The sequence below is a fragment of the Elgaria multicarinata genome, chromosome 11, assembly GCF_023053635.1.
Source record: "Elgaria multicarinata webbii isolate HBS135686 ecotype San Diego chromosome 11, rElgMul1.1.pri, whole genome shotgun sequence".
Taxonomy (NCBI): Eukaryota; Metazoa; Chordata; class Lepidosauria; order Squamata; family Anguidae; genus Elgaria; species Elgaria multicarinata.
In genome coordinates this window covers 30,455,235-30,518,696 of record NC_086181.1, presented here as the reverse complement: position 1 = coordinate 30,518,696, position 63,462 = coordinate 30,455,235, and the positions used below count along the sequence as shown (strand labels likewise).

The window sequence follows — 63,462 nt, the reverse complement described above, 5'->3', positions numbered from 1 at the left end:
GCAAGGACGCGGCCGGTTCTCCAGCCGCCTCCTCCTCCGCCTCTTCCTCCGTCTCTTCTTTCTTCCGTCTACACCATCGTTTTGAGGACGCACTGGAGGCACACACAAGCGCCTTCAGTACGACGTGTAGATTCCCTCTTGGTTTCCCTGCAGTTGTGTCACCATCTCACCAGGAGCCCTGGTTTTGCTCCACACACTTTATTTTTTTAAATCACCATGGCAGGTTCCACTTATAAGACTGAAAAATCAGTGTTAGAATTCCTCCTGCCTCAGGTTGAATTTTTGAAAATATCGATCCCTAGTATGCCTGCGTAATGTGGGTGAGTGCCTCTCTAGCAATAAAGGAGCCTTCCCCCAACCTGGGGAATGCTCTGGGGATGCTGGGAGTTGTAGTCCAACTCATCCGGAGGGCACCAGGTTGGAAAAGGCTGCTATAAAGATAACAATGGAAATTACAGATTTTTTTTTTAAAGGTGTTTGGAGGAAGTAGATTAAAACTTCTGAACTTAACCTCTTATTCAACTTCCACGTTTCCAGTGCTAACAAGGCAGTGTCATAAAACTGTACACAGACATCTGGGCTTGGCAAGAGGTTTATAGAAGTTTCAGTTGATCTTGAGGAAATGACTTCCCCCCCACCCCGCCCCACCTTCATTTTTTCTGAAGCTTCGCCTGCATTGCTGCCTTGCCTGCTACTATACCCAGGGACAGGGTTGAGGAAGAGGGCCCCTTGAAGGCATTTTGTCCTTCAAAAACTTGGACTCCGCACTCAGCTGGTGTAAGGCAGCTTTCTGTGAAATCTGTATAAAACCTCTCCCCCGCTCAGGTGCTGTGTCTCAGCATCAGGCAACAGACCCTAGTATGAATGGCTAGTGGTGGCATTGTAGCATTGGGGAATATTTCTTTATAGGGCTGTGCACCCCCTCCCGGAACCGCTTCGGATCCTGATCCAGACGTTCCGGATTGGGCCCGAACTGCTTTGGTCGGATTCGGACCTCTCCCACTCCGCTCCAGAACCGGGCTTTGGACGTCCAGATCAGCCCGCTCCACTTCGGATCTGGGGATCCGTAACGGAGCAGAGCACACCCCTATTTATTTATTTTATTTATTTATTTATTTATTTATTACATTTTTATACCGCCCAATAGCCGAAGCTCTCTGGGCGGTTCACAAAAATTAAAACCACAGTAAAATATATAATAAATATATATTTATTATATATTTAAAACATTTGTACCCTGCCCTATATCATTAGGATCTCAGGGCAGCGTACAGATAAAACCATACAATATAAGCAATAAATATACACAGCTAAAAAACAAATTAAACCATGAATCAATAGCCCAACAGAGCATGTGATATGAATGCTCTTGATACCTTTTTATTGCCTGTTTGTATTAACACCTAAAACCAGATGGATGGAGACACACCTGAGATACTGTTGACACTTGGGACCTTTAAAAGCCAGGGATCAGCCATTTTTCTGCAGGTAAATACAGACAAGTGTTTCCTTATTGTGCAGGGAAATGGTTCAGGCCAGAGTCTCCCATTTTTGTTTTATTTAGTAAATTTATATTCTGCCGTTCTTCCAGCACGGCTCGCAAGGTGCCTCCTATCTGGGCACTGACCCAGCCCAACTTCAAGTGGTGGTATGTAGACCCTTGGGTCATGCTTTGATTTGGGATACTTGGCCAATGATTTTCTGTATTTCTGTTTCATCTGTTCTGATGCCTTCTCTTCCAGGGACACCCCTGCCCTACCCCAAACGCAACTCGCATTGGAAATTTGATTTGATTTGATTTATTACATTTATATACCGCCCCATAGCCGAAGCGCTCTGGGCGGTTTAGAAAACTTAAAAACAGTGAAATCAATGCACCCCAGTGATGATAGAGCCACAAGGTTAATTGTATAACCTTTCTTGGCAGTAACCTGCTCCTTCCTCCCTATACACGTAACTGGACTGATTTAACTGGCATAGGCTAGGATAGGGTGCATACAGCAAAGTTGCACGCGTGCGTTCTGGGTGTCTTAAACAAGACCCATTGCATTTTCTCAAAGAAGGCAAAGAAATCATAAAAGTCTATGCACACAACAGCAAAGTTTATTGCTTGTGTTTGGGGAAACAACGTTTTAAAGATTTGATTTGATTGGTTTATTACATTTATATACCGCCCCATAGTCGAAGCTCTCTGGGCGGTTTACAAAAGTTAAAAACAGTGAACATTAAAAAGTATACAAATTCAAAACCATCAAAAACATAAACAGTATAAAAACTGTTTTGGCCAATGAGAGGAGAGCTTAAAAGTCCTTGCAATGGCAAGTCTGAGCAACTTCAGAAGAAAATGTAATAGTGGCAAATCTAAAGAAAATCTTAAAAGGGGCTTCTGCATAGCCTTAATATGGGAAGCTGAACAACATTCCCTGGGCAAATCTAGACTGCACTCATCACAAAATTAGACTGTTTAGGTCCTTTGTCCTTCCTTGCAATAATCCATTAGGCATCACACTCTCTTTTCTAGAAGCCAGAAGGTTCCTCCTACTTGATAGAGGGATCAAAGGCTACCCAGCTAGGCTCTATTCCACTCCTTCAAACCAACATTGTGCCTGTTCAGACAGCATGCTAAGCCATGGTTAGGCTGCTAACCCCTTTGTAGCAAATGGTTAGTGATTATATTTAAACCATGGTTATGTAGCCACCATGGTTAGGCATGGTTCTCACGACACATTGGCCCTCTTCAGATGACACGCTAAGCCAAGTGATTAAGCATTTTGAGCTGAACCATGACGTAGCGTGTCATGTGATGTATCTCCTAATCATGGTGGTTACATAAACACATTTTAAACATGTTCACTAACCATTAACTGCAAATGGATTAGTGGCCTAACCATGGCTTAGCAGGTTGTCTGAACAGGCCCACTAAGTCATGGTTCACATGACACGTTAAGCCATAATGTTTAACTCAAAATGCTGCGCCATCATGGTTTAGCGTGTTGTCTGAACAGGGTCATCACCTTCCATTAAAAAGCAGGAGCCTTGACTTGAAAGCTTTGCTTCACATGCGCCATCACTGAAATGCCCCCCAAACTGGCTGTCAATGTGGCGGTAAATCCATCATGCACAATGGTCACACAGGCAGGTGTAGTGTTGTGTGGGCAAATGCTAAGAAACACCCACACAGCTCCCTCCACCCCACCCCGGAACAAAACCCATGCCTGCAAGGATTGCGTGTAACAATCTAATTGCAGGTTATGTGGGAATTCCACCACGGCAATCCTTTCCACGTCGTGCCATTTAGAAGCCGTCCTTGACATTTCTCTCTCACTCCCATACTCCTAGGTCCTGCTGCCTCCAAAAAGAGCCCAGACACGTTCGCCCACCCGCCCCCAGTTGAATTTTGTTTCAAGTGCAGTTTGTGTAGTGTGTGAGCTGTGCTTTTTAACTGACGGTCTGCCCAGGAATGCGAGGGGTGTGGCTCAGCTGGCAGGCTCACTCACGGGACTGGTAGGTCTCAAGCCACACGGCTAGTTTGCAATTTCTACTTGTCAAGCCAGATGCCACCAGCTCAGTGTCCCAAAGAGAAATGATAGGAGTTTAGGCGTAACGGCTGAGAGACTAGGACTATTACCTGGCAGGTAGGTCTCAATGTATGACAGCATCTGGGGGGAGGGGGGAGGATGCCTGGGTTCCTTCTGGTGGGTTTTGTCTCTAGTGGGTTAGACTGAACGGACTTGGTCCTCAGCTCTCTGGTATTGAAGTGAGCCCTCGTGGGGCAGAGCAAGGCTGTTTTCGAACCAGGACTCCTGGGTTCCTTGTTGGAGTGATAGATTTTGAAGGGGGGGGGAAACAGGGGCAGGACTCTCTTGGAGGAGAGCATGAAGGAATGCCAGATTCTTGGCTTCAAACTGGGAACCCAGAAGCTCCCCGGAAAAGTCCCTGCATTCTCTGGGAAGAGCTGTGTCTGAGGAATGAAAACCATTCGATTTAGAGCGGGGAAAATACCGGGAGTTTGGCAGCCAGGAACCCAGGTATGGGTTTAAATTAAAGTGGGCCTTGCAGGTTGCAAAAAAAGGGGGGGGGTAGCACGTTGTTGTGGTGAGTGGGCCTAAGTGGGTTGGGGAGTGCCTTGCAAAACAGTGAGACCGTAAACACTGGTCGTTGAATTTGCTGACATTGTGTTGATTGTATTCTTAGTAATTAATTGGGTAGAATACACTTTCCCAGTTACGTTTCCACAAGTATGAGAGGTAGGGGCATACATTTGGAGGGGGTGCATTTATAAATGAAAACTGAATATTTAGGCAAGGGCCTGGAATACCTGAAAAGTCTGCCTGTTCCTCCCCCCCCCCCCGCCCCCCACTACTTTCTTAAGAGCTTTCTGTGTTTCTCAATCACTTCTTTCCATCATGACCACAATCCCCTTGAGGGCGCTTATTCTGCCTCTCTTTCCTCAGCTGTTTGCTTAAATCTCCTCGCAAAATTGTTGCTGGTACGTTTTCCTAGCCCCCTATTTTGGAAGTCTTTGATTCAGGGGAGGAAGAAGCTGCACTTTTTACAGAATAGAAAAGGGATTTGTGGTTATGGGGGGGGGGAGTTAGGGGGTGTCATTTCTCAGCAAGGCGAGATCCTGCTCAGAAGACCAGCCCTCCCTCAGACCCGTAGTAACAGAAGAAACTTAAGCATTCACAAGGCTTTCCTTGCCAAAGTTAACAACAGCCAATCCTACACTTCTGGGATTTGATAGCCACTTGCCCACTTGGCTACTGGTCCTGAAGTTCACACTTGTGCCAGCACACAATATAATATAAAAGATTGTGGCTTTGTGGTTTTATAGTATTTAATGTATCATAGTCTTGATATTGTTGTTGTTGTTATTTACAATTATATGCCGCCCCATATTACTGCATACCCGTCGGTAAAGGATCCTGAACCATCAGAGCCCCTGGGCGTAGGATCACTAACTTCTAAACATCTGCATGGCAGACAGAAAGTGGGTGCAGTTTATTTGCGTGTTTAGAGGTACAGCACCAGGGAATTGCTGAAGTGTCAGCCTCCAAGGGTGTTAACAGCACGAAAGCCCTACAGGTAATAAAAAGATTGTAAACTGCTCAGAGAGCTTTGGCTATGTAATGAAGCAAATCAAATCAAACTACTCCTTGAAAGTACAATCATCCTGGACATGGGTAGCAGAGGGAAGGGGTGGCACTTAAGTTATACTCCTTTTCCTCTTGGGTCTTAAGCCAAATACACAGCCTAAGCTCCGGCTCATGGCATCATAAGCTATCAACCTGAATCAATATTGACTTTGTTTCTGTGCATCAACCACTGCTTGGTGCTAGACCTGTGCATAAACGAACATTGCCAGTGAATCTGTAGCTGGGATAACTGAGCAAATTTTCGAAAGGAAATAGCCTGCTTCTCTCCTCTTTCTCACCCTCCCCCCCCCCCATGTCACAACCTCGGCTTTACTCAGTAGGCCTCCTGCCCCTTTTGCGCCTCCCTCACTCCGAAACGAGCGGGGTGGTAAAACAAATGAATGATGGCTCAGCTCCAGGAATCATAGACACTCAACCAGGCAGAGAAGAAGGTGGGATCCCGCCTTTAATCAACAAAAGCAACCTTGCCAGGTGAAACCAAGCAGGTGTGGCGATTGGCGAGAGAAGCCACAGGGCTCCTTGAGAGGGAGTAGGCCCAGTGATTTTATGTTCTTCATCAGATGCACGCCCTTGTATTGTAAATAATCCAGAATAACTGCCAGCCCCTGTTTCCGTGCTCACGGTTGCAGTGAATAACCCAGCAACGTTTCAAAAATGAAAATAGGAACGTTCTGGTGTACTTTGATGCTGCCCACTCCCTCACCAGCTCTCATTTGATCAAGCGCTCCATCCCCAAGCGCAGGGTTGGCGTCAAAAGTAGACACGTTAGGCACCAGCCAAGGGGCCACACACCAACAGAGGTCCCCTGACGAAAACCATCTGGAGTTGCGTCTCTTCACTTGCCTCTTGCTCTGGCCCAAATGGTGGTGGTCGTCCTGCTCCCTCCCCCCAGAGCAGAGATGAGGGCGGGAGGGAGTTGCCCTAAACCCCATCCATTTTGAAAGGCAGATGGGGGAGGAGGGGGTGGGGAGGAAGTGGGGGGAGTTGAGACACGACAGCTGTGCTCAAAGCCCGGTCACAGTGAAGACGCCAAAGTCCCCTTCCCCACAGAATAGGACAAGAGCTAATGGGCTTAAGATACGGGAGGGGAGATTTCGGTCGGACATTAGAACCTTCATAACGGTAAGGGATGTTTAACCACGGAGTCAAGCTACCAGCCCACAAGGAATCCAGCTAAGACAGCGGCTGTTGCTTAATTATCATGTCATAAGAACATAACAGTGTCTCGCTGGATCAGACCAAGGGTCCATCTGGTAAGGGGAGCAACAAACGTCACGGCCTCCTTGCTCATCAAACAAGCAAGTGGTAACAATGCCAAGAGACAGGCTGAAGAGCCATAGCAGCGGGTGACAATGACAGTGAAAAGGGGGAGTCTTCATGGTGACGTTGGGTGATCCCAGTGCTGAGGAGGGAGCACGGGGGTTCTGGGCAGCCATCTGGAGGTCGGAGCTGCCCCATCCTCTTCTTGGCGGAAGGCGACCAATCGCAGGTCGCCTTCTCCCAGGCCCCGCCTGGCCACACCTCTGCTGTGACTCCAGAGTGAGGCTTGGGGGCTGTCTTGATGCCATCTTGAGTGTTGTCACCTCGCTCCAAAGAAAAAACTCAGGGTACGTCCCTGATGTTTTTTCTCCGCAGTGTCGTCGGAAAGCCCCGAGGTGGGTGCGCAATTGCAGCTGTATCCTATAATCGATGCTGCACTACTGTGCCTGGCACCATCATTGTTATCTTTTCAGCACCAGGTCAAGACTTTTCTCTTCTCCCAGGCATTTAACAGCATTTAACAACGCTACATTTGTTTGTTTTTTAATGGACCCCAGAACTGTTGTTTTTAAAAGGATACTGTTGTTTTTACACTGTTTATGTTTTTGATGGTTTTAAATTTTGTATACTTTTTAATGTTCACTGATTTTAAATTTTGTAAACCGCCCAGAGAGCTTCGGCTATGGGGTGGTATATAAATGTAATAAATCAAATCACCCACCCCGGGGCTTTCTGAGTGTTTAGACCTCACGGAGGGAGGGAGCCCATTAAATGCATCTTGCCTAAGGATTCTCGAAAATCTGGAGCAGACATGGACCAAGTACTACTGCTCTTTATTCTAAATTGCTGAGTTGCCAACTTTTCAAACAACCCCTTGCTGCTGTGCCTTTAATTGTGGTTCAATTGTGCCATGAGGGGAAAATAGTATCCCCTGCTAGCGGCTGAAGTTCATCATGCCGCTGTTAAGAGGTGCAGCTACAACTGGCAATAGTTGGAAATAGTTGGCTACCTTTTGAAGCTGGGTGTGTTAGTAAGTAGTTTCATTTGTCTGGTCCATTTATTCAGACAATGGAAGAAAAGCTCATGCGTCCTAGACATTCTAGCGTGGCGTCCCCCAAATGGCAGAACAGGGAACGGTACCAGAAAACAGACTGTTCATGGTTGTAAATATCAAGTGTATACGCTCTGGCTAACTGCAACATGGATTAAAATCCTCATTTCACCCCCTAAGCATTCCCTGAAGGGTGTGTGGAAAGGAATCTACATATTTACTTCTTGGCAGGGTCAGGGGTAGGATGACCATATGAAAAGGAGGACAGGGCTCCTGTATCTTTAACTGTAATGTAGAAAAGGGAATTTCAGCAGGTGTCAATGGAAGAGGGTGAAATTCTCTCTTCATCAACACAGTTAAAGCTGCAGAAGCCCTGCCCTCTTTTGTATCTGGCCACTCTACTATAGCTAGCGTAGCTTTAACTGTTGTGATGAAGAGGGAATTTCACCCACTTCAATTGACACCTGTTGCAATTCCCTTTTCTACATTACTGTTAAAGATACAGGAGCCCTGTTCTCCTTTTCATATGGTCACCCTAGTCAGGGGGCTACATTGTCCGTCCCCCCCCGCCGGCAGAACCCACTGGGGGCCACACACACCCTGCTGAAATTGCTACAGCAATGTCCTTGATCTTGTAAGCAAACAAGATGCACAGGGAGTGCACACCTTTCTTTACAGCAGAGGCTTCTAGTAGTCCGATTCTTATTGTAAAGAAGGTGCAGGTTGGCTGGCTTCCTTGAAAAACCTCAAGGTTTTTTTTTCTGTCACCGTGGCAAATTCAGCAGGGGGTGAGGGCTGGGGGGGCCACAAAATAGCTGTGGGGGCTGAATGTGACCAGCATTTTACGTATTGCCCCACTCCTGATCTAGGGTGACCATATGGAAAGGAGGACAGGGCTCCTGTATCTTTAACAGTTGTGTAGCAGAGGGAATTTCATCAGGTGGCCTTTGTATGCATGCAGCACCTGGTGAAACCCCTTTTTCATCACAACAGTTAAAGCTGCAGGAGCCCTGCCCTCTTGACCAGATATAAAAGATACAGGAACCCTGTCTTGCTTTCCTTATGGTCACCCTATCTAATGGTTTTCAGCAGGTAGAGGTGATCTAAGCTAGGATTTGCGAAGGGGGAGTAAGACTGACCATGTTAGAGGAGGGAAAGAGGATCAGGAGTAACCAGGCTTCCTGCGTTCCTAAGCCAGGATCATTGTGGTCTCTTAGTGTTTTTGTTTTGGTATAATTAAATAGCCAGGGTAGGTAGTGGTTAGAGTGTTTGATAAGGGGTGCTTCACGATGGAGGGCCTCTAACACTAGTGATGAGAAGGCATTGAACAACGGTTTTGTCTTTTTCTCCTTAATGGATTTTTGGTGATAAGGAGAAAGACAGAAGAAGCAGTAAGAAAACTCAGGAGGGTCACAAGTAGAAGACAATGACATCTGGACCCCCTGTAAATGTTTGTGTATGAGGCAGGCCGATGATGTCATGCATGTCACTGGAAGCTCCCTAAGACTGGGGTGGGGTGGGGAGTGGGTTCAAATCCTCACTCAGCCATGACACTCCCTGGGTGGTGTTGGGTCAGCCACTCTCTCTCAACCTTTCCTACCACGCAGGGTTGTTGTGAGGATGAATGAGGGGATGGGAGAAGAACCATTTACTTTGAGCAACTCGGGGGAAAGGCTAGGATATAGAAATGTAATAAAACAAGGGCATCCATCAATAAAACAGGTGGGCTAGTGAGGGCAGAAGAAAGAATGAATCCTCAGTTCTCTATCTCTGCCAGTTCCCACCCTCCCCACAGTGAGCACCTTAAAAGCAACTCCTTGAGCCGACCCAAGGAGTAACTATGGCACAGCTCATGGCTGACAACTAGGGTGACCAACTGACAGGATTAACCCGGATTTGTCCTGATTTTTGTTCTGTCCTGGGTGTCAGGGTTGATTTTCTGTAATTTTCTATAATTTCTGGGAATGACACTCTTTCCCCTTTAAGACCGCCATTAACATGGCGGCGGGGGGGGGGGGGGAACGATGACACACTTTCTAGAGGCATGTCATTGCCCCTCCCACAGCTCCAATTGGGGTCTTAAAGGGGAAAGCATGTCATTCCCAGACATTATAGAAAAGGACTCAATTGGAGCAGTAGGGGGCAGGAATGACACACTTCTCCCTCCTCCACTCCAATGATGGCCCTCATTAGTGCGGTGGGGGAATGATGCACTTTCTGGATGGTCCAGAAAGCGTGCTTTCTTTCCCCACCACCACCGGGTGTCCTCTTTTATGGTTTCCCAAATACAGTCACTCTAGACAAAGCCCACACTGGGCCTCAATTGTGAAGGTGTGCAAATGTGGCTAGCAAGCAATCAGAGCCAAGACACAGAGCGTTTTCTCCCTGATCTAGCAAAGTCTGCTTTTACCCACCTTGAATTGTCCAATCATATTGTTTAGGGAAACGTCAGTCAAGGCGAAGCAGCCTAGAACGAGTGACCCCACACAGAGTCCGGAGTATTGTGGAGAGGAAAGGATCCCTCAAGTCAACGCTCTGTTGAGTTTCCATCGGTAACTCTCTGAGCCTGTTTAAGAAGGTTGGGCCTTTGTTGGGTTTTGAAACCACACTTCTAGCAGGAGAACAGAAACAAGCAAGTGTTGTGCTGTTCCTCAGGAGCGAGCCAGCTGTTGTTCCCTCCCAGGCGCTTGGAGAGAGTGTTGACTTTCTTCTCTTAAACTTATCAGGTTGTGGTGTGAATCTCAGATAAGGCCGCTAACATCATGAGTGACACAGGAAGGTAAGAGCGACTGCTGGAGTTTATTTATTTATTACATTTCTATACCGCCCAAGTTCTCTGGGCAGCCCTAGGTTCTAGTTAGCACCTATGTGTCTAGGATTTTAGCCGCAAGACTTCCCAGGGCCACTTGTACCATACATACAGACCGGGCAGCTGTGTAGGGCAGTGCAAGTAGAATGGGTACCCACCATGCTGAAAGTTGCTCATCTGTCCAAGGTTGCATGGGCGACTCCCCCCGTGCAAACTGTGCTAGCTTTTCCAGAACCCTCTGTGTTGTTACAGGAGTTCTGGGCATGCTCTCACTTTCCGTCTTGCAGAAGGGCTATAGCTGGTAGAGCACATGCTTTACATGCAAGTTTTTGGGTTCCAGGGCCAGCATTCCAGGGTAGGCATGGTTGGGCACCTGCCCGAGGGTCCACACACCAGCATGGGCCCAGTGACAAGAGCCCCATGGACTTCCTCCTCCTCTTCACCATTGCAACCTTCTCATTTACCTGCTTCTTGCTCTGGCCCAGACAACAGTGCTGATGAGGAGGAGGAGCAGATCCCACAACCTACTTGCTCACTGGCTCTTTGTCTACCAAGCAACCCAGGGGTAGCAGTGATGGGAAAGAGGAGGAGGAGCAATAGCAGCTGGTGGCAATAGTGATGACAAGGTGGACTCACTGTGGAAGGGGGCCATTAAGGAGGGTCTTGCTCAAGGGCCCTCCAAACGTGCAGACAGCGTTGTTGAGTTCAGTCCCTGGGATCTCCAGGTAGGGCTGGGAAGTTCTCCTGAAGCCCTAGAGAACTACTGTCATTCATTGTAGACCAGGGGTGGGGAGCTGGTGGTCCTCCAGCTGTTTTGGCCTACAGCTCCCATCATTCCTCACCATTGGCTGTGATGGATAGGATGGATGGAAGTTGTAGGACAAAGCAGCTGGAGGGCCACAAATGGCCCACTTCTCCAGATGACAATACTGAACTAAATGGACCAGTAGATCGAAGTATAAAATAGTTTAATGTCTCTCTATGGCAGGATGGCCTAAAGCCAGTGTTCAAATTACATGAGGGCTAGACATTCTCTTTGCTGCTGTTTTTAGAAAGCTTTAGAGGACACGGTTTGGCTAAAATTGGGTGGAGTCAGGGTTTGGGCTTGTGGATTTCATTTCCCACTCATAATTTGATCACTGCCTCACTCTAGGCTAGCCACTTACGCATCCCCCAAAATGAGGACTAAAGAGGACTCAGATTTACATCAAATTTGGATTTGCTATTTTATACCTATGGAGGTACCTCTATAAATAACGTTGATGATTTAAATAGAAATATACTGCATCTCACCCTAGAGGAGAAGACTGGCCAGGTGACTAACTGTTGATAGGAAATGTCAAGGCTTCCTCTACTCTGCCTCTCCCTTGTTATGGTTCTTTATCATGAAGCTGGACTTGCACTGGACAACCCTTCAAATAGAGGTCATTTTCAAACAGAGGACTGTCCAATATAAAGTAGTACAAATGGCCACCCAACCTCACACCCACCCACCTAGATTCACACCAATCTTTGGGCTAGCTCTGAAGATAGGGGCTCCATGTGTCCTACTTTACAGAGGACAGTCCTCTATATCAAGGGCTGTTTTTAACCGGAACATGGACTGGAAAGCCCTTCAAATAGTCTCCGGGCCTTGTTCATTTTGCAGAACGGAGAGCAACTCAGGGGCCTTGAAGTTGCCCATCAACAGCAACACCTGGGCTGCAGACTGAGCAGGCCACAGGCATCTGGCCAAAGTCTTCCCTACATTGGGAAGCGCCTGAGGCTGTTGGCAAGTGTTCTGGAGTTCCCTAGTTCACTTTCACTTCTGGGTTGACAAAGCGGGCGGAGGTGGCTCCTGGAGATGGCAAGCCTGGACTTGGCCAAGGAAGGCGGCTGGAGCCTAGCAAGTGTTAAGAAGGAGCAGGGTGGCCGCTTATAGATCACCAGAAAAGAGGACCCCAATTTGCGTATGCTAATTTATATGTATAGCTACAAATTTAGAAATAACTATTATAATTTACGTAGAAATTTAGTGTGGAAGACTGTGACCAGGTGTCTTGTGTGCCTTGTTTTGTCTGCTGTCCAGGTGCTGTTGATGGGCACCTTGAAGACCTCTGGGTTCTCCCCTCTTAGGGTTCATCTTTAAAGCAGACGTGGACTGGACAGCCCTCCAAAATAGAGGACTGTCCACTGTAAAATAAAAGAGGACACCTGCCCGTCTTAGGAGGCGTCGTGTTCTGTATGGTAACCATATGGAAAGGAGGACTGGGCTCCTGGTTCTTTAACAGTTGCATAGAAAAGGGAATTTCAGCAGGTGTCATTTGTATGCATGCAGCACCTGGTGAAATCCCCTCTTCATCACACTAGTTAAAGCAGCAGGATCCCTGCCCTCTTGACCAAATACAAAAGGGGGCAGGGCTCCTGCAGCTTTAACTGGTGTGATGAAGAGGGAATTTCACCGGGTGCTGCCGAAATTCCCTTTTCTACACAACTGTTAAAGATACAGGAGCCCTGTCCTCCTTTCCATAGGGTCACCCTACATTCTGAGAATCTGGATTTGAGATTACTTTTTCTGATCGTCGACTGACTTGTCCCTCTTGTCTCATAGCCTAATCAGTGACGTCCACAAGCCCAGTGCCAGAACCATCTATGGTGAGTTTTGGGGGTAGAGGGATGTATTGAGAAGATTTCTTCACGACTGAGTGATGGTAAGCTTCAAGGCTGAGCTGAAGGACACTCAGTCCTGCAACTCTATCATCCTTAGTCAAGATCACCTGCTCTCATACACTACGCTGCCTTTTTTCTGCTGTTGCCCTCTATACCTAGAACTCCCTCCTCGGATGTCCCATGTAGTTTCCCTTTCTCTTCTCTTCACTTTTCCCAGCAAACCTTACTGCTCACTCTGGTAACCACATTTCATCCCTTGACTCACCCCGCCCTCCCTTTCTCTATCAATTTCACTGCCCTCAAAATATAGTTTGTAAGCTCCTTGAGGGCAGGGACCAAACATTTTGTAACTTGTAAAACTGAAAAATGCTATATAAAATAATGTTTACACTGTTTTGTAAATGCATTTGCGATGCTCAGTATTATTTCTGCCAGGCTAACTTACCCAGGATGTTGGCTGTGTTCGGACTATCGTGCCAGGAGAAGAAGCCGTTGTGGCGGCTGTCCCTGCCTCCACGCATGCCACATGTATGACCTCCATTTGCATAAGCCCCCGCAAAGTAGTGGGGTTGGTGTGTTGGTCAAACTCGGCATGCGGCACGAGGGGGTGGCTTTGTACCTACCGTACAACCTCTACTACAAGTTGTAGGTTGTAAGATAGGTACAAAGCTTACCCTTGCCTGGGTTCGGACAACACGCCAACCTGCATTGCATCACAGGGGATTATGCAAATGGTGGTCACATGCGTGGCACGCATGGGAACATGGGGAGAAGCCACGATAGCTTCTTCTTCCATCACGATCCTCTGAAACCAGTCTTTAAGAGAATGGTTTGATTGAAGCTCCTAGGAAGGCTCTTCAAATCAAAGTCCAAAATGCCTAACATTTCCCTAGCTTGCATATTGGTGCATGCTACAAAGTTCAAGGAGTTTCTTTGTCTTTTCAAAAGTCAGGATTTATACAAGAGCTGTATACAAGAGAACCTTTCTACCACAATATACTTCTGCCATAAATTAACCCAGGGTGCCTAGACACGAATAGGTTCATCCCACGTACCTGCTTCCCTTGGATTATCCCCGTAGCGCTGAGGTTTCGCCGTTGTTGTTTTTGCTACTGGGCGACAGCGATCCTTTGCATACCAGGAAGTGAGTTTAAGGGGGGAAATGTAAAAAATCAAAAAAATCAACGGATGACCCAATTCAATTCAAATTTGGTATGCTTAAAGCTCTCCCTAATATCTATTAGTGTGCCAATTTTGGTGTCTTTATTTTTAAAGCTTATGCAGATGTAAGCATTTCTTTAAAATCCTGCTCCTGTGCCCCAGCGATGGCTCGGAAGATACGCTCAGAAAGTGGGGGCTAAATAAGGCAAATCTTTTGGGTTTATAGCACAATTAAGGCAGGATGCATGGGAGTACTTCACAATCAAAGCAGATTATAAGGTGGAAAACTTCCGAGTCCTTTGCGCACAATTTGTAGTGATTGCAGAGTATAATGCTGGTGTGATAAAGCTCGAAGAAAGCGTCATAATGGCTGCAGATCTGTGCTGCATCAACTATACGATGCAAACGCAGCTTTGCAGCCTCCGCAGGCCTTTCCCATGAAGCTGCGTGTTGAAAACGTCGGGGACTTACCCCAATGTTTTCAATGGGAGCGACATCATTACAGCTCTTCCGCCGTCTGGCGTCGCTCTGGGGAGAGTCTCTGGTGGAAGGTGACCAGCAATTGGTTACCTTCCACCAGGGAGTGGGCGGGGGTGGGGTGCTCTGGTACCCGGATGGCACCCCGGAAACCCTGCGCTCCCTCCTCAGTGTCAGGATTACTTGATGCCACCCCGGGAGACGAAAAACGTGTGTTCTGGAGGGAGGTGGCACCAAACCCAGCGCCGTGAAAACAGCCCCCCCCCCCCCCGAAAATGTCTTGGTCTTTCAAATCACACACTATCTCTCACTCAAGAAACCCTGTAAATGTCAGTTTCCTGGGATTTAAAACTCTGAGATTCTAAGGGTTCAGAGCCTGGGGTGGGGGTAGGCTGAGGAATTAGTATTTAACAGGGTGGAGAAGGGTGTGTGTGTAATCCTCACAGGCTAAACTGGTTCCCCCAGGGTGAGGCAGTAATCACATCCCTCTCCTGTAGAAGAGGTAATCACTCCTTAAGAACAGAAATGTCTTCCTTAGAGGGGTATGTCCCTGGATGACCAAGTCCTTTAAATCCAGAATCAGGATTGTGTGTGTGTATGTTCCTATATAATTTATAGTATATATAATAATTAACATATAACATATACTGCTATATGTATAGTGTGTGTAGTACATGTAGATGCATGCATGCAATGCACGTCAATGCATAATCCCATCTTTCTTTTTATGGTGGCATTTCTGTGGCATTAACAGCTGCATGTCAGGCGTCTATTCAAAAGGTGCAGTTTCCCCCACCCCCCAGCATGCAGATTAAACGGGGAGGAGGGGGGAAGAGTCCGTTTAATTTCTGGCTGTCATGCCACTGTTAAAAGCATACAAGCCCTGCCTGCCACAAAGAAGGCGAGGCCTATAAATATTCCACTTCTTTGCAAACGCTTTAGTTACAAAAGCCTATATGCGTGCCACAGACCCATCAATCTCTTCCAGATAGGAAGCAGCAGCAGCCCCCCAAAGATCTCTCTCCTGCCCCTGCCACCACCACACTTGTCAAAAGTGCAAAGAGTTTAGTGTTTCATTCTCGACTAGTGTAAACTCCATCTTGCCATGGGAGCTAGTAGTGTGAGAACGATTGGGTAAAATATGTTTGCCCATTTCCGTCCCAGCTGGAATAACTGGACACCTTTAAAATAAATCTACTACAAATAAACCAGGAAATGTGAAAAGAAAGAGAGAGAGAGATGTTCTTTTTAAAAAGAACATTCACCATTTCTTTAAGTTGAAAGGTTAAACCTCCAGAACCACAATTCCCAAAGTTCTTTGCGCGTCCCCACCACCATCAATGCAAATGGTTTTGAGAGGGATGGGTTGAAGCTTATTTTCCCCTTTCATAAGCCTCCCCCATCACCACCCACTGAAAAGGGCAACTCCCAGATTGCTTTGCGCATGCTCACTCACTCAGACGGCTTTACCTCAGCCTCTTGTTGCCAGGCCCACTCATTGCACAGTTCCAGCTTCTCCTCCGGTTGTGACTCATCCGTGGTGGCTGCTTTCTCGGGGGCCTTCTTCTTCGGGGTAGGCCCGAGATAAGCATGAGCATAGCTGGGGAGGATGCGCTGGTGCTGCTGTGCCTGTGCGAGTGAGGGCAGCATACGGACAGGGCTCCTCCTTAGTGAGCACACCGCTCTCTGGCCAAGAGCTGTGTTGCCTCAGCAGCAGGACAGAAGCCCGGGCGGACCTCACCATGTTCGCTATGGGCAGCAGCAGAGACAGTGACGAGAATACGAAGGGGATTGCAAGATTTCCATTGCCAGAGGAATAGGGGACTGTTTGGGGCAGTGCCGAGGAACATTGTATTTTGCTATTAAAGCTCGAGCTTTGAACTTTTTTGCAGTTTCAAAATTTTCTGCATGTCTACACTGCTCAAGCTTCACTTTTTTAAAAAATGCGCAAAATCAATCCACTAGATCTCTAGTAATAATCCTTACACTACTGTATTCTTATAGAGATTCCTCCTTAAAAAAAAAAGGTTCACGTACTTCTTACAAACAAAGTTGACGCTAATTTTTCTGTTCTCATTTCCTGTTCCAAGCCAGCTTTCCAAACCAATTCCTCCTCCGTAAACAATGTTTTATCCCTTTTTGCAGAACAAAGGAAGAAGTATTCCAACGTCATCATGGCGGATGTCTCCCAGTATGCTGTCCATGTAGGTCTTGCTCTAACGTTTGGGTTTGGACTACGCTAAAGTGGGGACAAGAGCTTGAGCTTGTGACTTTAGTAGTTAATGAATGAAGAGAGGGGAGGTTGGTGAGATCTTATATTAGGGGAGGTGATACGGAGGCAGTTGGTTCTTACTTGCCTGGATTATCTCCAGAGACATTTTGTGGGGACATGGAAACCATGTGCGTTGTAGTGGATTGTGGGGAGTGTCCTAGAGCAGCCATTTTCCATTCTTTTCAAGCCTTGGGGCCTTCTGGATGGCACCCATTTCTATATGTTCTCTCCCACCCCCATGCACTGCCCACCTTTACTCTCTGTTCCCCCCACCCACCCACTCTTTCAAAGTCAACAACCACCTTCCAAAAGAAAACAACGAAGCGTGCAATCCTATGCATGCTTAGACAGGGGGGGGGGGGAAAGGGGCTAAAACTCCCAACATCCCCCAGCCAGCCATGCTGGCTGTGGAATGCTGGGACTTGTAGGACTTTTTCTGTTTAAACATGCATAGGATTGCACCCTAAATGGTGCAACCCACCTGCAAGTTGACCTGCAATCCCTTTTGGGCCTTGATCCACCAGTTGAAGACCAATGTTCTAGAGCAGGTGCACAGTTCATGCCAGATGCATCTAGTCTTATGAGGTCATGTTCAGACAGAAAAAAAGGCCTACAACTCCAAGCATCCCCCAACCAGCGCTGGAGTTGTAGGCCTTTTTTTTCTGTCTGAACATGCATGGGATTGCGCACTTAATTATTTATTTTAAAGCATTAGGGAGAGAAGTTTGTGTGTGTGTGGTGTGTGTGGGTGTTAGACTGCCTTTCAGCAAAATGATCAGGGTGGCATACAAGAAAACAGTAAAAACATCACTACAGAGTCACATTTTTTTAAAAAAAGTAAATAAACAAAGTGGAACCACAGCTTGTGGGCAGGGGGAGGAATCAGCATAAAACATCTACAGAGTGGATGAAAGCAAATCAGCAAGTTCACATTCCATAGTGTAAGGCTGGAACAAATGAAAACACAGGACTTTGCCTGGAAGCAGACAGACAACACAGATGATACCAGGCAAGCTTCCCTGGGGAGGCCATTCCCAAAATGGGGTGCTGTGACCAAAAAGGCTCACTTCCCACCTAATGTCAGGCGGTGGTGAGGGATCTCTTAGACCCTCTTCTCTAATTTGTTTATTTGATCCATTTGTCAAACAATCCATCTGTCATGCATTCATACCCACCCACACCCCACTTTTCTGCAACTGCACACTTCTAAGTAATGATAGACAAGCTATCTTGATTATTCACTCAGTATTTTAACACTTAATTTTAACTTAAATTTAAATTTTACTGTTTTAACTCTGTATTTTAATCTTATATCAATTTTGCTGTGTGGTTTTATCCTGGTTGCGCTTTTTATACTGTATTTCGTAATTGTGTTTTTAACCTGTTGGGTGTTTTATTGCGGTTTTAATTTTTGTGAACCGCCCAGAGAGCTTCGGCTATTGGGCGGTATAAAAATCTAATAAATAAATAAATAAATAAATAAATAAATAAATAAATATCTTTTGTATCTGGTCAAGAGGGCAGGGCTCCTAACTGTTGTGATGAAGAGGGAATTTCACCAGCTGCTGCAGGCATTCAAAGGACCCCCTGCTGAAATTTCCTTTTCTGTACAACTGTTAAAGAGATACAGGAGCCCCCGGTCCTCCTTTTCCTATGGTCACCCTAGTGAAATAAACTAACGAAGAGCTTCGGTGATGTACAATGGATTTATCCATGCCTCTCTTGCTTCTGTATCCTCCAGCACCTGGTGACCTTCTCCATTGGGGAAGAGGACGACTTGGCATCTGTGGAGGATGCTACCAGGAAACTGTCCATCATGGATGCCCAAGGGAAGATCTGGGTTCAGGAGATGTTGCTTCAGGTCAATGGATCGGCCGTCAAGCTCTTCGACGTAGAGTCAAAGGTGGAGACGCAATCTTCGGGTGGCTTGTGGGGAGAAAGAGGTGGTTGGCTGGAGAACCTCTTCTTTAGAGAGGGATCCCCATGGGCTGCCTGGGATGACATTTGGTGGCTTTGTCTCCCCCTATAGGAGGAGCTGGAGAACTACGGATTGGCATCTGTGGAGCGTTGCGAGGCTGTCAAACCCGAGTCCCGGACCCGGTCCTTGCTTCTGCTTGTGTGCCAGGAACCCCACCAGCTCAAACCAGACGTCCACTTCTTTGAGTGTGACCACATTGGGGTAAAGAAACTGAACATGGCGGATCCATCCAGAAAGTTTGGGAAACGACCCTATGCAGTCACCCTAGGGGGAGGGGGCAGAGCACAAGTGGCAGAGCACCTGCTTGGCAGGCAGAAGGTCTCAGGTTCGATCCCCGCCATCTCCAGGTAGGGCAGGAAAAACGCCCGCCCCAAATCCTGGAGAGCCGTTGCTGCCAGTCAGTGTAGACAATACAGAGCTAGATGGATCGATGGTCTGAGTCAGAATAAGGCAGCTTCCTATGTTCAACCCTTGGCCAGCTGCAGGAAACTTACCAGTGTGGCGTAGTGGCTAGAGCGTTGGACTGGGAGTCAGGAAATCCGGGTTCTAGTCCCCACTCAGCCGTGGAACCTCACTGGGTGGCTTTGGGCCAGCCACAGACTCTCAGCCCAACCTACCTCACAGGCTTGTTGTTGTGAAGATAAAATGGAGAAGAGGGTTATGTATGCTGCCTTGGGTTCCTTGGAGGAAAAAAGGTGGGATATAGATGTAAAAATAAATAAATAAATCTACTTAAAGCATTTTGTCAGGGGAGGAAGGAAGGGGAGGGTTCTAGCCTCCTCTGTCTAGCTTTCGACCTGTTTTCTCTTCTACTTTCCAGGCAGAACTCATCCGGCAGGACATCAACAGCGCTCTGTTGGACTTCAAGTCAGGGGGGAATGCACAGCGGAAGGAAGCGCTCAGGTGAGTGCAAACCCGACACCTGCGCAGGCAAAGGGGTGGGAAAGGGAGTTTGAAAGTACACGAGGTTCAAAAGGACATTTCTGCCTTGCCTCAGAAATGACACGTGGTTGTTTTATCTAGAGAAGAACAGCGATAAGGAAGGGTGATTTTCGATGGAGAAGTGTAGGTGGAAACACTTAAGTGGGGAGGGGCTGCAGCTCCGCGGTGGAGCATACGCTCTGCACGCGGAAGGTGTCAGGTTCTTATCTCCCAGTATCTCCAGGTACGGCTGGGAAATGCTCGTGCCCGAAACCTTGGAGAGCCACTTCAGATGGTCTGGCTCAGCATGAACTAGCGTCCTGTTTCCCTAGCTCTTTCCCCACCTGGTGCTTTTGCAGTGCACATTCCTTGCTCTGGCTGCTTTCCCCTTGGAGGCAGGGCTATTTGGCACCCTAGGCAAGGCGAGCTTCTTGCACCGCCCCCCTCCCCAAATCGCCAACTTCGATTCAGCTGTTCCAGAAGAGTTTCTGAACTATTATATTTTCCTATTATTATGGTGTGTGTTTTCTTAAAACAGCCAATTTGTATAAAACTGTGACCCTTAAAGGGCAGTACTGTGCCCCTCGGAGGTCTGTGCCCTAGGTGGCTGCCTAGTTGGCCTAATGGTAGTGCTGGTCCTGCCTGGAGGTTTCCCCCGTGCATCGGGGAGGGAAGTGTATCTTCACGGCACCAAGTTGGCACCGCATTCCCTCCCAAACCCCACACTTCCATTCTTGTGGGATTGTGCTCCGTTATCCCCATGCAAAAAAGTGAGCGCGGGATTTATATGGATCATGGGAGAGGGAAGCTGCTACTTCTGCCATCACTGCTGTCCCTCCCTGGCTTTTTCCTGGGAATTGATGCCAGGGGAAGGGAGAACCTCCCCCCCTCCGAAAAAGGGAGACTCTTTTCCCCACAAAGGCAGCACAGGGGCATTCCGGCAGCCATTCAGCTGGGCGGCTGATCGCCTCCCCCCCCCCCCCGGTCCGGTGACCAATCAGGGGTCACCATCTGCCCAGCCATTTCTTCTGATGTGACCCTGGAGCAGCAAAGACAGAAGGCGATGTGCCGTACTTGTCGCGCTCCAGACAAAAAAGTTGGAGTAAATCCCCAACTTTCCTTTCCTTTGGCGTTTCGGGGAAAAGCCCTGGGATGCCTGCACAGCAGCTTCTGCATCATAGAATCGACCCCGAGCCACCGCGCACCCACCAGGGGCTTTTGTCACGTTCAGAGCGTCATCCCACGTACCTGTTTCCCTCGAAATGTCCCCTAAAGCGCTAAGCTGTCGCTGTTGCTGTTGTTGCTGTTGTGAGCCGGGCGGCAGCGCTCCTTTACATACCAGGAAATGGGTTTAAGGGGGGGGGGGAGAATGTAAAAAATCATAAAAAATCAACGGATGACCCAATCCGATTCAAATTTGGTCTGCTTAAAGCTCTCCTTAATATCTATTACTGTGCCAATTTTGATGTCTTTATCTTTAAAGCTTACGCAGATGTAAGCATTTGTTTATTTTTTCTTTAAACCTATCAAATCCTGCTCCTGCACCCCCAGTGGCCGCTCGGAGAACAACAAATGATTCGCTCGAAAAGCAGTATCAAATAGGACGGGTCTATTGCCTTTGAAGCACAATTAAAGCAGGATGCACGGGAGTGCTTCACAGTCAAAGCAGATTATAAACTGGAAAACTTCAGAGTCCTTCACAATAAAAGCAGATTATAAGATGGGAAACTTCGGAGTCCTTTGCACGCAATTCGCAGTGATTGCACAGTATAACGCTGGTGTGATAAGGCTCATAGACAGCCCCTTTGACCCTGCAGAGTGCAGAAATTTGCTTGGGTGCATTTATTTATTCCAAATATTTCATAGCTGCCTTCCAGCGCAGATGCCCTCCCAAAGCGGCATGCATCAATAAAACACATAAAAACGAAACAATATTAAAAGCGATAAAACACAGTAAAACAGCAACACATTTAAAAAATAAACCAACTGCAGTACAAACTGACAACAAAGCCAGCGGTACCAGGAGAAGGCCAGAGTGAAATAATATGTTTTCAAGGCCTTCTTAAAAGCCTGCAACGATGGAGCAATCACAACAGAAAACAGTGGAAAGGGTTCTGCATGCACACACTGCTTCTCTGCTAAGAGTTGCCCCTTCCCGTGGCAAATTTGTGAGAGGCAAATGCTGAAAGCCCCATGCCCCCGTGGATGGGGTTTGTGGCTTGGCGTTTCATCCTGCGCCTCTCAGAGAATCATAGAATAGCAGAGTTGGAAGGGGCCTACAAGGCCATCGAGTCCAAACCCCTGCTCAATGCAGGAATCCACCCTAAAGCATCCCTGACAGATGCTTGTCCAGCTGCCTCTTGAAGGCCTCTAGTGTGGGAGAGCCCACAACCTCCCTAGGTCACTGGTTCCATTGTCGTACTGCTCTAACAGTCAGGAAGTTTTTCCTGATGTCCAGCTGGAATCTGGCTTCCTTTAACTTGAGCCTGTTATTCCATGTCCTGCACTCTGGGAGGATCGAGAAGAGATCCTGGCCCTCCTCTGTGTGACAACCTTTCAAGTATTTGAAGAGTGCTATCATGTCTCCCCTCCATCTTCTCTTCTCCAGGCTAAACATGCCCAGTTCTTTCAGTCTCTCTTCATAGGGCTTTGTTTCGAGAGCCCTGATCATCCTGGTTGCCCTCCTCTGAACATGCTCCAGCTTGTCTGCATCCTTCTTGAATTGTGGAGCCCAGAACTGGACGCAATACTCTAGATGAGGCCTAACCAGGGCCGAATAGAGAGTAGCAGCCTGACATGAAGCTATGAAGCCAAACTGGCGAAGAATGGCTTCATTATCTCCATACAACGAAAAGTTCTGCTTGCCAGGCTTCTGCCTGCCAGGCTTCCATGACTGTCCTGGAAATAGGTCCAGCTTGAAAATGCTTGTGTCCCCTGGGATTATGGGGATCAGGATTCTTGCGCTGTCTGGATGAGTGGCACAGGCTTAGAGGGTGACAGAGATCTAGAAGAGGACAGGAGCGAGGTTGCATTATCTAACAGGGTTTGAGATTCCTTTCCTTTTCATTCCAACCTCTTGCTTTGTGCCTCTTCTACAGAGCTACCCAGAACTGGCTTGGCAGCCAGGAAAACAACCTGGACAAGTCCCTCCCTGCACCTCCTCGCCAGGTGCCTTCCAGGACCAAGGTCATTGCACCAGAGCAAACAGAGGACGGTGAGAACCTAGGAGCCCTGGCTCTCCCTCTAAACCTGTTGCTGATCCTATGCGCACGTTTGGGGAGGGGGCCTTGCTCACCCAAAGAGCGCCTGCTGGATAGGCAGGAGGTGGCCACTCTTCATGGAACAGCTCTGCCACTGGTCCAGGTCTTCCTCTGGCCCCTTCATTCACCTTCCTTGTGGAGTGAAACAAATGGCATCTTTGCTCCAGTAGACCAAAGGGGAGAATGGGCGAAAGGCCTGGAGGAGGATTGGGCTAGGAAAAGCCAGGGCTGCATTCTCTTTTCCTGCCTGTGAAAGGCAAAGGCATGATCTCTGGGTTGCAGTGCTGCCTCCGGCACCATAACCCCCTGATTCTTTCTACTTCCAGACATCTTGGCCATTGAGAATAAACTGACCTTTGTCCGTGCGGAGCGTGATGTGGTGAGTCAGCTGGGAAGTCATGCAAAATATCAAATAGCCTTTAAGTTAGGTTAGAACTGTAGGGTTGATTTCCGTAAGGGAGGATTTATGCGTTTACTTCTATCATATTTGCATATGCCCAGGAAGATTGGCCAACTTTTATCCCTGGCACATATTCCAAGCCCTTCGTGGTTGCAGGGTGGAGAGCTATACCTGTTGTTTTTCTGCCTGCTGTACAGCTGTTATAAGCATGGAGTCTGTTTGGGGCACTTTAGCATCACTGGACTTTTTTTTTTTTAAATAGAATACGTTTGACTGACATGTCATGAATGATCTATCTCTTACATATTCAACACTTATCTTCTAGAAAATATTTTATTTTATTTATTTAGGAATTTTCTTTCATACCCTCACCCCCACCCCTACACGCGATAGTGCAGTCGTATCAATAATTATAATAAATCAAGGCAGAAAAATACAGAATATATTGTTCACATGAATCGGAGAGACTGATATGCTACAGGCAGAGTGTCATGAAGTTGAGTGTTATCAACATACATCATAAATTGATACCAATCCACAGAAAAAGTATTGTGTTTCCTACTTCCTTTTGCCAGTAGTAACTTATTTGTTAATTTTTCTATTAAGGGAATCTTCCAAACCTGAGTCCACGAAGCATTCAGTGAAACTCTTCTTCCATGTTCTTTTTTTTTTTAATAGAATACATTTGACTGACATGTCATGGATGATGATGATTATCATTATCATTATCATTATTAAAACATTTGTATCCCGCCCTATATCACTAGGATCTCAGGGCGGCCTACAGACAAAATCATACCAACAGTATAAAACAATAAAATATACACCGCTGAAAACAAATCAAACCATTCATCGTGGATGATCTCTTACATATTCAACACTTATTTTCTTCTAGAAAATATTTGGGGAAATGTGTTTGCGTACTATTGAAGAGCTTCATGGAAGTCTGGCGGTGCTGTTTGTGTTGAGCGCTCAAAGTACATGTAATTTTATGCTGCTGCCCATCAGTAGAATGCTGTAGGCACGGTGGAAAAAGTGAACAAATGAAAATAATAATAGCCATACACTTAGCATGTGCAAAGTGCCGTTCCTTAATCACTGAGTAATGACAAATCATCACTCCCTCCCACCCCCACAAATACATTTGCATTTGGGGGAAAGATCCCCTGCATAAATCTGAGCCCCAACATCAGTTGCTACAGAAACCCTATACCCACTTACCTAGGAGTATGCCCCACAGAACTAAATAGGCAGGTTCGCACGTCACGCTAACACACCCTGTGAATAAGGCACCATGGGTTGGTTGTTCACGCGCTAACCTGACAGAGGATTGGATGCTATTTATTTATTTATTTGTTTGTTTATTGCATTTCTATACTGCCTAGGGTGACTATATGAAAAGGAGGACAGGGCTCCTGTATATTTAACAGTTGAATCGAAAAGGGAATTTCAGCAGGTGTCATTTGTATATATGGGGGACCTGTGCTAGGTTCGCACAACACAACATCCTGTGTTGTGCAAACTAGGTTAATGAGTCTTACTTATGAGTATATTACACTTGTAAACCCTGCTGTGTGGTTCTCACATGGGTGTCTCCTTGTGCAATGCAGAAGCATCTTTTTATATATCTCTCTCATCTGACAGGAGCTGTTGAACAGGGTTTTCGACGATGTAGAAGCCTTTGTGGGGAAGCTGCAGAAGTCTGCTGAAGCTTTCCGCGTGCTGGATCAACGCAAGCACTCCGCGAGGGGACGTCGCCGTCAGCCAGGCGGTGAGAAATAGATAGTGGTCCCGCTCCAAGAAACTTTTCTCCCCTGTCCTGTGGGCTAAATTAGACCCTGGTTGCAGTACAAGATTAACCTATACAACTTTCTTCGCCATCTCCACAGAGGGGCTCCTGACCATCCGAGCTCGGCCCCCTACCCAAGAGGAGTTTGAAGACACTCTGGCCAAGATTAAATATTCCTTCAGCCTTCTGGTGAGTGTTGAGTGCACATTTCTCCAAAAAAGCAAAAGCTGTTGGCCTGACTGGGGGCTGTTTATATGTGGCCAAAGCCCTGCCGGGGTTGAGAATCTGCGCTGCGTCAGTCCTACGATGGAGCTGCAGATTCGCAGCCAGTGCGGGGCTTTCCCAAGAAGCTGTGCTTTGTGGGGGGGAAGGGTATTTACCTGACTTTTTCAGTGGGAGCGAGGTCAGTACGGCTCTTCTAACCTCGCTCCAGGGCCGAACCTGGTGGAAGGCAACTGGTGATTGGTTGCTGGAAGCCAGGAAGAGGGAGGGGGGCGGTTCATATATCCAGATGATTGCCCGAAACTCCACGCTCCCTCCTTGGCATTGGGATTAACCAACGCCACCCCGGGTAAGGGAAACTGCGGGGTTTGGGGGGGAGGCGGTGCCAACTCGGCGCCGTGAAGACAGCCCCTTGATCTCTAGGTGATGCTTTTGTTCCCACCACCCAGGCAAGACTGAAGAATAACATCACAAAACCTTCCTCGGAGGAGCTGATACATTTCCTCTTCAGTCCCTTGAAGATGGTAAGTGGTGGGTTCCGGGGGCGGTGGGAGGAAGTATTAGGCAGCGGAACGAGCAGAAAGCTGCCAGCCTACAAACACTGAGAGACGGTCGACACAAGCAGCGGAATGGCACAGTGCCGTGTTTTGTTGGCTCTACCACCTTGATCGCAGATTCGGACGGAGGGGCTGTCTTGACGTCATCTTTGCCCTCGGATGGCTCCGAAATGGTGCGGTGTCTGTTATATGAGGCAGCTGCCGATTTGGAGCCGCCCCGGGGGCAAAGAGCCGAAGGCCCGCAGCAGAAATGTTGGGGACCTATCCTGACTAAGTGAGGTCAGTGTGGGTCTTTGCCATTTGTCCTCGCTCGGGCACTTCTTTTTCATGGGGAGTCTCTCATTAGTCACCGGAAGATGCGGGACGGGGAGTTGGCAGGCCCGGAAAGCCTAATGGCCACTGGAAACCCCACGCTGCCTCCCCAAAGGGGATTATTCACCACCACCCCGCACTAGCAATACTGTGGGGTTTGGCTGCGGAGCAGCGCCAACGCTGTGGCATGAAGACGGCCCCCAGACCCTGGAAGAAGGAGGAAATCTCCTTGTACTTATTTATTGATTAAAACATTTGTATCCCTCCCTATATCATTGGGATCTCATAGAGAACGAACATGTCAGAGGGAAGGCTGGTCCGGAACATTTCTCCCTGACACGCTAGATTTCTATGAACGAGGCCTCTTCTTTTTCATGGGGAGCATTCCATTGCGTGGATTCTTTCACTCGCAGAGCAGCCGTGGTGCAACATTCCACGGAAAGCCTGCATCACATGATTCTACTACACGTGTAGAATAATTCTAAGGGTGCTTCCATAAGTGAGGCTTTTGGTGGGCAATCTCACTGTCTCACTTATGGAATTTTATGCGGGGTCCAGATGGCTGCATCTTCGGCTTGTAGCCCTCCCAAGTCTTCCCACCATTTCTGCTGTCTTTTTTTGCTTACCATAAAAAAAATCTGTTAAGGAAAGGAAACATGGAATAGCTGAGCGATGTCTTATTATTATCATTATTATTGTTGTTGTTGTTGTTGTTGTTAGCGGTCGGAGCCCTCCGTCTGGAAATACCTTAAGACCTGAAGCAGGGCACACAAGTGTCTCTGGGTGGGGAACTACAGCTGGGCACCTGCCTTGGGAAACCAGGCCCCCGTCTATATGACAGTGGGATAGCTCCTCATTGAATATAAACCCGAATTTTCGTTGATTTGAATCTAGGTAAAGAGTGTCGCACTGCAGCAGCAACAGCGATTTATGTCCTGATTTTTTTTTCTGTAGTGCAGTTATAAATGTGCATATACGATGCTACGGAGTAGAGACGCTGGAAGCTATAAATTTTATATGTGGAGCTCCACAGATTCATATAACAGACAAACCGGGACTGGGGGGGGGGGTAAGGAATGAAGCAGCAGAGGAGGATGCCCGTTCCCCCCTCTTTGTTTGAATAATCTCTCTCTGCGGAGCTCCGCAGAATCAGAGAATTCAAACTAAAAAGGCATGAAGGAATGAGGCAACCAATAGGTGGGAAATCCGGAAATCGGCCAATCACGTTGTCCTACCCTGAAAGCTCCGCCCACATGTCAAACTGCGATTTAACTCCCCCAACATCACATAACCATAACACGGTGCAAAGTCAGTCGTTGCTCCAAAAGTCGCCGTAAATCGCAAATGCGAATCTGCGCATCATTGCGTCAAAAACCCGGCGCTGCGGTGAATGGACGGTTGCGTCGTGTGTCCTGAAACGCGAATCTGCACATTTATGTCAGGGTAAAGAAGTCGTACAGACATGCCCCAAGTGTTTCTAGTTTCTGATTCTTGCCTCCCATTTTAGATTGTGGAGACTTCTGGGGGACCAGCATTTGCTTCCGAGTTGCGCAATCCCCTGCTGACCCTGGAGGCAGTCACCCTGATGCGAGGTTGCTTGGAGGAAGAGGATGCCAAGCTGTGGTATTCACTGGGCGAAAACTGGACCAGGCCAAGGTAAGGGACCCGTCCGGTCTTAGGCTGTCATTATCTATTCCTTCCTCAAATGTTCTCTATAGTCATATGATTGTGTATGCTTAGAAGGTGTAAATCCACACGGCATGGGTGGAAAATGTGTTTCAGTTCACTTGCTTTACCCCTCCTCCTCCTTCTCCCTTCTAAATTTTATTTTATTTATTTTTACTTATTACATTTCTATACCGCCCAATAGCAACGTGATCAAACGTATTATAAAACCAAAGTAAAAAAATCATCAGCAGTGTAAAGATCTAAAAATATAATTAGAGATTTAAAAGCAACAAAAACTGAAGGACTAAAATGTCTGGGAGAACAAAACGGGCCTTCACCTGGTGCTAAAAAGACCACAATGTCGGCACCAGGCAAGCTGCTCTGGGGAGGGCATTACGCAATAGATCGCTCCAATGGAAAAGACCCTCTCCTTATTGGCCACCTGCCTAAGTTCATTTGTGGGGGCGTCTGAAGATGATGTGAGGGTCTGAGCAGGTATATATGGGACGAGACGATCCTTTAGGTCAACCTTCTAGTCATCTCCTCAGTCTCTCAGTTCCGCCCTTATAGAATCATAGAATCATAGAATAGCAGAGTTGGAAGGGGCCTACAAGGCCGAGTCCAACCCCCTGCTCAATGCAGGAATCCACCCTAAAGCATCCCTGACAGATGCTTGTCCAGCTGCCTCTTGAAGGCCTCTAGTGTGGGAGACCCCACAACATCCCTAGGTAACTGATTCCATTGTCGCACTGCTCTAACAGTCAGGAAGTTTTTCCTGATGTCCAGCTGGAATCTGGCTTCCTTTAACTTGAGTCCATTATTCCGTGTCCTGCACTCTGGGAGGATCGAGAAGAGATCCTGGCCCTCCTCTGTGTGACAACCTTTTAAGTATTTGAAGAGTGCTATCATGTCTCCCCTCAATCTTCTCTTCTCCAGGCTAAACATGCCCAGTTCTTTCAGTCTCTCTTCATAGGGCTTTGTTTCTAGACCTCTGATCATCCTGGTTGCCCTCTTCTGAACACGCTCCAGCTTGTCTGCGTCCTTCTTGAATTGTGGAGCCCAGAACTGGACACAATACTCTAGATGAGGCCTAACCAGGGCCGAATAGAGAGGAACCAGTGCCTCACGTGATTTGGAAGCTATACTTGTATTAATGCAGCCCAAAATAGCATTTGCCTTTCTTGCAGCCATATCACACTGTTGGCTCATATTCAGCTTGATACTATTGGCTGTTCAGCTCTCTAATGTACCAATGGGGCCGTGGCTTCTCTGGCTTCCATTGGTTGGACTGCGCTGATGTCACAGAGAAACTTGGTGAATTGGGCACAGCAGCTGAGTCCTTAAGAGGTCCTTGGAAACTTTGGGATTTGAATCCCGAGCTCTTTCAGCTGCTTTTGATAAATTGGAGCAAAGATGTTTTACGGTGGAAAATGGCGGGCTTGAGATGAATGCAGATCAGCTGAGTGTTTGGGGCAACTTTAATGAGAAAGGAAAAGACAGTTTGAGTACATGACTGAGGATTTCTTGATTTCACCTATTTATTTCCAAATACTTTCCTCCTTCCCTTTTCATTTGTTTCCCCCATCCTCTTCGTTGTTCGCCCTGCCCTGCCCACCCAAGAGTGGACTTCCCCAGGGACTATGCAACTCCTTACACCCCAGCGTTCCGGAGTGGCTGGCAGCCACCACGCCTGGACCCTTCTGGGCAGCCTTGGGAAGACCCAGTGGAGATGCAACACCGACACGAACAACGTCGCGCCCAGGTGAGTGTCAACATGGGAAGCAGGCGGGATAAACAGATTATCAAGCCTCACATCTAGGGCAATGTGACAGATGCCAAACATTCTGTTTTTACTTGGGATGGGGAGGAACAGTGGGTGCTCCTCCCTTGTAGCGAGGGCCATGGCTTGCCTGAAGAATCCATTTTGGTGTACTTTTGACCAAGGGGGCATTGTGGTGCAATTTGGTCCTTCTAATGCTGGATTCAAACAGCTCATTTCTTCAGTGCTGATAAGAAGGTGGGATAATAAGAATCTGATGGAACCTAGTTGTTTGGAGTAGCATAACAGTTGTTGGATTCTGCAGCCACCACTCATTGTACAACTTAAATCAGCCTTCCCCCAAACTTGGTGCTGTCTGGGTGTATTGGACTGCAACTCCCATAATTCCCAGGGCTGTGAATAATGGGAGTTGCAGTCCTACACATCTAGAAAGCACCAGGTTGAGGGAAGGATGGTCAGACTTTGACTCGTTGGACCTTTTTCAGGCAAACCGATTTCCTTTTAACTATGTTAAATTGTGCTGGCTTATCGCTTTTAGCAATAAAGATTTCATTCATGCATGCAATTACTTTGATATTATGAGAAAGATGGGAGCAAGGGAAGATGGGGGGCAAGGAGTGAGGCGGGACTTTATATCTCCCCGCCCCCCCCGTAGGTATTAAGGTAGTAGCCTTCTTTGTTTGTCCACCAATCCTGAATAACCATTCAGCTGTTAACTCTATCAATGGCTATTCAGCATAGCTACCTTGAATTTGTCTAATTCCCTTAGACTAAGGCCTAGAGTCGTCTAAATTGGTGGCCATCTAATTCCCCGAAGGTGCTTCCAGATGAGGCTTTTATTGTGCTATCGCCCTGCCTTAAATATGGAAAGTTATAGGGAGGTCCTGATGGCATTGTCTTCCATTTGTAACTTGCTCACTTCTACCATCATTTTACTTTCTACAAAAAAACCATTAAGGATGGAAATAAGAGAATAAGTGCACAATGACTTTTGATTGGTAGTGCTAGGAGCTGTCCATCTGTAAACACGCTTAGGAGCCATCAGTTAAGCTATTGCCTGTTTGGGCTTTTCTACATGAGGCATTTATCATGCACTCATCATTCCCTACTCACAGTTGTTTACGGGTTCCTTAGACGACATTATCACTCTCTGGTTTCACTTCTCTCTGTCTACCCAGCACTTTCGGATAATTTTTTTAGAGCAGGGAAAATGTGGCATTTAATTGTAAAAGTGGAAGAAAGCACTATTTCCTCTTGTGTATTTCTGCTATTTTGCTATACCACAGTACCACCTAGAGGTTATGTAGTAGAAAAGAAAAGCTCCTTGTATTTTGCTCAGATCTCAGTTCTGCGATGAAACACAAAGTATATACAGTGCATTAACAGTCTCGATTAGAAAAGCTCTTTAATCCCCTTAGAGCCATCTAAGCCAGTGGCTCTACCTGCACATCTTCTGGCAGCAAATTTCATGAATAAATTTAGGCTGGCCCCAAATTCCCCACTGAACTTCATAGACTGAGTGGGGATTTGAACCCAGATCTTGCTAGTCAAAGTCCCACATATTCACTCTGCTTGGTAGGCCAGAGGCACAGTGGGCTGAAGGTGACCATTGCGAAGGATGCTTCCATGAGGAGGATGTTGGGCTAAGATAATTGTTGGGCCTTGACAGGTAACTATTCTTTCTCTTATTTCTTTTATAGCAATCAGCTCCTACAATTGCAGCCAATGGGTAAGTCTCTCTCCAACCTTTGGGCAATTGATTTGGTAACTGGGAAAGGGGTTAGACTTGGGATGTCTTGGAAAATGGATGGACTTTGAAAGATAGGTTGGAAATTAGGATCTGAGGGTCAAAGGGAAAGAGAAAGGGAGTGGAAGAGGTGAAAATCTGGAGCGGTAAGCTAAGCTTGGCAAGGCCAGGGGACTATGGAGCATGCTGTTGTAACAGACAGAAAAATCTTGTCGAGAAACTTCAGGGTTTGATAGATGTTGCCTATTTCCTGCATTACTGTGCCAGGATCCACAGAATATCAGCTGGCCATATAGGGTGGCTGCCTTTTCATATATATATATATATATATATATATATATATATAGGGTGACCATGTGAAAAGGAGGACAGGGCTCCTGTATCTTTAACAGTTGTATTGAAAAGGGAATTTCAGCAGGTGTCATTTGTATATATGGAGAACCTGGTGAAATACCCTCTTCATTACAACAGTTAAAGCTTGCAGGTGCCCTGCCCTCTTTTGTATCTGGTCACTCTAGTATAGCTCCTGCAGCTTTAACTGTTGTGATGAAGAGGGAATTTCACCAGGTTCTCCTTATATACAAATGACACCTGCTGAAATCCCCTTTTCTATGCAACTGTTAAAGATACAGGAGCCCTGTCCTCCTTTTCATATGGTCACCCTATATTATACATATGAACTCTTGGTCATTCAAGCCCAGAATTGTCTGTTTTGTGAGTGGCAGCAGTTCTCCTAAGTCTCAGCCAGAAAAAGTCTTCCCCGGCCCTGCTGCATGAAATCCTTTTTGGTGGAGATAGCAGCAGCTGACCCTGGGACCGCCCTGCTTTAAAAGATGGAAGCCCCCGCTTTGGCATCTGGCATGGGGGAAGGCGGGCCTTGAGCCCATAGCCTCAAGAGCGCAGGTAGAAGGGCTGAGCTAAACCTGTGTTTCCACTGCTTAATAAAGCTCAGCCTGATTTATGTAAGGTTCCCAATACAGGTACTGATTCACAGCATCCGTACTTGATTTGCTGCAGCATCACTTGCTCCTGGTCCCTTCACTGGGCCCTAAATGTTTTATCTTATGTGAACCGCCCAGAGAGCTTCAGCTATGGGGCAGTATACAAATGCAATAAATAATAATAATAATAATAATAATAATAATAATAATAATAATGTTGGAAAGAGGGAGGGGGCGGGGATCCTAATGACCTTGGACATTGCAATGTTCAAAGACTTCTAACGGGAAACTTGGAGGAGGGAGATGCGGTTGGGTCAACATAGTATGTGGAGTGTTTAAAGGTATCGCAGGTCTTTCCCTGCCAGAGGGAATGTTCATTGGATCATTTGTTGACGGAAGCTTAGATCAACTCGACATTCCTCCCCCCCTTCTTTTTTTTTCTCTTTTAACTTCTCTTTTTCGCTCTGTCTGTCTGCACTGGGAATAGCTGGGTCCGGTGGTGAGCGAGGACACCAGCAATACGAATTAGATAGGGGGGGGGGGGAGAGGCAGCAGGGGCTTAGCTGTGGGGATGGACGGTGGTTCGTGTAAGCCAACCATTACAGGTGAAGTGGGAAGAGGTGATTAGGCACTTAGGGTAGGTGATTAGGAGCTACGCGGTGTTGCGTGGATTTTCCCATTATTTCCCTGAACCTGCCAACGTTTCTGACTTAGAATCTGCCATGCCAGCCTCGCATCAAGGATTGAGGGCCTCTGAATGCAGCTGCCATAGAATTCCACTTCACATTTTATATGTAAACTGTTCATATATTATCGGCTTTTAAAAATGATGTTCTTAGTCCTCTTCGCTATTGTAGGAAATGCCTTTTTTTTTAATGGGCTGTTTATTGTGACAGATTTAAGAAATCGTTGAAGAGTAGATTCAGATCCAGGAGACAATGTCTGACAGCATCTAGGCATCGTTTAAACCTCTCCCTACTCTTGTAGTTCTGTAAAGCCAGGAGTTTGCCAAGATCCAAATAAAAAAATAAAAAATTGCAGACTGAAACAAAATAATCGAATATCTCTGTCCCATAACCACTGATTTCGGTTTAATCTTTTCTATAGCACTTTTCAGTTATGTCGTTTTGTCCTCTCCACCCTGGGTACATGAGTCAGCATGTGAGCTCATGTCAATTTTATTTATTTATTTATTTATTTATTCCATTTGTATACCACCCAATAGCCAAAGCTCTCTGGGCGGTTCACAAAAATTAAAACCATGAAGAACATAATAAAACAACCAATAATCTAAAAACACAAATACGAAAATTCTGCAAATATAACTTTAACTATCATGAGATCTCACCCGAAAATCCTGAGTATTGTAGCTTGATGCAGGTATAAAGAATTGTTAGTGATCCCTGACAACTACAGTTTCCATAGTTCTCTAGGGAAAGAGAATGATTACTAAACCAGTTTTTAAAACTTGAAGTCCGTAGTATAGATATGCTTGTAAAGATTTACTTAAGTCTTAAGAATAATCAACCCAGCAAAAGCTCACCGTGCTAGTAACAGATATTTGGAATTAAACTAGACTAGCACAATAGAAAGAAGGAGTTCAGTTCCCACACATACACACACACCAAAAATGAGGAAGTGACTGACCACTGAAACATACTGTGTCAAGAAGGGAGTGGATTCTCTCATAGTTCTTAAAATAAATGAAAACCAGATGACTCTTTTCCAGCTGAACTTGAAATTCTGGATTTGAGGCAAGACTGTCTGGATGCATAAGACCAAAGTCAGACCCAAAGTCCCAACGGGTCACTGAAATAATCTAGGCTAGTGACTTCTCCCCTTTTTATTACTTAGGGTGGATTTCCTCAAGTATTTATGAAGTGATGTTTATAGAGAGAAGTCATGCACATGTTCCAGTAACGTGTGAAGTCCATGGCTCTCCGTTTCCTGCAAACCCTTCAGAAACTGGGCTGAGCCACGTCTATGCCAAAAGCGTGAACAAGTCTACATGCAGTGTTGTGGCTTCTCCAAATGACCACTGGGAATTGTCATTCCGTGGACACAGAGAAGTCTTGGTTGGAGTTTTTGTGCTGCTTCCTCCCTTCCCCATTCTAGAAGGTTGTAATGCCTCTCCTAAGGCTTAGTTACTGAAATGATTTAAAACTAAAATATGCTGGGGGTTTTTTTAGCTCCACCCCATTGTCTTCAGCCCCTCCCACCACTGGAAGCCCCCAAGAGCTTCTGAGGAATGGAATTCGGCTCTCAGGATGAAAGAGGTTCTTCATCCCTCCTCTAGGAAATATGGAGACTTTCTATACAAAACTTTTATCGAGCACTCATAATCGCTCACTTGTGGTCCTTTATATGGCATTGTTGTCATCCTCTAGGGCCTTTCCCACTCTTTGCACTCTTTGCAACCATTATTCTGTGGTTTTTTCCTTAATGAGGAAAGTCTACTATTATTTAGAAAACACGTTATAAAACCTCATGTAATTGCACAATCCCACTATACCACAGCACCATCTAGTGGTTATATAATGAAACATATAGAAAAGCAGAGAAAGAAAAAACCTAGAAAAAAACATGTGTAAAGGAGCCAATCTTAATCCCACAAAGAATCTGGAAACAGAAGCCCCAGTAGAGGTGTGGGATAAAAGCCTCCTTTAGAAACACCCCTGGAGAAAAGGAAGATTAGTAACACTGGGCCTAATTATGTAGTTGGAGGTCACCAGTGACTACTTCTCTATCCAGTAAGCTTTTTAAGTGGCTGCTGCATGGCTCTCAGTTGTTTCTCTGAGGAGGAAAAGTGCACACTCCTCTTTTAAAGAAAATGAATACCCTGGATTCTGCACTGTTTAGTTTTGTCCACTGTTCCCTTTACTGTGCACTGCAGAGTTTGGTTGTGTGCACTGTTGGGAGCAGAGCCAAGGAGAACTCTGAGATTATCCTTACATGACTTTTCTGAACATGAAGTCCTTGTTGGTGGGCGTTAGGGGATCAGAACAGATGTCAAGCACATCCTCCTCCCAATTAGACCCCCTAGAGAATGACCTATTTTCACTTTATGTTAATACAAATACAGCTGCAGAGAAAAGCACACTTTGGTAATGGCCAGACTACGTAACCTGGTTACATTGCAATTGAACAGCACTCAGTGAGTTCTTAAATGTAGAACAGCAGAGCAGCCAAAAGAACAAAACAACAGAACAAGTAGCAGTTCAAGAGGACATGGCGAACTGTCCCCCCTTTTTCTTGTTTTTGTAAAAATATACATACTTAAATTTGTATATATCCATAGTGATGAATACATATGAAACACATATATATGAAAATACAATTTAGTAGCAATTGTGCATAAGCTTCAACAAACGCAGACCAGATAGTCAAATAAGTAGTCATTTGACGGTGGCATACTGTATGCCACCCATTCGAAAGCTGAATGTGTTATGAGGTCCTCAGTCTACTGCATTATAGGATGTGAGTGTTTATCCTTCCAGTGTTGTAAAGGCAGTCTTTTAGCTGTCAAGAGCATGCGGAGAATAATAATAATAATAATAATAATAATAATAATAATAATAATAATTTATTTCTTACCCGCCTCTCCATTTGGATTGAGGCGGGGAGCAATAGCAAGTATAAAATACATAAAATACTGATTAAAAACATAGTATACATTGATAAAACATCCTAAAACACCCTAAAAGCATACTAAAGTTCCACTGGATAGGCCTGCCAGAAGAGATCAGATGCCTTTATAGCTTTCTTAAATGCTAAAAGACGGTTAAGTTGATGAATCTCTCCCGGCTGGCCATTCCACAGTCTGGGAGCAGCAGAAGAGAAGGTCCTCTGGGTAATACCTGTCAGCCTAATTTTGACTGGCTGAAGGAAATTCTTCCCAGAGGACATGAGTGTGAGGGGCGGTTTGTATGGGAGAAGGCGGTCCCGCAGGTAACCTGGACCTAAACCATGTAGGGCTTTAAAGGTGATAACCAACACTTCATACTTTGCCCGGAAACTAATTGGCAGCCAGTGAAGAGATTTTAAGACTGGTGTAATGTGGTCCCCCCTAGGTGTACCGGTGACCAACCTGGCTGCCATATTTTGAACTAATTGATGTTTCCGGACTAGGCACAAAGGTAGTCCTATGTAGAGTGCATTGCAAAAGTCGAGCCTCAAAGTTACTCAAAGTTACAACCGTCTTTAAATCTTCTAAGTCTAGGAAGGGGCGTAGCTGGCATATCAGTTGAAGCTGATAGTCTGCACCTCCATTTACACTGACTATTTGTTAATTTCCATGAAGCAGGTATAATTCACAAGAGTGTATACATCAGCAATTATTAAAGACTGTTTCAAAATTTATCTATATAATAATTTCCTCCCAAAAAGAAACAACTACTGGACATTATCAAAACGTATGTTTAAAAGAAGCATTAGCTGTATTGCACCACCAACAATTAGCTGAATTAGTCAATCCCTTATTAAAGAACTGTTGCAGTGTCCTATAGTTACAAAAATGGGACGATACAGTTCGCTATTTCATTCTTGCTTAAAAGCCTGTATGTCATATTTATTCACCAATAACAAGTATTTATAGACATGGATCATGGATTGCTTTCCCTGACCAGTCTCAGTAACTGCTTCCAATACTGATGTAGGCTCTGATTCTGTAAAAACAGCTGGAGCAAATCTAGATACTAACATATGATGCAGTTGCAAGTATTCATTCAGCCATAGCTAGCAAGTCATATTTGGCACACAAGATAGAAAATGACAAAAACTCATCATCGGTACACGGGTTGATCTAAAGTAAAAAATCATGTTATCTGTCCATGTCTGCCGCAAAAACATTTTTTTAACCAATTTTATAGGACTGGATTGCCCCATAAAGTCAATTTAGCATGAGAAACTGGATCGAAGTGTAATTCATGTGATGTTACGCACCGTACATCTCCAACCGTAGAAACTGTACGAGGCACCTAAATGTTCTTGTATGTCTGGAACCTAATGTGATCATTAGTGAGTTCTTGACAGCAGAGAGGCTAAAAGAACAAAACAACAGTACATGGATCATTTCAAGAAGGGCATGGTGAACTTTTCATCCCTTGGATAGCTACAGAGAGGCACAACTTTGGCAGCAAACTAACCAAGCAAAAAAGAATTTCAATCCTGCCCATGAATAAGGCACAGGAGGAGAGAAACAAGAGATCTCGGTTTTCTATAAAGCCGGGGGGGATGGGTTAGAACAGTAGACCTTGGGAGCTAGGATGATGCCTGGGTTCAAAGAAAATGGAATTTGTCAGGGCTAAATAATGTACCGGGGGTTAGTCATGACTAACTTAAGTCTCATTCATTTCAATGGGTCTGGTCCAAATAGGAGTTAGGCTGGATTTTACCCCAGGAATTCAAGCGCTTAGATTTACTGGGAACGTATCAGGATCCAATGGGAGGCTGAAGTCTTGGGAGGGGATTCAGTTCTGGAGGCTGGGTGAGGATAGAAAGTGAGGCAGACAGAGGCCTAGGTGTTTCAGAAGGTGGCGCAGGCCAGACGCTTTGGTGATGGGCACAGAAGGGAAATATAACAGGATGAAAACAAGAGGACAGCGGTTTAAAGAAAGATGGCGTGCGGAAGAGAGCCAAGAGGGGACACTAGGCAGCCAGCTAAGGTAGGATTGGGGCGGGGGAACGGCGACGGGAATGAATGGCTTTAATTCCTTTTCTTTTCCATCTCCTGTCCTTCACTGAACCGTTTGACAAAACTTGCATCCCGGCGGTTCCATTTGTGATCCTCATAAAGTCCAGCTAAGAGAAAGACTGCAAAATGAAGGGGTTGGGAACTTTCCTTGGCAGGAAATGGCATCTACTTCAGGAAAGAGGCAATTGGCATAAGCCTTTGTCCCTTTCCTGGTCATTATCCTGCCCTTCCTTCAGTATCAACAACTTTTTTCCTGTTCGAAATGTGTCTCATCATGTATTTGCTTGCCCCCATTCAACTAGATGCTTTGCTAATTTGGTCTACTACCTCAAAGAGCTCCATCCGATGAGTGTTTTATTGCACGGTCATTACTGGGCACTCACAGAGTTTGCTCAGGTGCCTCACGTGACGTCGTCTGCCTCCCGCACCCCTTCCGGCCTTCCTTGTGCAACAACTACAAAAAAAACCTCATTAAGAGCTTTATCACACGTACCTGCTTCCCTCGGATTATCCCCGTAGCGCTTAGCTTTCGTGGTTGTTGTTGTTTTTGCTACCGGGCGACAGCGATCATTTGCACACCAGGAAGTGAGTTTAAGGGGGAAATGTAAAAAATCATTAAAAAATCAACGGATGACCCAATTCAATTCAAATTTGGTATGCTTAAAGCTCTCCCTAATATTTATTAATGTGCCAATTTTGGTGTCTTTATCTTTAAAGCTTATGCAGATGTAAGCATTTCTTTAAAATCCTCCTCCTGAGTCACGGCGGCGGCTCAGAAGATACGCTCAAAAAGCAGGGGCTGAATATGGCGAATCTTTTCTCTTTGAAGCACAATTAAGGCAGGATGCATGGGAGTACTTCACAATCAAAGCAGATTATAAGGGGGGAAACTTCTGAGTCCTTTGCATGCAGTTCACAGTGATTGCACAGTATAATGCTGGTGTGATGAAGCTCTTAGTCCGATGTTTTTTTTAAATTCGGAATAGCTTCTCTCTCCTGCTATGTGCAGGAGAAGCAGCGCCATTAGAACAGCCGACTCAATGGGTCTCGTGCGCGTTCTATACTTCCTCTTTTGAAGAGAGGAAGTAACTGAGGAATGAAAACACCAGCTGAGAAGGTAGGGAGCGTGTTAACCCCCAGTGTGATGGAGCTTGAGGTCTCCCCCTTTCATCATCATCATCATCGTTAGCACACTGCATCAAACTTTGGGGTGATCATCTGCACACCTATGGAATTGTGCACATTCAGCATTTATTCAGTAAACATGGTCTAAAATGAAGACTGTCAATCATTGAAATAATTGTTATTTTCCCCCAATATCTGACCTTTTAGCTGATTCGTCAAGTGATTAAATTTTCATTGAACTTGCATATTGCCCAAGGCTCAATAAAGTTAGTTGCCTTGCTGAGATATTGAAGGAAGTATAAGATGCTTACTTACAATTTAATAAACAGAAGCTATCACTCTTTATTTGAAAAGGCATGCTTAATAGTTGTTCTTCCACTCCCTAATATACTAACATAATCAAATCAAATTAGTCTGAAAGAAGGTGCGCCATGTCTTACAACCCCACTAGCCCTCAACAATTTACCCATTAAAATTTTTAGTTGATTAACCTGCTTATTAAACCTGGACTGTCACCCAGTTAAAAATAATAATCTTAAATTGGTTTTCTATTTAGTCTGAAATTGCCATACTTTATCCACTCAATTTTTATGTATTATCCTCTGGGCTTTTTTCATGTCTGAATGTTTTTAACTTAAAATGTCATTGCAGTGCCAGCCTGTCAAGGGTGGACAGGTAAAGCTCTATTTTAAGGGCTACTATGCCTTTAATTTGAAGCTTCCTTCTTTTCTTGTTTAGCTGGGGTATTACAAATAAATTTCCACTTAACTATCCAGGTATGATTACTGCAGGAGAGGGGAGATTAAATACTATTTATTTTTCTTGTGAAACAGCACTATTTTGTAAAAAAAATAAAAAAAGAACATGTTGTTTTAACTCTGCTTCCAACTATCTGTGGAAAAGCAGAAGGACTCAGTGTGGAAGCAATGCTAGTTGATTAATTGATCTCTATTGTTTAAATCTCCATAAATTTGCACTTGAGAAAAACAATTTTAAGGGAAAAGAATACTTTGCCTTTAGAACAAATACGCATAAATAACAGCAACTTCTTAATAGATGTTCTCCTTTTCTTTCACATGGGTGGGAATACTTAAGATGGCACTTGCCAACTGCAGTCCTTATAAAAAGTTGTATTAAAACTGGAAAAAACCAACCTGTCTAATTAACCAGAGTCAGTCAAAATGCTTTCAGCAGATTTATTGATTTATTGATCCAATTAATTACCTAAATGTTTCAGCCCTAGATTAAGCTGGACACAGGTTACAGCTCTATATGCAGGCCACAAGCAATGCAATTGCAGGAGAAAGATTGTTTCAGGAACAGTGTTCGAAGAGTGAAATGCAATGCAATGTACTTCCTGTAACTCAAAATGGAACCCTGGAGTTCTAGATCGCCAACCGGAATCCTAATCTTTATTGGTGATCTAGAGAACCCACAAATCACCTGTCTCTTTCCCATCTATAATTCAATGTGTTCTTTCTTCTCTCTCTTTCATCACAGACACAGACACCCACAGAGCAAGTCAATGATCTGCACGCATGAATTCTTAGCCAGAAACAGCAATGAATTATCAGTCCTTCAAGGGGACATGTTGGAGGTGAGTTTGTGTCCCCAGACCTTGCTGTGCTAGAAGATCATCCCCTCTCAAACCAGCATAGAAGGGGAGGTGGTTTCCAGTTTGGGCACTGCCATAGAATAGCCAACCACATTTGGGAATTAGGAGATTGGGAAATACAGTACCACCTGCTCACCTGTGCGAAGTCGGAATCTCCTATAGGCAATCAGGATGGGAAATGTGTGTAAATGTGAAGTGTTGATATTTTCTGCCCTCGAAGGCCTTGGATATGTGCCATAAATGACTGACATAAATATGCATAAGGTGGGGACATTTCTTTTTTGTTTGCTGTTAGGTTCTGGATGACAGCAAAAAATGGTGGAAAGTTCAAAACCGCTACGGTCAAATTGGCTATGTCCCTTATAATATTCTTACCCCTGTTCTCATTGGAGATGATTCCAGCACCCAGAACAACAAGACAACTGTGCAGATCAATGGAACCAGTCCTATGATAACCAAGGTGAGGGAGACAGCAGCATTTAGGGCTTTTTTTTGGTCTGCTTTGTTTCTATTTGTAAATAAATTATATACTGCTTTTCTGCTAAAATATCCAAAGAGGTTTAAATTAAAATGACAATTCATTGTATAGAAAAAAAAATAGAAAAAAGCAATGAAAACAACATAAACAGCAGCTCCAACATGGAAAGCAGTACAAAATCAGATAATGCAGTTGAATCTGACAGATGTTTATAAACTGATTAATGTTTATAAACGGATTACCACAGGATGTAGTGATGGCCACCAATTTGGATGGCTTTAAAAGGGGGTTGGATAAATTCCTGGAGAAGACTATTAATGGCTACTAGCCCTGATGGTTGTGCGTTATCTCCAGTATTCGAGGCAGTAAGCCTGTGTGCACCAGTTGCTGGGGAACATGGGTGGGAGGGTGCTGTTGCACCATGTCCTGCTTGTTGGTCCCTGGCCGATGGCTGGTTGGCCACTGTGTGAACAGAGTGCTGGACTAGAAGGACCCTTGGTCTGATCCAGCAGAGCTCTTCTGATGTTCTTATGTTCTAATGTTGTGGAGTGAGTAGTTTTTTGTTAATACATATATCACTAGAATTCAGGGTGAACCAATGACACTGAATGACCATAGATTCAGAACAGCTCAGATGACCACAAAAAGAGCTTAGAGATTCACAGAAGACAGAGCTCTCAGCAGCTATTATGTTCACTGGCAGTACCGTCCCATCTATTTCCGGTGTTCAATGGTATTCATATATGCCATTTGTTAGGTAGCTAAGATGGCACCATCCATGTACAAGAGGAAGGGATCAACAAACTAGAGAACTCTGTGATTTGCAGAAGTACACACAAAGAAAACCCAACAACCTGGTGGGGTGGGCGGGAACCCTATGCAGGTGGGTGGAATCACAAAACAGCCCATTGATGACTGAGTGTGCTGACTGGGCATGAGATGCCGACTAACACTAACGTGTGGCTTCTCCACACCGGGCTTATACCGTACAATCAAGATTGGTTATTTACAGAAGTTTGCGGGTCCTTTACATGACATTTTCAACCTCAAGGGCTCTCTTGTGGTTTATGACCTTTATTCCGCCTTTGTAAAGCACGGGGAAAGTCTGATTTTCCTCTAAGAAGTGCTATGAAACACTTTACTTGCAGGGTATACTTCTGTAATGGCACTGTAATAGCACCGCCGTCTAGTGGCTGTAAAATGAAACATACCGAAATTGCTGAGAAATAAAATCCTGAAAAAACAACACATGTCAGCCTGTGTAAACGAGCCGATCTTAATCCCTCAGAGAATCTGGAAGAAAAAGCCTCAGTAAGGATGCAGGATTTTCGCTTTGTGTGGTGAAGCCCTAGCTGTTGGGTGGGAGGGTTGAACAGCTGGGTGGGAGCATGCATGGAACGGAGAATTGTGACAGATGGCATGACTGATTGACTGACTGACTGAAACGGTGAACAGGTGCTCTCCACACTTCAGCACTTTTTTGCAGGTCCCACATGTACCTCTGAATACCAGGTGTTGGGGTCAGTCAACAGCGGGGTAGGGTGGGAAGTGTTAACTTCCTAACTTGCTTGTGGGATTCCCAGAACACTCTATTTAGCCAGGACATATGTTTTTCTGGCCCGAGGTCATGAAGTCATAAGAACTTAAGTACAGCCGTGCTAAACCAGACCAAGGATCCATCTAGTGCAGCATTCTGCTCACACAGCAGCCAACCGGATGCCCACGAGAAACTCACAAGCCTGGACACAAGTGTTGTCCAAGCTTGGGAAAACTTTAAGGAATGTGAGAGAGGCTTTCCCTTTACTGGCCTGAAAAAGCTGAGAAAGATAGAAAGTGGAAGAGAGTCACTTTTAAAAATCAGATATCCATCCCCACCAAATGAAGGTTTGCTGGAAATGCAATTTTTTAAAAATAATAATAATAATTAAACATCAATTGTCAAAATGGCCTAAGAAAGTGTATAGGACCCAAATGGTTTAAGGTTTTGTACATTACAATCCAGCTATCCTGGAAGATGGTGGAGAGCAGGGACGGCTGAAGATATTTTGCTGCCTGAAGGGAAGGACAAGACCTGCCCCTCTCTATTCCACGTGCAGAAGCCAGCTAGACTGGCAGTTGGATGTAACTTCAGCACTGGCAATGGGACAGCGTCCTCCATCGCACTTGAGGGCAACAAGCTACCTTAGGGGCCACAGGGCAGGCTGAGTAGCTCTGCCTTTCAGCACCTCAACGCCTAAGGTGGCCCTTCACTGAGAGGGCCAGCCCTGATGCGGAGTTAGCGCAGGCCCTGGCGCCAGGGTTTTCCTTTTCAATGTGCAGTTGGACGTATAATGTGCAGTTTGGGGGAAAATGTGCAGCTGGAAATCTGATCGTGTGCAGTTTGAAAAAAGTGGTGGAAAAAAATAAGACATGTGTTATGTGTATGTGTTTGTTAAGAACTTAACAACAGACAAAGTCAGGGATGGCATGTGACACGAATTATATAAGGATGCAGGTGAAAGAGCCCTTGATGGTGTGACTGATGTTGCTGGGTCCTGTGACAGTGTGGCCTGAATAGATGTGGGGGCAGAGTTGGCACCTGGATCTATTGCAGGGTCTGGACCCTCTGTCTGTGTCTCTGCCCTGTGTACTGTTGCTGGTTAGCATCCGCTTCAGGTTGGGAGGTTGTCTGGAGGCCAGGACTGGTCTGCCTCCCAAGGCTGAAGTGTCTGTGCTGATGATGGGTTGGAGTTCACTGGTGATCCGTTGCAGGGGTTTCAATTGGGGGCTTTAGGTGACAACTAGTGGTGTACTTCTCTTGATATGTCATCCTTCCTGGGTATCCGTATGGCCCTGTCAATCTGCCTTTAAGTTTAAGGTGCTAGTAGTGTTGGTGATAATCTGTCCAGTCGTGAAAGAGAAATAATGTGTTTGGCTTGGGTGGGTGCGGTGTCTGACAGGGCATTTGTGCAGTTGGAAAATTTGCTTTTAAAAAAAGCCCTGCCTGGCGCTACTGGTGTAACGTATTCCTTGTGACACCGCCCCCGCCAAGTAGCAGGCGGTCTCTTCAAGAGGCCAAGCTGCTCATTTTTCTCCATTTCCCTCTGCTTAGAAAACTCCACCCCAGCCGCCACCAAAGGCCAAAGTTCTGTACTCAAATGGCAAAAAATGGAACAGCACTGAGGGGCTTGACCTGAGTGAGCGAGGTAAGGCCCTCTTCCCCTGCAGAAGTGGAGAAACATTGAGAGGATAACAGTTTTTCTTCATCATTTTGCCTGAGGACTGGTCTAAGTGATCCGGGGGGGGGGGGGGACAGGGGACGGACGGGACTCAGCATGGAGCAGGGGACAACTTAGTCCATCTTTCTGACTCCCGCATTTCCTTAGTGAGGCCCAAACCTCAGTGCTTAGAACAAAGCACTTTACATTACACTTTAAAAAGAACTAAACACTAGTTGGTAGTGCAAAGTTAAAAGCTATTTTATACCTGTCCTCCGATTAGTGTTTTACAAGGATTCTCTGGGTGGGATGTGGCTGCCATTTTGAACTGCACGTGTAACATTTTCAATTGAGACATTAGTGCCATGTGTGACATCACTTCCTGCCTTGGCAGACCGCTTCAGCACTGTCAACGAGGAGCTCGCCCTGAGGTTGGCCAATGGGTCAAATGGCCGTACCAAGACCCTTCATATCCAGCGTGCTCCAGACACCACCGTGCCTTTAGAATACGATTCAGATACTGCTCAAGTCCGGACGTGGCTAGAGGCCAAAGGGTTCAGCCCATTGTGAGTTGCTGCCTCTGTTTCTCTTTGAGGGGATGTATGGATTGCTACTAAATTACAAGCATATATTCCTTAATGTATTCTATCAAGCCAGCTTCCTGCCTTTCCTTTATTGGATGGTCTTTGGATTCATGTTGGGTGCTAGCTAATCATGAGGACTGCACATGTCAAGTGTCCCTAGCTGGCATGAATCTAAGCATTTTATGAGCGACTTCTCGATTGGCCACCATAGGAGGCAGTTAGAGTCTTTGGGGGCCTTCAGACACCACATCTGATTGGCTACTATTTGCCTGCTGTGGATTCTAATGAGTATTTCAGCCATTCTGCTGTTCATTTGCACAGATCTTCCATCCCATGTGCAAGTGTGACTAAAGTTATGTGAAAATCCATTTCATATCTGTTTCATATTTAGAGCATTATCAGATGGTGCGGGGAATCATGTTTCCTTACTGTCGCTTCCCCCCCACACACACACACTTCTGTCCCACAATACTTCCTCTTTCTTCACACAGGGGAAGAAAGAGGAAGTAAACAATGACCACGTGGCCCATTCAGTGGCCATTTTTATTGCACCGTTTTTCCTGCACACAGCAGGAAACGGTGGCATATTTCATTTTTTTTTAAAGTCAGATTTAAAGGGGTCTATTTTGTGATGGAAAGAGGGGAAGAAGAAGTGGGAGGCGGACGTCGTCACCAAAAGGACCCATGAACATCCGTAAGTGGGGAGTAACGAGCGTGCGATAAAATAGTCATCCGATGACGCTCTTAGTGTTCAATGAGTGTAAATGACAGAAACCCTCTTTCTTCCTTTGACCCACCCATCTACTGGCTCTTTTCCACACCCCTGCAGGACTGTAAATGCATTTGGAGTTCTGAATGGAGCTCAGCTGTTCTCCCTGCAGAAGGATGAGTTCAAAGCTGTCAGCTCGGAGGAAGGAGCTCGGGTCTACAGCCAGGTCACCGTCCAGAGAGCCCTCTTGGAGGTACAAGGACCCATGACGTTTCTCCTAAAGGCTTGGAAGGGTGGTGATGCCTGTTAAGGGTTGGGACGTCAAAGATCTCTGGGAGGAGAGTGGGCGACAGCAAAGATGCAGAGGGCCAGAGAAGCTTAGTGGGGTCCAGGGAAGCCCGAAAGATGCCAATTGAACAAAACACCAGAATTCTCTGAGCGGTGAATAATACAGCAGAGTGAGATGAAAGATGCGGACTGAGGGCTTGAATCCAGGGCAGTATCCAGTCTTAATTTTCTTTATTTTCTTCCAGGATTCTAGAAAAACATCAGAGCTAGAAGCTGTGATGGAGAAACGAAAAAGGAAAGTGGAAGGTTTGCCCTGATAGGTGGGAGGTTCTGTTGCTCTGATGTGGGGATGCCCTCTTCTGAAGAAATATGGAACTGCAGGATAAGAGACTCGGAAGTCATACCACCACCATCATCCTCAAACCTGGCCTCTTCCCTTCCTCACGTCCACCAAAATTCATCTTGTTGAGGAACCTTTATTTGAGCTCAATGTTTTTGTTTTATTGTTGCCTGCATGGTTTATGTTTATGTTCTATTGTAAAGGCATTGCTCTATCCAAACTGTATCCCAGATTAACCAAATCTCTCCCTTACACATACAGCGTCATCAGAGGTTTTTTTTTTATCACATTCTCGCTACTGCCCACTTACGGGTGTTTTTACGTCTGTTAGACCACGATGGCTACTTCCTGCATGCCTCCCACTACTTCTTGCCTTTTTTCTGTCACAAAACAGGGCCCTTTTAATCCGACTTTTTTTAAAAATGGAATGTGCCGCCATTTCCTGTTGTGTGCAGGAAAAGTGGCGTGATAAAAATGGCCCCTGAATGGGCCTTGTGGTCTTTGTTTACTTCCTCTTTCTTCTCTGGGAAGAAAGAGGAAGTATCATGGGACAGGAGCGGGGGCGGAGAAGCGACGGTAGGGAACCATGATTTCACCCCCATCCCCTGTCTGATGACGCTGAACGGGTCCTGGAGCAGTCTTCTAGGTCTTAGACACACACACATTCACTCCCCAAATTGTGGGGGCGGGGAAAGGAATAGCACATCCAGCTTCTCTTTTACAATGCAGAACATCCATACTGCATTTATTTTATGTCCTTTTATGCAGAATGAAATAATGTTTACCTCTTTGGGAACTGGACCTGAGGCCTTAGCTAGACCTAAGGTTTCTCCTGGGGGTGTCCTGGGGTCGTCCCTGCCTGCTCCCGGGATATCCTGTGTGTCATTTACATGAACAGGGATGACCCCGGGAGAAACCTTAGGTCTAGCTAAGTCTCTCTCATCCATTCAGTTTTCAGTTTTGCAGTTAAACTTAGGTGTAGCTATTCTTGCACATATTATTTGCAAATAATATCACATTCCCCCCCCCCCCCCGCGATAAATCTGCATTAAAATGGTCGTTGCTGTGCACATGTATTTTGCTTGAGGCCACACTGCGTCGCAGGGATTGTAATCAAACATCGGCCTCTACTTCCCAGCAGGGTGAGTTCAAAGCTTATTACTGTTTTTAAGGAAGTGGTTTTACCTTTTGCCCAGATTTCTTACACCTATCACTACTTGAGTGAGGATAAACAGAGGCCCTTGTGAAACAAGAACTTTGCACAAAAGTATTGCAAGTATCTCAGGAAGGCTGTTTCCTCTTCAGGGGTGAGAACGGAACAAAGCAACAGGGAAGTTATGGAACAAGCTATTTTACAAGTTCCTGACTCCACCCTTAATGGGGGCTGTTTTACCAAGTGACCCATTCATTCCATGCAGTTGGTGCAAGCCACTGTTGAATGATACCACCTCTGGTCGCCAGATGGCACTCTGTTTGAGGCGAACCACAATATCACTCACTAATATTTCTGAACGAATGTCCTAGTTTTTCCACTTTCATTGCATATAGAAAAACTTTTGCCAGATTTTAACAGTTTCGCCCTCTCATCTCTGGATGCATTTTTAGATGGGGGCGGTGGTGGTGGGAGTGGATGAACTGAATCAGTTGCTTTCAAGGAGTCTTGCGTGCAAGATTATCTTTATATTTCAACTTTAAGAGGAAGTTTTTTCTAGGTTTGAGCATTTATCTTGAAATGGGCCGTGCTGTGTTTCCATGGTGGGGCAAGGGGGTACGAATTTAACTCGGTGGATCCATTTGAACAATTTTGAGGCAACTTAAAAAACTTGTAAAAGGATACGCAAGGGTTTCGACTGTGTCAGTACTTAAACCGTTTCCATCTGAACCTCCTGGTAAGCATAACTGTGCCAGTAGCCTTCCTCGCATTGTTTACCTTTAACTTGTGCCTTCATTTCTCAAAAAACATTCGTCTTTTGATCAAATCAGCCAAAGCGGGTTTTTTTACAAAAGAAATCTAATGCAGGGGAATATTTATTTTTTAAGCTTATTTATATTAATTTAACTTTGGATGCCATTAATGTTTTTGTAAAGAAAAGACTGATTTGATTTTTAAAAAACATTGCATCCCCCCTTTGCTGCTGTAGCCTAATTTTGAGAGTTCCCTTAAAGTAGAGTCACCAGTGGGCAGCCCTGGGCCCAATCCGCCCTTCTGAGCAGTGTAGTGTTCTCCCTCTGCCCCCAGTCTTGCAAACCTAAGGTAACAGGAAAGGTTTACTGGTGATGAACTCCATTTAAATGGGGCTTGGCAAAAGGACACTTTACAAGGGGGCATCACTGAAAAAAGAAAGAGGAAGGGCTGGGCAGACAATGCTCTGTAGCCTGGGTACAACTGCCAAGATACTTTTATGTGGACTTCTGTTAGCGTAGCAAGATAATCTACTCCTTGTAGTTGCACACAAACGCCTGATAACCTATTGCTTTTGCAAACCATATCAAGATAATAGGGTGACCATGTGGAAAGGAGGACAGGGCTCCCGTATCTTTAACAGTTGTAGAAAAATGGGAATTTCAGCAGGTGTCATTTGTATGCATGCATCACCTGGTGAAATCCCCTCTTCACCACAACAGTTAAAGCTGCAGGAGCGCTGCCCTCTTGACCAGATCTTCCTTTTCCTATGGCCACCCTAAAGGGTCAGCTCAAGTTTTTAAGCACTTTAAGGGTGCAATCCTATGCAAGCTTAGACAGAAAAAAAGTTCTCCATCTCCCAGCATGCCCCAGCCATTATGGCTGGCTGGAAGTTGGAGGCCTTTTTTCTCTCCAAACATGTATAGGATTGCACCCTAATGCAGTGGTATTTAAGGGGGCAAACTTGGGGCAGTGTATGTATTTATATATATATGATTGCTGCTAGAGAGAGAAAAATTTACTTAGTTACAGAGGTTGTCTTATTGTAAATACTTGCACTTTTACATCTCTGATATTATTTTTCAAAATGTCCTGAGATGGCCCGACACTCATTCATGGTGGAGGGGACACACAACAGAGACCTGAGCTATCTCCTGTGGGCTTTGCATTCACTGGGAAATTGTTAAGTTATGGTAAACATCTGTAAATAAATAAACAAATAAATAAAATTAAACCATACGCAGTTTTCTATTACATGGTACATTTGCTGTTATACTCTAAAGCGGTGAACAATTTGCCTTCCTTTTCAAGGGCATTGACAGATTAGGACTGTGGGATATTCAGCCTGTAATAATGTGTGTGGAACAGTAGGAATTCAGTAACACCCCTCCATATAAAATCATCTTCTATCTCCTCCTTTAACTCTTCAGAGCCATTTATTACCCTGAAATTTATCATTCAGTTTTACGTTGATTATTTAAGATATTGATATATTGTTTTTCTATTAAAACAATATATCAATATCTTAAACAATATCTTGTTTTCTATTAAAAACAATTTGGCATTAGAGTTACTTGAACTGACTTAAAGTGAGCTGAAATGCATTGTGTAGTTTTAGTGTGTTGTTGTTGTTTATTGTTAGCAGTTGACACTACTGCTATACTTATTTTTGTCATAAGAAACAGTTATCCTGGTAAGGGTCTTTTAACATGTACTCTTGTCTTTTAAAAAACTCTAAAAAGAGGAATATAGTAGTGGAGGTGTGGGAAATTGGCCTGCCATGTCCTCCCCCATCTCCAAATCTTTGGGAAAGGGCTATGTTGAAAGGCCACAGGTTCAAATCCCTGGTATCTCCATCATGGTTATCTTTTAAGCAGCACTCCCTGAAGTGCCCATATAACCTGGTGCTTTTACCATTGCCGTACCGAAACCAACTCCTCGTCCCACACATGTCATGCCTGGTCTTGCTCTTCCCTCAGCGCCTCTCCAAATTTAATCAAGACCACTTTCCCTCCAAATCCACCCTGCCAGGAACTAGTTATTGAAGGGGGCTGTGACACCGCTGACTGGGCTTTCTAGGAGGAAAGCTTATCCGCGCAGTTTGTTTGGGGGGAAAATGCCTGATTTTGCAACGCCAGTGTTGTGGCGAGCAGTGTTTATAAAGCAGATTCTTCTAATTCCTAACAGAAAAACCCAAACCCTGTTGGAACGGGTCTCGGCCTGCTTCGGAGGGCGGCTCCCCGTGCGGGTTAGAGCTGACGACTGCAGCAGGCCACAGAGTGTGATGGGTGGATGGGGAGAAAGATGCCATTCTGTCTCCCTCTGGCACATGGGCACATCTCCGGAGCTTGAGATGGCATTGGGAGGTGGCCGGGGGTACTTGACAGAAGTGGCGGTGAGCGCCTGAGATGGCGGGTGAGTGTGTTGGGATGAGGCTGGAAGCTACCGAGAGGGTGACTCAGGCCCTGGCGGAAAGTATTAGCCCTGTTGCCAAATTCCTTATGTTGCCACATCTACACACACCCCTCCAGGGACCTTCCCGCTGCTACATATTTCACAACCGCTAGCATTCCCCATTTAAATAAGCTGCCACACAAGGTGCCAGGAACGGGGTAGGGCTGGGAAAGAAAGCTATCAGCCTCGTGGTTTCATTCCAGCCGTCTTACGTAGGCATGCGCCTCCCCAGAAGCAGCTGCATCCCAGGCCATAGAAAAGTGGGTGCTGAGGAGAAACGTTCCAGCTTTCTATTGGGATTCTTCTCCTTATGGGGGCATGGAGGGGCATTCAATCACGCGAGCCCCCTAACCACAGTCCAGAGCAGCATAGCCCACTCAGACACAAGCTTACCGCCTCAGTGACAGCTAGGCCTCTGAATAAATGTAGACCACACTATTATCAAGATAGTGGAGAAGCAGCTGTCAAGGGCAGTCCTCTAAAATTTATCCCAGTGAAATGACACATCCTCTCCCCCAGCTCCCTCAAAGTAAGTACATAACATCCTGCATGAAGTCATTGAAAATAAGCCAGGGGTCACCTTTCTGTGGCAAGACCCTCTGTAGAAATAGTAGCGGGAGTTTTTCTCCTAATGAGCAGTTTTAGGCAAACTGCAGAATCGAGTGGTAAAGCTTTTCTTGGACAGAACCCAGTGTTGGTTACAACAAGGGTGTGTGTGTGTGGAGGGGGGAGAATTACTAGTGGGGGCCCTTGGACAAGATGCCCTCAATGGGCTCCTCTTTCTGAGTGAGTCCACCTCCTCCACCTCCTCCTAGCCACTGCCACTACGATCCATTGGCTTGCCTTCTCCCTCTGGGCCCAATCTGCACAGACACTGGTGGGCAAGTGGTGCTCAGTCTCCCCGCTCAACAAGAAAGAGGAGGAGGCACACCAGGACCGGGAGGCTCTGAGGGCTGGCTGTGGGCCTCTGGAGTAGGTTGGCCTTATACCCTACTTTATAGAGGAAAGTCCTGCATTTGAAGGGCTGCTCAGTCCGAGTCCAGTTTAAAAATAAACAGCCACGAGAAGGGAGAGCCAGGGGGCTGCAAGTTGCGCATCAACAGCTAGCATCTGGACAGCACACTGAACAATCAACCAGGTCACAGTCTCCCCCGCTATGGAGATAAGATGCATCATATTTTTACTTAAGTTATACCAATTATTTCTAAATGTGTGTCTGTGAGCACCTCTACATCAAGCGGGGTGGGTGGGAACACATCCTTACCAGGCTTTCTTCTTCTGGGGTCTTTCCGAATTTACTACAGTACCTTTAGACGGCGGCCAAAGTACTTCAGTTTTGCCTTTAATACCATTCTCTCAAGTGAGAAGTCTGGCTTTATTTCCTGGAGTATGGACTGGAAATAAAGCCAGACTTCTCACTTGAGGAAATGGTATTAAAGGCAAAACTGAAGTACTTTGGCCACATAATGAGAAGACAGGATACCCTGGAGAAGAGGCTGATGCTAGGGAAAGTGAAAGGCAAAAGGAAGAGGGGCCGACCAAGGGCAAGATGGATGGATGATATTCTGGAGGTGACAGACTTGACCTTGGGGGAGCTAGGGGTGGTAACGGCCGACAGAAAGTTCTGGCGTGGGCTGGTCCATAAAGTCACGAAGAGTCGGAAGCGACTGAACGAATAAACAACAGCGACCATGTGATTTGTAATTCAAAAAACGTCCCCTCTCCATATAGTTCAATGAAACAGCGCCATCTAGTGGCTATATTATAGCGCAATGCTAACTTTACACACGGGGTATCCTGCGATAATTTTAAATAGTGCATTGTTTTTAAAAGTGAGATTACCAGGGGAAGGTGGATGAAATATCCTGCAGGATGACGGTGTTATGTAAAGAACTCACAAACGTCCGTGAGTGACCAGTCATGTGCATGCAATGAGTCGGTCATGTAGAGAAGCTCTATATGTATAAATAGCACACTCACATTTTATGCTTGTCGGTGTCCTTTTTTTGGCGACGCATAATTGGCCATGCTACTCTGGAGGTGTGTGGATCATGGCAGGTGTTCGATGATGCTGATCCCTGAATATACTACTTCTGGTTGTCTGGAGGGGTGTGTGTGCATATTTGAATGCTCCCACACAGCCTGGAGGAGCTTGCTCTACACACACACACACACACACCATTTCGTGGGCAACCCAGTGATACAACACATGCTTTGCATGCAGAACAATCCCAGGTTCAATCCAAGTAGGGCCAGGGCTGGGAATGACTCTTGTCTGAACTCCTGGAGGGCTGCTGCCAATCAAAGTAGGCAATACTGAGCAAGCTGGAACGATCTGACTTCCTTTCAGCTTCCTATGTTTTCTGTGCTCTGCCTTCTGTTGAGATGCACATTCAGATGCTGGGTTTGCTGCAGTCACCATATTCCTCCATGTTGTCGTGAGAAGTTGAATGCCTTCCTTTCCTTCCATGCTCTGGTTGATTCTTGCTTCTGTCCAGGCTTGGAGCTTTGCTCGGCAGGTCCTGTTGACGCAACCCCTGCTCCCTCTGTGCCCCTCTCTCATTTTTGGCAGTTGTGTGTCCTGTGATGACCTGTCGAGGGACCAGACCTGGCTGATCCCCAGTTCAGAAGTTACCTCGTCAGTTCAGCAATCAAGGAATAAACCAATGTCAGAAGCCCTAAGACTAAGAAAACACAGCCTGTTTGCATGCATGCATGCACCAACCTAAGCATGGCACAGACCTTTGCCAGGGTTTAGCAATATTGTGCGTGCGCGCACACATACATCGCTTCCCCCTATTTAAAGTCCCGAGGGGGAGAGGCAGCAGCTGTTTTTCAGAGCCCCTTTGGCACTGGCCAACAAGCTTGTGTTTAACCAAAAACATTTGTAGTGGCTCAGTTTTCGTTCTGAAATTGGATCCCTTCAGCTCTGGCCTGACCCCAAAGTGCAGGCCAAAGAAACGGCGGGAGGCACATCTTGGGGCCATGCGCTACCCTTCTAGGATGCCCGTTCACTTCACTACTCAGAGAACCAGGAGTCGCACTCGTGCTCATCCTGTCCGCAGCTCGTATCTCTTCGCTACTCATCAAGCCAGTCAAAGAATCCAGTTCTTATCCCTTGAAAAATGAACCCCTTTGGCTCCCTCGCCAGCAATACTTCTTCCCGTTTTAATGAGGATTTTAATAGCACGTTTTAATTTGCAGAGTGCTTGACTCTTTTTATACGTGCTGGGATAGACTCTCACTATCATGAGGAATGTCATTATATTCATTTTACAGCTGGCAAGCTGAAGCTTTTTTTTTTTTTTAAATGAGTATGTCTGCTTGGCAGGTACAAACAATTGAAATCTTCTCCTTTTCCTCCTACAGATCTGATAGAGGAGGTTTTGGGGGTTCCTTGGGCAAAATGCCCTGAATGGGCCCATGTTAGGGTGGCCACATGAATTGCCGAAAAAGAGGGAATGCATCACCTAAAAAAAATGACACCAATTTGTCTAAAATTTGCATGTACTGATTCATATGTATCAATGCAAATTCAGAAATATTAGGAATTCAGTACATCTCTCCTTAGTGTGGAAGGTGGTGATCAGGTGACGTACGTAGCTCCCTGTTTAGTCTGCTGTTTGGTTACTAACTGTTGATGGGTAACCTTCTCATAGACTCATAGAATAGTAGAGTTGGAAGGGGCCTATATAAGGCCATTGAGTCCAACTGCCTGCTCCATGCAGGAATCCAGCTTAAAGCATCCCTGACAGATGGCTGTCCAGCTGCCTCTTGAATGCCTCTAGTGTGGGAGAGCCCACAACCTCCCTAGGTAACTGGTTCCATTGTCGTACTGCTCTAACAGTCAGGAAGTTTTTCCTGATGTCCATCCGGAATCTGGCTTCCTGTAACTTGAGCCCATTAGTCCATGTCCCACACTCTGGAATGATCGAGAAGAGATCCTGGCCCTCCTCTGTGTGACAACCTGTCAAGTACTTGAAGAGTGCTATCATGTCTCCCCTCAATCTTCTCTTCTCAAGGCTGAACATGCCCAGAGACAATTCAGCAAATAGGGAAGATCAGAGACACTCTCTGCTGCTCCTCGTAGCCTCATGAGTTTCTTAAGGCACTAAAGGACTCTGGGGAACCTGAAGGTCACCATACTGTAGGGCCAACACAGATCAGTAACAGTCAAGGATGGTTACCATCCTCACAGCCCCCTGCCATGAGATCAGGAGGAAATTTCTGTCAGGGATGCTTTAAGCTAGATTCCTGCATTGAGCAGGGAGTTGGACTCAATGGCCTTATAGGCCCCTTCTAGCTCTGCTTCTCTATGATTCTCTGAACGGCTATAACTGTAAGCCTATGGTGTGAATGGTTACGTCTGTCGGATCTGAGAAGCACCTTGGCACTAAATTTGTACTTAATATTGGAGCATCTATTTATTTGTCAAGCACAGCTGATTGCAAACTGTTCCCCTAGGAACCCTGCAGTTCTTCCAATGTTTGTCAGGAACATCTCAACGAAAGGAGAATAAACAATGCCTGTGTTAATCTTCTCTGAAAGACAGCTTGTTTATCACTTCGAAAGAGAGGGCTAGCCACAAAAAAACAACAGTCTTGCGGCACCTTAAAGACTAATGGATCTGTTGTGCTAGATTCACAGCCTTCCTCAACCTGGGGCGCTCCAGATGTGTTGGACTACAACTCCCAGAATGCTGGCTGGGGCATTCTGGGAGATGCAGTCCAACACATCTGGAGCGCCCCAGGTTGAGGAAGGCTGTGCTAGAAGTTTTTGTGAACTAGAGACCAGTTCATGACGTGCATTTTAACTTGACTTTTCAGATGCAGGCATGTGTGCACACAAACAGCTATGGAAGAAATATCTCGCTCATTAGGTGTGTCTTCTGATAACTATGTGCCTGCTGACACACACAATCACAACACTGGATGCGTGTTCTGTGTGAGCTAGTGTGAAAGGTGCATAGAAATGTACATGTGTAGGGCTTCTCCACATGAGTTGGTTTGCCCACTTTCACACTGAAACCAAACACGCAGCCACCAGGGGGCATGTTGCCATGGGAGGGTGGGGTGGCCAACATGGCTGAACCCTGCTCCTTTCCATGAGTTCACTGAACCCATGAAGGCACTTGTATGATCATTCTTACGGACTGTGACAACTCTATGTAAAACTCGCATGCATGCAAGATAAGCCTAGTAACCATTCACAATAATGTAATAGCTATCAGGGGCTCACTTATCTGCTCATCCCCCAATGTGATATATTGATTTATTTTCAGTTCTTTCATAGAATCAATGATTTGGAAGATGCCTCAGAGGTGAGACATGGTAGCACTCTTCAACTACTTGAAATGTTGTCACACAGAGGAGGGATAGGATCTCTTCTTGATCCTCCCAGAGAGTGCAGGATACAGAATAATGGGCTCAAGTTAAAGGAAGCCAGATTCTGGATGGACATCAGGGAAAACTTCCTGACTGTTAGAGCAGTACGACAATGGAACCAATGATCTAGGGAGGTCGTGGGCTCTCCCACACTAGAGGCATTCAAGAAGCAGCTGGACAGCCATCTGTCAGGGATGCTTTAGGGTGGATTCCTGCATTGAACAGGGGGTTGGATTCGATGGCCTTGTAGGTCCCTTCCAACTCTACTATTCTATGATTCTATGAGGTCACCTTGTCCAACCCCTACTGATGCACGAAGTCCTCTCTAACAGTTTCACTATAGAATCGTTGTTAGCTAAGAATACCACTTTCTTCTCTACATAGAATAAATAGGTCAGCCTGCATGCAAAAGAATAAGTGGACACAGACGTAATATCAAACATGGCAACCTTCAGAAACCAGTGGGAGAAGATTTCAATCATCCCAGCTACTCTGCTACTGACCTGAAAAGTCAGTATTCTGTTCACTCCATTCACTTTTATGGGACGGAGAAAAGGAATGCCAATCAACAGAAGTCATGAAAACCAAACAGAATTCCCTCACTCTCTGCATCAGAAGATGCAGGTGGACTGTAGATGCATGTGGATGAAACTGATTATCTGGACCTGTTTCAATTGGGCTTTCAGCTGGCATATGGGATTGAGACAGTTTAGGTCACCTTGGTAGTTGTTCTATGCCAGAAACTGGAAGGGTGTTGGGTGGAATCTCCTGGACCTTTTGATGCCTTCAACCATGGTAACCTTCTGGATTGTCTAGTGGGGCTGGGCCTTTGGGGGGGGGGGGATACTGCCTTGGTCCTTTCTGTCAGGCTATGTCCAGAAAGTGGTGCTGAGAGATTACTATTCAGTTCCATAGCTCATAGGTTTCCATCTTGTCTCTCATGTTATTTGACATTTGCATGCAACCTCTGGGAAAAGTAATTCGGAACGTTGGAGAAAGGTGCCACCAAAATGCTAACGACTCCCAGGTCTATTGCTCGTTGTCACCTAAAACCAAGGAAGCAATTGAAATCCTTGACTGTTGCCCAGGTTTGATAATGGGCTGGATGAGGGTGAACAAGCTTAGGTTAAAACCAAACAAGATGTTGGTCAGTAGAAAGCCCTTCGACTACTTCAATGCGCTGTATGTGGGGAGTGTCCAGAAACTTCAATGGTGCAAAATGCGGCAGCTAGTTTCTAACAGGTACATGGTATTGGAACCATATTATAGATGATCCAAAAGACCTGCACTGGTTGCCAATTGTTTTCTGGGCCTAATTCAAGGTGTTGGTGTTAATCTTTAAAGCCCAAAATGGCTTGGGCTTGTCTCGTCATGAACCTGCTTGGTTATTAAGAACTGGGGTAGAGACCCTCTGGATGGCACCATTGCCTGCAGAGGCATGTTTGTTTAGAGTGACCATCTGAAAAGGAGGATAGGGCTCCTATATCTTTAACAGTTGTATAGAAAAGGGAATTTCAGCAGGTGTCATTTGTATGCATGCATCACCTGGTGAAATTCCCTCTTCATCACAACAGTTAAATCTATACTAGCTATACTAGAGTGACCATATACAAAAGAGGGCAGGGCTCCTGCAGCTTTAATTGTTGTGATGAAGGGGGAATTTCACCAGGTGCTGTACACATACAAATGACACCTGCTGAAATTCCCTTTTCTACATAACTGTTAAAGATACAGGAGCCCTGTCCTCCTGGGCCTTTCAATATGATCACCCTATGTTTGTTGGGCACACATGAAAGGACTTCTTTCTGTGTTGCTCCCCAAATGGTCCCCACTCTCTTGGCCTTTACAAAGGGTGTGAAGACACATCCTTTTAATCTGGCCTTTTAAATCGTGTCATTGTTCTAATGTTTTAATGTACGATGGTATTTATTTAATGTTCTTTTTATTGTGTTTTATTGTTTAAAGTTGTGGGTCACTACCACCTTGATTGGCATTTTAGTTAATAAGGCTGTATATGAAGATTAATAATAACTGAAATAAAATAAATAAATGTTGGCGTGTAGCATAGGTCCGTAGCAGAGCATATGTTTTACATGCTGAAGCTCTCAAGTTCAATTCCTGGCATCCCAGTTAAAGGAGCAGGATTGTGAACGTTCCTTGCCAGAGCATCGGAATCAACTCTGCTAGGCAGAATAGGTGTTACTGGGACGGATGGGCCAGTGGTCTGACTTAAAGCAACATCAGAGACAGAGGGGGAAATCATGTTTTCCGTACGTCGCTTCCCACCCACCCCGCTTCTGTCACACAATACTTCCTCTTTCTTCACACAGGGAAGAAAGAGGAAGTAAACAACAACCACACGGCCCATTCAGTGGGCGTTTTATCCCACTGCTTCTCTTGCACACAGCAGGAAATGGCAGCACGTTTCACTATAGCCGAAAAAGTTGGGTTTTCCGGGTCTTTTTTTGCGACAGGAAAACGAGCAGAAGGAGTGGGAGACACGCAGGAGGCGGGTGTCGTTATCAAAAGGACCTGTGAAAAACTGTGAGCAGCCAGTAATGAGTGTGCGATAAAACACTTGTCTGATGACACTCTCAGTATAATGTAGCTTGCTATATTATCAAAATTATGTCTTATCTAATTTCTCAAATGTACAGTTCCTGTCTCAATAATCCATAGGAAAACAAACAATTACATGAAATTTATTTATTTATTTATTTATTACACTTATATACCGCTCCCATAGCCAGGGCTCTCTGGGCAGTTTACATATGTTAGCGATATGGGGATGACGACACTTCTTTGTGTATCTACATATTGTGTTGGTGTTTAGAATAACTTTAGATAACAATCATTTTTTACCCTCCGAAAGTGTTTTTATTCTCTCTGCCCTCATGTAGTTGTACAATCTCTGTGAGGATATGCTCGAAATTTATGCCACCTAGTACAGTGAAAAGGCTTGAGCCAGCCCTGCTACCATACATCCCAGAATCCTCTGCAACATGGAGGGGTGTACCTCAGCAGAGAAATTGACACAGAAAGGGGTGCTGGGGGATGAGGGTGGTTAGGATGTTTGAAAATCACTAGCAGCTTCTTGATTTGGGACCGAACCAAGTCTAGCGACTTGGCTAGCACATTCTGAGCTTTGAAATCCTCACAATTACAGGGTTTGGGAGTTAATTTGTATGATTTGCTGAGGAAAGAAAACATACAGATGTTGGTATCTAAATCCAGCTGATTTTTTTTCCAGTGGTAAGGAAAATTTCCAAACTGCTTTAGTGGAAGTGTGTCAGCCGCTAGACCTCCCATGAAGCAGCTTTCATTTCTTTCTTTTTGGCTTCATACAACTACGGGCTGCCTTCCCCAACCTGGTGCACTCCAGATGTTTTGGACTACAACTCCCAGAATTCCTGGCCCCCATAATCTACCATGTTACTAAGCTTATTGTTAGCACCTTTCTTTTCTTGCTGCTCTCCTTTCTTAGGGTTCTTTAAACTGGACTTGAACTGAACAGGCCTTCAAGGAGAGGATTGTACTCTGACAGCAGTAGAGGACTGTCCTTTGAAAAGCAGGACACATGGCCATCCTGCTTGCAGTTAGCTCTGAAGTGGTTACCACGTGGCTCCTTGAACCCAACCCATTCTTTGTTTCTCTATGAGGAACTATTATTGGGAAGTTTTCCCAAATATGTCAGCTATTAAATGTTTGCCTTTTACCTTCCCTATGACACACAACACGGACGGACGGCATAAGTTTCCAGTCTGGCAGGGGTTAAACCAATTGCCTGCTCTGTATATCTACCTTCAGATTCTCATGTACGGTCCTCCCACAGGCCGTGGCCCAGCTCAGGAAATCCGCCCGGCCTTGGGCCCAGGGGGGGATTAAGAGAGCCTGCAATGCATTTCCTGCCATCAGCTTAGTTTGGAAGGAGTTGATTTACTGGGGGAAAGTGAAAGATTATTCCCCCCCCCTAGCGCAACTGACAGTATCTTGACAGAAAATCTATCATTAAAAACAGGGGTGGGGGTGGGAACCCCACCTGGATTTCTCTGGGAGAGAAGTGGATTACAGGGCAGGGAGAACTCGGAGTGAAGATTCCTCAGATCTGGAAGAGTGTGAGATCTAATGAGGTTGCAGCAGGAGAAATTGGTAGTTGACTCTTCTAGGGTCTTTGGGAGGGGAATTGGGTCTAGCGTAGAGATCAGCAGCGCAGTGACACTGGGGTCAAAGCCAGACACTGGAGGGGAGGCCAAGGCCTGGCCCTCCCAGTCGCCAACTCAGAGGCAAAAGAGGAGTGTGGGCTGAAGCGGTTGCTTCAATAATAAGATTTGCCAGCAGGCCGCTTTGGCTGTTTAAGACCTTAGTTCACACTCTAGGGTGGCCATGTGCCCTACTCTAGAGGGGACAGTCTTCTATTTGAACAGCTATCAGAGGACAGTCCTCTATTTGAAGGGCTGTCCAGTCCAAGTTCAGTTTAAAGATCTAAAACAAACAAACATGAGAGGTAAAGGGAGGCTTTGAAATTGCCCATCAACAGTTAGCAGCACCTGGGCTAAATTTACACTAGGAACTTCCTTAAACGAGCGATTTATTGCACGCTCGTAATTGGCCACTCACAGAAGTTTGTGGGTTCATTATATGATGTTGTCAACAGCCAAGACTTCTCCTGTGCTATCCCCTGGAAATTAAGCTTTTTTTTAAAAAAAACCCAGAGATAATGTGGTATTATCTGGGTTATTGCAGGATCTCTCTGCCACTAAGACACAATGGGGCCTTTCTGAGAAGGGAAGTTTTCAATTCCAAATCACATGGTTTCATGTGATGGTGGGAATACTGCGAGAACGAAAGGCCCAGTAAGGCTACGGGATTTTTCCTATGAGTAGAGGAGCTTTAGTGCTTTTTATCAGCATCGGAATGCACTGATAATTGTTGGGGCATATTACATTTTCCGTACACCGTACTTCCTAGCGTTATTTCCTGCTTTTTATTCTGTGTTATCCAAAATACTGCAACAGATGTCATGATGTGTGTTATGAGGTATATTTGCTCAGGAGGGATATAGCTCATCACCATGATTGGATCGTATCCATATAACTCGAGGTGTAGATCTGGCCCTGGACAGCAGACTGAACAGGCACGCTGGTCTTCCCTGCTATGGTGATGAGGTGTATTGAATTTGGGTTTAAATTCTATTCATTATGCTGGACCCCAGCAACGGATAAATCAGAGGTATGCTGCCTCTGACCCTGGAGGTAGCATATAGCCATCATGACTAGTGGCCATTAGTAGCCTAATCCTCCAGGAATTTGCCTAATCCCCATTTAAAGCCCTCTAGGTTGGTGGCCATCACAACATCTATGGAAGCAAATCTCACAGTTTAACTGTGTGCTGTGTGAAAAAATATGTCCTTTTGTCTCTCTTTCTTATATGCTCAATAATTCTATCTTTAATCATGCTTTCCACCAATTTCCCCAGAACAGACTTTGAGCTTAGTGGTTGTAATTCCCTGGATCTCTCTAGGCTTCATTTTGGTTTAGGTAGAATTTTTCAGGCTTCTTTAGATTCAATGGGGAAATCGCGTTTCCTTACCAGGGCTTTGCTTCCTGCTGCTCTTGCACAATTGTAATGGGGAGGCATTACATGGCCGGAGAGGGGCGACCACATGTAATGGAAACTTTCCCTCCTCTCGCTGCTCATAGCCTTGAATAGGTCAACGTCCTCTAGTGGGTTATTTTTAGCACAACTTCCCCTGTACATGGTAGGAAATCTCGAGATATTTCAGCAAAATCAGGATACCACAGGGTTTTTTTAAGAACAGAATTACCGGGGGAAGGTGTGGGAGACGTCATCAAAAAGACCCACAAACTTCTATGAGTGGCCAATCTCGAGCCTGCGTTCTTTCGCTTGTGTGAAGGAGCCCTTCACTTCAAACCCTTGGAAGAAGCAGAGCTGTTCTTAAAAACAGATTCACACACACATCACTGAGGTCATCTGAGGCATACTCTTGCTGGTTCCACATAGATCCAACTGGAGTCCTCCAGGGAAAGAGCCTTCACTGTGGTGGCCCCCAGCCTGTGGAATTCCCTACATCTGGAGGTCAAGCAGGCTCCAACTTTGTATTCCTTACAGCGCCTCTTGAAAACATCATCATTCCAGGAAGCCTTCCCTTAATGACCTGCCACAGTTTATTTTGCACTTTGTTACTTTTAATGTGTTTTTATTCTGTTTTAACTATTTTATTTGTCCACTAGTCCAAAATTCTGAATGGGGAGGGGTATATAAATATTATAAATAAATAAATATTGAAAGACGGAACAATAATACAATGGAATATCTCTCCAAAAATGACAGGGGATCTTTCCAGCCTTGCTACATTTCCGGAGGTGATCAGGAAAGGGAGAAAAGTTGAACCTAGGACCTCCTACTTGTAACACATGTGCTCTATTACTGAGCGACAGCTCCTCAAATATATATTTCTTTAGGCCAATGGCAACTTCAATCTGACATCAGAAGTTTAGGTTATGTATCACTTTGTATTTTTTTTGCATCTGTGAATTCACTCGACATATTCCATTTGAGTTCTTTTTCCAATTCATTCTTGTTTTATTAATTACATGGTAAGTGAAGCAAAATAAATAAATAAAATAAAAACAAAAATGGATCTCCACTCTGAGCAGCTTGCAGTTTAAAATATATATGATAAGACAGGGAGGTAAGGGATTTAGCTATGAGCCCGGAAGGATTTACATAACAATTGACTTAATTGAACTTGATTGCTTTAACAAAGCCAAATTGAATTAATTTGTTGAACAAAGAGATTAATCATACCTTAATTCTCAAGATGATTAAATAATGTCCCAGGTGATCTATAAACAGATCTTACAAAGGCAGCTTGTAGAATAACTGAATAAACTAGCTTAATACAATTCTCAGCTACTAGAAGAACTTGGCAATTTCCTTTTTCAGCCTGGCAAATAACCATCCAAACCAAATTTAGATAATCAAATCATGTATAAAAATGTTTAATTCAATCCAAACATTGTTTTTAGCCAGCATCCTCACATGGTCTACTAGAGCAGGGGTGATAAAAGGTTGTGGTTTTTTTTGCTCATTTTGGAGATGTTCTCAGTAGCTGCATCCTAGTGGTGGGCAGAGACAGTGTGGTGAGATTGGTGTAACTGTACAGTGTAGTGTAGTGGCTGAAGTGTTGGACTGGGAGTCAGGAGATCCAGGTTCCAGTCCCCACTCAGGCATGGAAACCCGCTGGGTAACTTTGGGCCAGT

General features: G+C 45.5%; 1 protein-coding gene across 1 annotated transcript; it reads left to right on the top strand.

Moving 5' to 3' along the window:
• The first annotated feature begins 10,205 nt into the window (after positions 1 to 10,205).
• Positions 10,206 to 46,415, top strand: EPS8L1 (EPS8 signaling adaptor L1). Its single transcript, XM_063136892.1, has 20 exons — positions 10,206 to 10,246; positions 12,867 to 12,910; positions 16,709 to 16,767; positions 18,577 to 18,738; positions 18,865 to 19,014; positions 19,634 to 19,716; positions 22,833 to 22,948; positions 23,321 to 23,373; positions 25,039 to 25,165; positions 25,284 to 25,372; positions 25,855 to 25,929; positions 27,782 to 27,930; positions 29,563 to 29,704; positions 31,423 to 31,451; positions 40,728 to 40,824; positions 41,138 to 41,302; positions 44,412 to 44,505; positions 44,912 to 45,083; positions 45,931 to 46,063; positions 46,344 to 46,415. Exons 1-20 carry the CDS (start codon positions 10,230 to 10,232, stop codon positions 46,413 to 46,415), a joined length of 2,028 nt encoding a protein of 675 aa, XP_062992962.1. The 5' UTR covers positions 10,206 to 10,229.
• Positions 46,416 to 63,462: the final 17,047 nt, after the last annotated feature.

Excerpts from the sequence above, each read along its gene's own strand:
- EPS8L1 (XM_063136892.1), top strand. Across the intron at positions 31,452-40,727 it reads CCTACAATTGCAGCCAATGG|ACACAGACACCCACAGAGCA; the intron begins GTAAGTCTCTCT and ends CTTTCATCACAG. Across the intron at positions 46,064-46,343 it reads TCCAGAGAGCCCTCTTGGAG|GATTCTAGAAAAACATCAGA; the intron begins GTACAAGGACCC and ends ATTTTCTTCCAG.